Below are 72,089 nucleotides of genomic sequence, written 5' to 3'. Positions count from 1 at the left end.
TACTTTATTTTCGCTCTGACTCAATGCTTATGCACGTTTATCGGTCCTTTAGCACGATCTTTTAGTGATATCTCCTTTGTTGGGAGGATTAATGTATAGGAAGTGCCCTTGAAAATGTTCGAAATTTACCCTGTACATTTTCATTCTATCAGCCACTTTAGTATAATTTATTATTTCATGACATAAGAAAAAGTTATCAACAATGAATTTGTGTCGTCTGTGTCCGTAGTGATACTATTGTCGACGGTATGCTAATCTTTAATCTCCCGTGCACCCGTCTGTCTGTCTTTGTCTCCCGTATTACTATTGGATAGCCGCTAGCGGCGCGTAGCGGCGGCTGGAGGAACTTTCCGCTTACCTGATGTCATTTGTCACCGCAAGCTGGCGCTGCCGTCGCCGGCGGAGTTTGCGGCAACTCGGTTCCTGCTTACGCAAACAACTTAGCATTCTAACTGAGAAACATTCCCGCAGACTCAGGACTCTGGCCAGGCTTCAGGTGAAACTACTGTGCTGTTAATGTATGGCCGCGGAAGTCTATATTACTCATGTTTACGGCAGCGTTGTGTGTATCTCTGGGATTTTGCTGAGAGAAGAAAGAAGTTTTCAGTGAAGTTGGAAACTTAGATTTATCGCGAGCTTGAAAAATGTAAAAAGGCAGAGTCACTTCCTGCTGCATGCTCCGTCATGCTTTCTTATTGTCTTTAGTTAGGGTCGCATGCATCAGTAAAAACGGAACCCTTACAGGATCGCTTTGTTGTCCGACTGTTACGACCATTTTTCTTTGGAGGAGCTTGGCGTAACAATTCCAAATTTGTGTCGTTTTAAGCTCTATGGTCAATGGGTGGCGGAAAAAAAAAATCTTCTAAGCGAACGCGATGAAAAGATTTGACCGTCTGTCACATACTGTGGAACTCGTAAACTACTCATCAAAACGTATGGGATACTCCCCATTGCGAAGGAATCATGAAATTCGGCAAGAAGCAAGGCTCCACAGTACAATTAATGTCAAAAATTTGAAACTTTATAAACTGTAAGAATATCTTCCTGCCATTGTAACGTACATAGCATTGATTATTCGTCAAAAGCATAATAGCCAAACGTCACTGAATGCAAGTATAAAATGCCAGTTGTTATATTTTGGTAATTAAATAAAAAAATGTTTTATTAGATTTTCTCTCTCTCTCTCTATGTGTATAAAAGGAAGTCCCCTGTTAGCTTCTTCTTTTATGTCCGAGCTAGTCTGAGGGACTAGTGTAGAGATGGTATGCGATCTAGGAATTCCTGGGACAAAGATTTTGCCAGTACCAATAACTGCTAAAAATCGTTGAGGTTCTTAATTCCAAGAATGGATGAACTATCTGCAAACATAATTAAGTTTTTACGGAACCATCAGTGCTATTGTCCTACGCATACTTGCCCAATTTTTTTTTTCTCTGTGTCATACGCGATACGCCGACAATCAATCTTGTACGAACAATACTGTTCTAATTTTAATTTTGTATTCGCTGGAAAAATTAATTGGCTGATGGTTTTTTTTTTCGAAAGGAGCGAAAACAAGACTCCATTGAAATTACGCACTAGATTATTGTCTTAATTTTTATATTCGCACGAAGAGTGGGAAATGACAAATAGGGTATCAAATTGACCAATGCGAGTCTAGTTTTGCAAAGAAAGATTTTATTTCTTGACTCGTACGTAATAAAACCTTAATTAGTGATAAGAGGGAAAATTTAAATATTTCACTAACTGTAAATACATTATATTTCACTCTTTCTGAATATATATATATATATATATATATATATATATATATATATATATATATATATATATATATATAAGAAATTGAAAAGCATGTTTTTTAAATCATTTGACTAAAAAAGTAAGCAATACCTTAAATTAGAGAAAAGTAATGGGCTTTGAATTACGCTCGAAATCATGTACAGCGAGTTCTAGAGACCAGTTCCTATTCTGAACGTTCCCGCCAAGATATTTGAAAAAAGTATTACGCAAGATAGTAAAAGATCACGGGATGAGCATTCACCAGATCAACAGAAGCCGCAATTAATAAGGCAATTTCACTAGCAACAGATACTTATTCTACGAACGCTCTAGCGATGATGATCGGTTTTGCTGGTGTTTTCCACAACCAGTAGTAACCGTCTTTCTTTGGTCACCGTAGGAGTTTGCAATGTCCAGAAGCGCTGTACACTGCCTAGAGATTACTGCCAGAGAGGGACGTGCTTCTTTAACGTGCAAAGGAAAGAAAATAACGATGGCAGTAACAAAAAGATGTTTGCTTGGATATCCATCAGTGTGTGGTCCAGAGTTTTGGGATGTCGCCCTGAGCACATACTACAGGAGTTCCATGACGGTAGTAACATAAGGAGAGTGGTAGAAGAATGATAGAAGACAAATATGATGCGGCTCTTCACGAACTTGATGGCTGGTGTCTAAGTGTTATATTGTCTCTATCACCTTACGAAACAACGTAACTCCCGCTGAAAGAGAACCTAGAAAGAAACCATAAATTAAATTTAACGATGAAACGATCAGGATAAAAGCGGCAACCAGATACTTTATGTAGGGGTATTTCTGGACGAACGTCGTAAATTTGCGCATCACAGAAAAGGTACAAATTTGATGAATAAAATTAGTCATTACAAAGGAACAATTTCTGGTGCCCTTGAAAAAAAAATCAGATTATACCGGTAATCTGTACTAGTGTCAGTCGTAGGATATGGTGCGAGCGTTTGGTTTCGTAGACTGCAGCTAATGAAGCCAGCGAGAAGAGTTCAACGATGAATGCTACTTAAATTAAAGGGTGCCCACTGCACTACCCCGAATGATGCTTTGTTAGTAAGTATAGGTATATGCCCAGTACATTTGGAGTTCAGGAAAAGGAGAGCCTTTTACTGGTTAAAGAAAGACAGTCAAATGGAAATTCGAAGGATGCTTTGAACTGAGACCAGTACAGAAAAAATGACTCTGAGCACTATGCGACTTAACTTCTGAGGTCATCAGTCGCCTAGAACTTAGAAGTAATTAAACCTAACCAACCGAAGGACATCACACACACCCATACCCGAGGCAGGATTCGAACCTCCGACCGTAGCGGTCGCCCGGCTCCAGACTGTAGCGCCTAGAACCGCACGGTCACTCCGGCCGGCCCAGTACAGAAAAGGTAATAAAAGATCGTATATTACGAATACGGCAAAATGAATGGGACACTTCAGGCACAGGCAGGAGAACATAAGAGTTTCTGCGTAACACCAGGGAGAGATTAAAAATAAGATTTCTTAACTCGTTGAGTGGACTGATACATTACCTGAATGGCCGTGGACGGTACGCTTCGTATCTATTCAAAATTAGTAACAGATGAATGATAACTGCGCCTGCGGCAATGTGGGCACACCAGAACACACAATGTGGGACTGCGCACTCTATGGAGACGCTGCGGGTAATAGACGTCAGGTATTATGAATTTTAGATCCCAAAGCAGCACTAAGGAGCGAGTCGACCCGACGCATGTTGGACCATACTGTAGCACAGTATCCAAGAAGGTCTGGGAAGCTTCATGAGGCATTCAAACATAAGTCAGCATGCTGCCATCCGGGATAGACAACATACTCGGCCGATGGAGATAAGATAACTGAGGTCGGCGACCACCGAAAGATCTACATTGCGTTGGTGCAAGTAATCGTGGAAGTCGGGAGTTGAAGACGTTACAGTAAAGGGTGGAATTACCTGCTATTGCGGAAAATTTGCTGACGTGCTGCCCCACGCCAGAGGAACCCAGCAAGCAACAGTTCTTGCTGGGGTAGTATGAGGGCGGATCTAGTAGCGGAAACAGCCATCTACAAGTTAAATGCACCAAAATAAATGAACAAACAGAGAACAGATCCCGTAGCGCTTATAGTAGTTTTAGTGGTTGGGTAACGGGTTAAGAGTTTTACTGTAGTTTTTAGTAGTAGAAGTAGTTGTAGTCTTTGAAAAATTAAGTATCAGCAATAAATAGTTAATATATAAATTTATTACTATCCAAGGAAATGGGATTTGTACGGCCTATTTTAGCTTTTCAGATAATAGGCTGTAATTATGAAAAAGTCTGCAGCTTGTGGTCGTGCGGTAGCGTTCTCGCTTCCCGCGCCCGGGTTCCCGGGTTCGATTCCCGGCGGGGTCTGGGATATTCTCTGCCTCGTGATGACTGGGTGTTCTGTGATGTCCTTAGGTTAATTAGGTTAATTAGGTTTAAGTAGTTCTATGTTCTAGGGGACTGATGACCATAGATGTTAAGTCCCATAGTGCTCATAGCCATTTGAACCATTTTTTGAATTATGAAAAACGGATAAATAAATAAGTAACCAGTAACTTGCCTGGTTTCGGCCTTCGGGAAAAATCTGCTGCCGTTCCACAATAGTCATTCATAAATCTCAATGGGAGGGTATCCAGCAGAGTTGAAGCCGTCATAAAGGTGGAGGTTGGGACGCACACTCAGTATTAACTTTTTCTTTTGGTCAGATAGGGTAAGAGGACCCACTTACTTTTATTAATAAACTATTGACGCGCATGTGAGATATTGGTGTACCTATTTTTTTAACTTCTCGGTACCAGTGTTTTAGCTACTTCGATGTAAATGGGGTGTGTGTAAATTGTATTTTAACAATAGAAAATGAAATTCTGGTGGTATTAGTAAACTTAGTTAACTGCTAAACTGAAACAAGGTTATATGATGCGTGATGTAAACGACTAGCTACAATGACCTTGACGAATGAGGCCAGTATACTGAAGAAGCATCAGACACCGAGACAGAAAACAGAGCTGAGCGTCAAGTCCAAAGGCGGGGCGAGAAACCTTCCTATAGGATTGGTAATCCTGTTGTTGGCCACAACGTGGTTCTTCAAAGACCACATATTCAGAATAGTTCCAGTCATAGAGAGATCATCCATGTGTATCCTCTGCGTAGTTATTGCTCTAGCAATAGCAATTTTTTTCGTATTCTTTGAACTTTTATTCTTGTTGGACATCGTCTTTCGGGTTACCTTTTTGCGTACAACTCAACAGACCTCTTCACGTCCCTTCTTCGTTCTCTGGAAAGAAGTAGCGTATCGAGTTTCTCGTGGTTCCTGAAAGACATTTATTCTTTCAACCTAACGAGCATTCGACAGAAGTGGAAGATGCAGACAGAGAGAAAGCCATATTTCCTCTGTGCCCCTTTTATGTTGGTTCGCGGTGATGCAAAACACTCTGTCGCCCTTAACTGATGTGACGTATTCCCTTACTTAGATATGAAATAACCAACTCTCGCATTAGACAGCAGTCGTTTTCAAATTCGTAACAGATAAAGTTCTATGCATCGTTATTATTCCGAAATTAGTAATCAAATTTTGAGGAGTGAAACGCTGGATCTAAAATTCTAGCAGCAGGGACTGCCATTCCTTCTGATAAAGTAAAATTGGTACTCATATCTATGTAGTAACTGCAGCTAGGAAAATAAATTGTTCACCATTTAGGGAGGACTTTTTTACAATTGATTTGGGTGAAAACAGAATATCCTAAGCGGTTCAGGGAATATGAGGTGAACAGACGAATGGAAAAACTGGTAGAAGCCGACCTCGGGGAAAATCAGTTTGATTCCGTAGAAATGTTGGAACACGTGAGGCAATACTGACCCAACGACTTATCTTAGAACATAGATTAAGGAAAGGCAACCTACGTTTCTAGCATTTGTAGACTTAGAGAAAGCTTTTGACAATGCTGACTGGAATACTCTCTCTCAAATTCTGAAGGTGGCAGGGTTAAAATACAGGGAGCGAAAGGCTATTTACAATTTGTACAGAAACCAGATGACAATTACAAGAGTCGAGGGGCATGAAAAGGAAGCAGTGGCTGGGAAGGGAGTGAGACAGGGTTGTAGCCTATCCACGATGTTATTCAAGCAGTAAAGGAAACAAAAGAAAAAATTGGAGTAGGAATTAAAATCAATGGAGAAGAAATAAGAACTCCGAGGTTCGCCAATGACATTGTAATTCTGTCAGAGACAGCAAAGGACCTGGAAGAGCAATTGAACGGAATGGGCCGTGTCTTGAAAGGAGAATATAAGATGAACATCAACAAAAGCAAAACGTGGGTAATGGAATGTAGTCGAACTAAATCGGGTGATTCTGAGGGAATTCGATTAGGAAATGAGACACTTAAAGTAGTAAAGGAGTTTTGATATTTGGGGAGCAAAATAACTGATGATGGTCGAAGTAGAGAGGATATAAAATGTAGACTGGCAATGGCAAGCAAAGCGTTTCTGAAGAAGAGAAATTTGTTAACATCGAGTATAGATTTAAGTGTTAGGAGGTCGTTTCTGAAAGAATTTGAATGGAGTGTAACCATGTATGGAAATGAAACATGAACGATAAATAGTTTAGACAAGAAGAGAATAGAAATGTGGTGCTACAGAAGAATGCTGAAGATAAGGTGGGTAGATCACGTAACTAATGAGGAGGTATTGAATAGGATTAGGAAGAAGAGAAGTTTGTGGCACAACTTGACTAGAAGAAGGGATCGGTTGGTAGGACATGTTTTGAGGCATCAAGGGATCACAAATTTAGCATTGGAGGGCAGCGTGTAGGGTAAAAATCGTAGAGGGAGACCAAGAGATGAATACACTAAGGAGATTCAGAAGGATGTAGGTTGCAGTAGGTACTGGGAGATGAAGAATCTTGCACGGGATAGAGTAGCATGGAGAGCTGCATCAAACCGGTCTCTGGAGTGAAGACCAAAACAGCAACGAGGTGAACAGCATAGATGAATCACCCTGTATCTCAATTTCAATAAAATACGCTTGAACTATAGTGCAGGACCCAAATCTTCTGTATATACATCTTCTAAATATAAGTCGTAGTTTTATTATTATTAAACCTTCCGTATGTGCCATCAGGACATTGGTTTTCTTGAGGAACATACAGGCTTAGACAAATGTATGGAAACGTCTGGAGAAATGAATGCATGAAAAAATATGTAAATGCTAGCCAGCCCTATCGGCTGCGTTGTTGTATTTGACCACGAACGGCACCTGTACGGTGTCCTCAGTCGTGGTCAGACCAATGCTTTGTGTAGTTGTGCATGACTTATATCCGAGCTCATTGCAATCGGACGTGGGCAAATTATTGGTGCTCGTATCAGCTGTTTCCATTACCAAGGTTGCCGAAGTGAATGGTGTTTCAAGAGACACCGTATTGGTATAACGTTATTCGCTAAGACACAATGACGACGAATGTTTCTGTCAACTGTTGGTGACGGACGCTCATTGAGGAGGATTTTGAATACAAATAAAATGACGACAGCTAGAAAAGTCAGTGCAGAACTGCATGTCGCACTTTCCAACCCTGTCAGCACCAAAATATTGCTATACAGATGGAGGTGATACTTTAACTACTGACGGCGCCTTTGGCCCGATGTTTTATGTATCTCCACTGCAGGATGTGATTTTAGTAAGTGACTAAAAGTTTTTGGTCTTGTAATACTTCACGGTTGCTTAAACCCATAAATGTTTTTCTTCTTCTATCTCAGTTATGGTGCTAAGTTTTTTGCTAATGAAGGTGTCTTCCTGTTCAGGTGTATTTTTGCTTCTGATGAAGGTGTAAGACTTGTATATTTCTATTGTCAAACCACAATTTATGAAAGATGTTTATATTTTATTAATAGGATTAAGTGGGAATAATTAATATTTGTCATTTTGGAAATAATTAGGGTAGCAAGGAATGTCTGCACCAAAGTATTATTGGCAGGAGAGACCGCTATACAGTTGGAGGAGATACTTTAACTACTGACGACGCCTTTGGCCCGATGTTTTATGTATCTCCAGCAGCATTGATATAATTTTAAAAAGGGCGGGAGAGACCGCGTACGGATACATTTTAAGAAAAGAGCAGGAAAGAGCGCGTATTGATACATTTTGTAATGGTAGCAGGGATTGTCTGCACCAGAAAGTATTGTTGGTGGGAGAGACCGCACTTAAGCGTTCGTAGGAAGTCGGTAGTAAGCGAGATGTGAAGTGATTCGGTAGCAGGTCTGAAGCGAGAGGTTGAGAGGAGCGGTGTGCCTGCCAGCTACCAGCTATGATTTAGAAGAGATTATAAACGGATGTACAGAGACATCAGCTAACTATTATCGTAAGAGGAACTAATATTATTGAATTATTTTTTTGAGAAACTCAACACTACTGAAGGTATGTTTACGCAATGCTAGTTGTAAGATTATTGTAAAAAGTAAGTCCCATTTGAACAATTGTAAAATCATTTCATTCAGAATATAATTAATTTTTGCCAGCAATATTCCATTACTGATTATAATCCATCCCAAAAACCATCAACGTAAAACTTCGCAAAATTTTATTGTTGTCAAGAAAAAGTTTAACTATGAATTACGTAAATTCAGTCAAATTAATTAAAGAACAACGTCAGCTTTGGTAATAAGTATAGCCACTTATTATGACAGCCCACCAGCAGCTAATAGAGTATAGTAAAACAGAATAAGTATATTCATGTCGCAGTTCGATGTAGCAGTCTGATGGCGATCCAGTAACAGTAAAAAAGGTAAGGAACAGTTTTGCGTTATTGCAGGTAACGACTGAGGGCTACGACGACGACAAATTCTATGTTTCGTCGAAATAATCAGAAAATCACTTTTAATAAGCAGCATTTAAATTTGTATGCGAAGACTGAGAAAGAGAATTAATTTCAAAGGGAAGATTTCAGTTGTTATTATTAATCAAGATATAGAACTTCTAAGGGAAGGTTTCATAGGTTATTGTAGAATGGAAGATTCGTAAGAAAAGAGAGGAGACGGGAAGGTTTCAAAGGTATATTTAGATATACCGAAACCGTGATCAAGGATTTCAATAAATCTGTATCCTGCAACTGTTTGACTGTTATCATTTACCGTGAACATTAAGGGAGCTCCATAAGCAGGGAATTGCAGCAATAACTGGAATTCCAAAATCAGGCAGTGATGCAAAGGCCCGTAACAGGAAAACCTGGTGCAGCAGCCATAGAACCTGTACTATGGAGCGATGGAAGTGTGTCATTTGGTCGGATGAGTACTGTTGCACATGGTTTCCAAGTTCTGGACAACTTTACATCCCAAGACTACTAACACAGCAGAGTTTCGGTAATAATTTTGGCAGGCCTTTCGTGGTTTTACATTAGCCCCATGGTTACTCTGTAAGGTCGAATTGCCGCGCGGGATTAGCCGAGCGGTCGTAGGCGCTGCAGTCATGGACTGTGCGGCTGGTACCGGTGGAGGTTCGAATCCTCCCTCGGGCATGGGTGTGTGTGTTTGTCCTTAGGATAATTTAGGTTAAGTAGTGTGTAAGCTTAGGGACTGATGACCTTAGCAGTTAAGTCCTATATGATTTCTCACACACACACAAGGTCGAATTACGGCCAAGGATTATGTGAGAATTTTGGCTGCTTAGGTCCATCCAGTGGTACAGTGTTTATTACTCAATGGTGAAGCTATGTTCCAAGACGTCAGAGTCCGAGTTCACACAGCTCGCGTTGTCCACGACTAGTTTTGTGAGCACCAGGATGGACTGTCGCATCTCCGTTGGCCACCACAGTCACCGGGTCTCAGTGTTGTTGAGCCTTTGTGGTCTGTTTCGCAAAGATGGATGCGTGGTTGATATCCGCGTCCATGGCCGTTTCATTAACGTGTCGCTGTTTTGCAGAGGAATGGTATAAAATTATCTTGAAAACGTCCACCCCCGGTAGCTTAGTGGTAGCCGCCGTGGTAGCTCAGCGTGTTCGGTCAGAGGGTTAGCAGCCCTCTGTAATAAAAAAACTGAGTTAAACGATCAAAGACGAACTTAAACGGTTGTCTTATGACGTCCGCCCCGAGCAGATCCAACGAACGAAAGCGAACAGAATGAGATAAAAAAAAGTGGTCAGCGCGACAGCGGGTTCGATTCCCGGCTGGGTCGGAGATTTTCTCCGCCCAGGGACTGGGTGTTGTCCGAATCATCATCATCATTTCATCCCCATCGACGCGCAAGTCGCCGAAGTGCCGTCAAATCGAAAGACTTGCACCCGGCGAACAGTCTCCCCGACTGGAGGCCCTAGCCATACGACAAAAAAATCTTGGAACTATACAGGACCAGTATTTATACATTCCGAGACAATTGGAAGCTGTTTTTGATGCCAACGGTTCTCCTACACCGTATTAGGTACTGCAGTCCCTTGTGTTTTTTTGTAGGTGCAAATTTTTGTCCACCGATGTATACGATCCACTGTGTCTATACAAACTTTTATGTACTGCTCTATCGATTCAATTTTGTTCTTGTTTCAATGGCTCAAGCTAATTAAGCAAACATTTTTACTAATATTTTCGATAGAACAGTCCTGTCTGCCGACAATTATTTGCCGAAATTCGCGCCACGTAATCTAGGGTGAACTAGTCTTCAGTCCCGAGACAACAGATGTTGCGGGGAAGTGTGCTCTGTAGCTCCGAATGCAGGTCGCGTGTTAGCGCCCCCTCTGAGTGTGCGTGCGTACGTTTGTGTGTGTATGTGTGTACGTGTCTGGAGTAGTGTCACACAGTTGTCGAGCAGTCAATACGGCATCTCCAGTTACTGCTGCCGAAGCAGAGCGGGCCGAGGACGTGTCGTCTGCCCACTCGGATTACCGCGTCTCGCTGAGAAGCCTACCTCGCAGGGGCTCGCATTCGTTTCTGTCTTGCTCCGGTGGTAATTTGAAACAGAGATGGCGGGAAGCAACCCGACAGGAGGGATTGTATCGGATAGACGAAGGACGTAGGTGTATTTGTACGACATGGTATCCATTACCAAGGGAAACACACGGTAAAAGCACGCAGACTTAACGAGCCACGGTCTTCGATTTAACGCACTGCTTGAATTAGGTCCTGCGTTTATGAATCCAGTAGTGAAGTACTGTGTTGGAGCATAAGCTCGCAGCGTTTTTCCATAAGTTTAGTAAAGCAACAGCTACACGTAACAGAGACTTTAGTCATCAATAATCTATGCTCCTTCACTATTTACAATGGTCTGCCAACGCTGGGGTAACTCTTCGATTCCGTGACTGTATCCGGAAAGGAAGTTCCTTGAAGGTTGTTCGACAGAGAGCGGGAAAGGTGAAAATCTGAGGGCTCAACATCAGCTGAAAAAGGCAGATGCGGAATAACTTCCCACCCAACTTCTGTGTGGTACTTTTTGTCAGTCTAGCAGAATGCGACCGGGCGTTATTGTGGAGTAGAGTGGGATAGGTATGGTGGTGGTGTTCACGAGGCAATTGATGACGAGCTAGCAATGATGCATATATCGCTACCCACTGATTTTTGCTTAGAGCATGCGGTACCCATAAACACGAACTTTGAACCTTCCTCACTGCGAGCAAATGTCACTGACGCGCGACGGTGGAATGATCACAGTTCATCACACTCGCCAGTTTTCGAGTACACTGACGTAAATTATTGGGGATTAATGCGTTTAAAGGATCTTCATCCAACTCTGAAGGTCTTCCTGAACGTCTCTTAAACGTTGAAACATTTTCTTGCCGTGCTGTGTCCAGTGGCATTATCCCCCTGCACGGCGCAGGAGTTCTAGGCTGCCTCCGCTGCTTCACTTCTCTATTTAACTCAGACAGAAGAATATGTCGGAAATGTTTCGATTCCTCCGCTTGACACTCTATTTGATAGCGTCCACACCTCCACTAACTATCTCCAAACCACAGAATGACAATATGTAAACTCAATTAGCAACAATGAACTACGAATAAAAAAGACAAACGATACATGAACCCTTAGCAACCGGACGACCAACATGCAATACAAAAACGCTACGAATTTACGCATTAAACTAATATGAACGGGCTATCATTTTCTCGATCACTGGTCCTTGCCAGAGGATGTTAGTAACTTTGAAAATAAGGAAGATCGTCCTGAAAGGGAGAAAATGAAGACACAGTAGACAAACAGGAAGAGTATGGCATGTTAAACTCCAAACGAGTCTTCTTCTTCTTCTTCTTCTTCTTCCTCCTCCGATGTCTTTTACCGTTTCTCTATGGGGTCGACATTATTATGTATCCATTTTGTCTATGTTAGTGCCATGTGGTGGGTGGATGCCTTTTTCTGATGCCACAACTCCCCCTGGGATGGAATGTATGAACCCCGTCTGTCTGTGTTAAGTATAGGTCTCTTGTTAGACTGTGATAACGTTTTTCGAAGTGTTCGTGTAGCATGTATCTGAGGCGGGGCATAGGTTCCAGCCCAGTACTCATCTAGATGGGTGTGGGAAACCGCTTAAAAACCATATTCAAGCTCCCCAGCTGACCATCCCGTGTCGCTAATTCGCGAAGCGGATACGACCCAGGACTGGCTCGTCTCTCCGAGTCCCGCAAATGAGTGTGTGTTAGCGCTCTAGGCTATCTGAGCGGGTCATGTTAAACGCCGAATGATAAACATAGCAAATGTTGTTTAACATTGATTATGCCGAAGAAGCCTGAAGGATTGCAAATGTTTGAGTATTTAGCCACGTTAGTCATGTCAATTTGTTCCCAACGACTACTTCCCCCGCTGTAGCTCTCAGTGGTGCACAACTCCACAACAGGCTACAGCAGTCCATTCAATCCACAGCCGCCCCACACTGAACTCAGGGTTATTGTGCGTTTCGGCTCCCAGAGGTTTCTTTTACAATAGTGTGTCCAAACTATGTCATGAAAGTACTAACCAATTAACTGTGGAGTTGAAGCTGTCGTGCACATTGCCATCATTCCTGTCGGCTAATTGGCGTCATCTGGGCTGCGTACCAGCCAACGTTTTGTTACATAGGATTAACGCATATTTCACCTGTTTAGAATGGCATGCACGGAAAGTCTGGTCTTCATCTATAGAAATACTACCCTTAACAGCAAATGAATCTGCGATTTTCTCATCGACGCACGGTCTCTAACTCACTTGTTTATTGGGAATGCTATCTTACGCGGTGTTGTGTGTCTATATACCGAAGAATTTACCAAGATTTCAAAGTTATTGGAAGTCAAACAGCCGTAATGGGACGTTACACTGTTCGTGCTGGGAGGAGATTCCTTTACTGACAATTGAAAGAAAATGAGCCCTCGGTCACTATTTTTAACAAATTAACCTGGTTTCGACACTGCTAGGACTGTCTTCCTCAGAATTTAAAAGAAAGAATGGTCTATGTTCTATAACATGGTCACAGAATTATGACTAAAAATGTTTGATAGATAATAAGTGCGGAAAGACTGGCAGTACTTATATGTCATTTATAAAATAATAAATATGCCAAAAGGGCATAAGTCACAAAGATATTTAAGATAAAGAAAACTTTGATGGCGAGCCACTAAGGGCTGCTCGTTACTTGCGTGGTGCAGGTTGCGAAACGGACTGAGGTGTCCGCGTTAACAAATGCGGCCAGTTGAACATGGCACTGCAACGAGCGCGCCATCTAGTAGCCGTAGATACAATTAGGCTACTTCACATTGAAATATAGCAGAAATGATTATAAATAAACGGTATTTGGTACGCAATAGAGAGCAATGTTTGTTTGATAGTAGCATACGACATAACATTTTGTCTACATCAAAGCTTATAACAGTAAGATAAAGAATGAAAACATCATTATGAAAATGTAGATAGGACTGAATGACACCTTGTAGAAAGCAATATTGACGTAAAGTGCAGCCAAGAAACATTTGAGAACTGAAAAATATAGAACTACCTTAGAAGGAAAAGAGCATTTCAGCAATCTGCACAAGGAGACCCGAAGTCAGATATCGAGTAATGGCTTTATACCGTTGAAAATATTTTTGTTACGTAGCTGTAGGTGTTCGTTAAGGATGAGGCTATCCTTTCGAGCAAAATGCTTGAAAATCTCTAATTCTTCTAGAATATCTAGTCTACGCCCTTTCTTTTCGGTGTGCAAAATGTTGCTGTCGCAGATGGCTTTATGTGAATGACCTATAATTAGAAGATGGTCGGCAAAAGACGAATTTTGGGAGCTAGTTCCATTTTCTCTTAGCAAGTGTTCTTTATATCTGGTAGTGAAGGCACGTCCTGTTTGTCCTATGTAGTACGAGGAGCAAGTATCGCAGACAATTTTGTAGACACCAGAATTTTCTAAAGGGGAATGCATAGTATGTAAATTATGAATGAAGTTTTTTCTCAAATTGTTATTAGTAGATTGTTATTAGTAGATTGTTATTAGTAGATTGTTATTAGTAGATTGTTATTAGTAGATTGTTGTTAGTAGATTGTTATTAGATTAGTAGTATGACGTTGCAATCGTATTTCTTTCGAAGAATGCGTTGGATCTGATAAGAGATAGGCCCCACGAAAGGAATAGAGAAATATTTTTTTGAATTAGACTCGATAACAGAAGTGCCTAGCGTAGTAAGTCTTTCAGCAGTTTTCTTTTTAAGGACGTCATCTACTATATTAGGCTCGGTGAACAGTGGAATGAAATAAGGCTATTTTTATACGATTGTGGATGACTAGAAGATGCAGGAACGATATGGTCGGTATACGTTACTTTACGAAAAATGTTGAAAGAAATTTTATTTGTTTCTATAGTAAGCGTAAAGTCAAGGAAATTTAATTGACGGGCCTCATTTTCAAATTCGATAGTGAAAGAAATTTCCTCATGAAGATCATGGAATAGCAGATTCTACTTATCTTGCTGCTGCACAAGAAGTCCAGAAATCAGAGGTCAAGAGAAGTAGGACCACACCGTTTTTTTCATGCTCAGAAAACGGTACTTTGCAGTTAATCAGAAGAAATTTTGGAAGACTTAACTCCCGAAGCGTAGGGTCTCAGTACAGCTGCTAGCTATTGTTCTCCATTCAAATTCGGATCGTACTCGGAGGGCAGCGAAAATTCTGAGAGATAATGGTACACAATGCACACTGATATATGAGACTATTTCACGCTATGCCAGTCCACTTTCCTAATTTTATGTTGGGATCTGTTGACTTCAGCTTTCCTTTGTTCCGCATTTGTAGTATCTATATGCTCAGAGAGAGAGAGAGAGAGAGAGAGAGAGAGAGAGAGAGAGAGAGAGAGGTGAGGGGGGGGGGGGGGGAGTGAACTTGGTTGGCCTATTGCTGTCAGTATCTCTTAACTGCTGTATTTCCTCAGTCCTCTCGTACTCCGCTATATTAAATTCCCTGATGAGCGAGCCGTCGTCTTCCAGTTTGTTACTTTCGGAGTACATCTAATAATCATCTGAAGAGCTTGTTTTCTCTCCAGGAAACTGATATTCCTGGCAACATGGAAAGTGTTTGTATAAAGGACTGCTTTGGTATGAATATTCTGCAAAATTCCACGAATTCTGCTAATATTTGTGAAATGTTAATTATTTTAGCATCCATCGGTGTGAAACATCCCTTGTGAAATCTTCGTAAGGCATGCGTTGTGTAGTTCTTCTAAGTAGCCCGTAGATAACAGTGTGTCTCGACGACTACAACGTTCTACGAATAAATTTAATTTTTTGCCTTCCATAGGACCTCACTAGATCAGCTTCGTTGTTATCAAACAGTGCCTCCACTGGCTATTGCCCCTACGTTCTAATATGAGACCTCTCTCCACCTAGAAAATGCTCGCTCATTAGGTTGCTTTCTTTCTCACAACAACCAGAAATCAGCTGATCCCTTCACACCCATGCACATTAAATACCCTTGCCAATCTTTGAGTTTTACAAAGCCGAGCAACAACATTTTTATCCCTGAGGATCGCTTACAGCCGACTTCATATGGGCAGCACTTTCAAAACCTCAACTCCACTCCGAATGGCGCACGATTCCCGTCCTATCCTCGTGATGGCTGCTTGCTGAGTAAACGATTTCAAGAGCTCCAAACCGCTCCACAAAATTATTTTAACATGTAGGGCTGCCAGCTAAGCAGCGTCTAGGACAGAATGTAGGCACTCCAACCGACGCTTTCCTGTTAGCGCTCATACACTCCTGGAAATTGAAATAAGAACACCGTGAATTCATTGTCCCAGGAAGGGGAAACTTTATTGACACATTCCTGGGGTCAGATACATCACATGATCACACTGACAGAACCACAGGCACATAGACACAGGCAACAGAGCATGCGCAATGTCGGCACTAGTACAGTGTATATCCACCTTTCGCAGCAATGCAGGCTGCTATTCTCCCATGGAGACGATCGTAGACATGCTGGATGTAGTCCTGTGGAACGGCTTGCCATGCCATTTCCACCTGGCGCCTCAGTCGGACCAGCGTTCGTGCTGGACGTGCAGACCGCGTGAGACGACGCTTCATCCAGTCCCAAACATGCTCAATGGGGGACAGATCCGGAGATCTTGCTGGCCAGTGTAGTTGACTTACACCTTCTAGAGCACGTTGGGTGGCACGGGATACATGCGGACGTGCATTGTCCTGTTGGAACAGCAAGTTCCCTTGCCGGTCTAGGAATGGTAGAACGATGGGTTCGATGACGGTTTGGATGTACCGTGCACTATTCAGTGTCCCCTCGACGATCACCAGTGGTGTACGGCCAGTGTAGGAGATCGCTCCCCACACCATGATGCCGGGTGTTGGCCCTGTGTGCCTCGGTCGTATGCAGTCCTGATTGTGGCGCTCACCTGTACGGCGCCAAACACGCATACGACCATCATTGGCACCAAGGCAGAAGCGACTCTCATCGCTGAAGACGACACGTCTCCATTCGTCCCTCCATTCACGCCTGTCGCGACACCACTGGAAGCGGGCTGCACGATGTTGGGGCGTGAGAGGAAGACGGCCTAACGGTGTGCGGGACCGTAGCCCAGCTTCATGGAGACGGTTGCGAATGGTCCTCGCCGATACCCCAGGAGCAACAGTGTCCCTAATTTGCTGGGAAGTGGCGGTGCGGTCCCCTACGGCACTGCGTAGGATCCTACGGTCTTGGCGTGCATCCGTGCGTCGCTGCGGTCCGGTCCCAGGTCGACGGGCACGTGGACCTTCCGCCGACCACTGGCGACAATATCGATGTACTGTGGAGACCTCACGCCCCACGTGTTGAGCAATTCGGCGGTACGTCCACCCGGCCTCCCGCATGCCCACTATACGCCCTCGCTCAAAGTCCGTCAACTGCACATACGGTTCACGTTCACGCTGTCGCGGCATGCTACCAGCGTTAAAGACTACGATGGAGCTCCGTATGCCACGGCAAACTGGCTGACACTGACGGCGGCGGTGCACAAATGCTGCGCAGCTAGCGCCATTCGACGGCCAACACCGCGGTTCCTGGTGTGTCCGCTGTGCCGTGCGTGTGATCATTGCTTGTACAGCCCTCTCGCAGTGTCCGGAGCAAGTATGGTGGGTCTGACACACCGGTGTCAATGTGTTCTTTTTTCCATTTCCAGGACTGTAGTATTTGCTGTAAGGTGCTGCTTCTCGCAAACACTCCCGGCAATTGGATCAAACAGACCACCCTTGCAACTTGCATTGCATTAAGATGTATTGCGTGTTCTTGGTTGAATACAACGTCCACAAATGACAACGTCCACCTATGTACCTCAATAGAAAGCACTGTGACACCGGTACTCACTTCGTTGTGAGGGATCACCTCACACTGTAATGTGTAACACAGTCAGTCTATGGCACATTATTTGAACTGCTGCCTAAAGTGAAAGCGAGGATCTCAAGCCATTGCAATAAGACCACAGGTTCCACCTGTATCAAAATAGATTCAGCACACACGACGTTGATATATGTGTTTTCCTTATTCTTTTGAACAGTGTATATGTACGAGTAATACAGTGACTTGTGTTTTATAACTTTGTATGACATTTCTATTAGCAACATGTACACATTTTTGTATTTCTCTGCCTATAAACTGCTTAGCGAGTCGACAACTTAGCTAATGTTTCCTTCTAACTTTCTTTCATATTGTGGAACAGTTACCAGTAGTTGTAGTACAACCAGAGTTTTGGGCTACACACTGTGCCCCGTGGGTAGGTGTTAGTGGTGTTTGCTATTTTATTGCTCTGGCGTTTCAGTTTCACATCTCCTTGTGCTATGATCTCGAAGGCTGTTGTACACATACCTGGGAGATTCCATTTGTTACAGTCTTTTAAACAAAACAAGCTCTGAGAGGTGCCTCAACTTTATCATTCATTGTGGTCGTGACGTATTTGCTGTCTGAGGTGTTGACATGAGTTTACATTCGTGCTTCCGTGTCTCATCACAACTAGTGTTTGTAACCTCTCCAGCGACTTCATAGGAGCTTTTCCTGTATTTTTTCTAGAGAATTTTCCAAGAATATTCACCAAGATATTTTATCCCTTTTTAGTCTTTGTCTTCTCATTTTCTCAGTTCGATACTCGAATACATCTGTCAAAAGCTCAGTGTCTCGCAAGTTTACAAAACTCACTGAAGATGAGATATTTCGACGTTGGCATGTGTCGCATAAACCACAGTCTTCATGTAAGCCCAAAGAAATGAGTTCAACTGTGAGACAATCTTAGACGCCACTCAAATGATCCATCTACATTTATCTTCTCCGAGGGTAATGTACGAGGGTTGGAACTTATGTAGTGGCAACTATTTATTCATAACCGATACAAAAGAGTTACATGTTTGCGCATTTTACTGTCCTTCATGGTAGTTACCAGCGTTGTGTAGAAGCCGTTGCCAGCGATGTGGAAGGCATAGTATACCGTATATACAGAGCCTATTCTGTTGATGGTGCGAATGGAGCGGTCTACTGCCTGTCGAATCTCTGGAACAGTACTGAAGCGAGTGCCACGAAGTGGTTCCTTCATCTTCAGAATCAAATCAAAGACACAATGACTCACCGTCCGGGAAGTACGGTGGATGGTACAATACTACCCAGTCCCCTTCGAACGAATACAGAAGCCACAGTTTGCGCTGTATGAGCCCTCGCATTGTCGTGCAAAATGATGGCTGGGTTGCGCAGAAAGTGTCGCCACTTCTTTCGCAAAGCTGGTCGCAGGTGATGCTCCAAAAACGAACAGTAATGTAGACCGCTCCATTCGCACCATCAACAGAACGGGCTCTGATAACGGTATACTACGCCTTCCACATCGCTGGCAACGGCTTCTACACAACGCTGGTGACTACTTTGAAGGACAGTAACAGGTGCAAACATGTAACTCTTTTTTATCGGTTTTGAACAAATAGATACCCTTATTTAAGTTCCAACCCTCGTACATTACCCTCGCAGAAGATAAATGTAGATGGATCATTTGAGTGGCGTCTAAGATTGTCTCACAGTTGAACTCATTTCTTTGGGCTTACATGAAGACTGTGGTTTATGCGACACATGTCAATGTCGAAATATCTCAGCTTCAGTGAGTTTTGCAAAGAATGAAGCCGAGTATCTGTTACTAAAATATTGTTTTTGTACGCTCAAACGTCGGCGGATAAAACCCGTACATGAAGAAAACACGTTAGACTACTGTATCTGATACATGCGCTTACAGATGTGTATTAAGTGCAATTTATATTCTCGCGATTTGTGACGTGTAGTAATAATAAACATGTCTGTGACCATCTACACATCTACAGATAATACCCTTATTAACACTTTAATTGTAGCTAGTATTTTACTGAATTTAAGAATGATTCAAACTATTAAGGAATGCAGATTGACGCATAGTCTAGCGATACATTTAGCTCTAAAATTCATTTATTTATTCACTGAGTATCTTGGATGACAGATTAAACACAATGCATTTTAATTTACGCCAGAACTGTCGAGTTGGGATGAAATTCAAGTACTAATGAAGAAAATTATTTCTCAAATAGGAATTCTGAAAGATGCTTAATTCACATAATACTGGTTCTGAAGTCATGTCTTTATTTTTGTAACACTGAATAATGTGTAAAATTTTAGTCATGTTCAGATAAAAGACAATACTGAATTGTAATTTTTTATTTGCAGGTGTGTGTGTAAATCACCTGATGAAGTTCTTTGAACTACTGAAAAGGGGAACGGTGAACTGTGTTTATGTAGTATGTTATCCTCGAAGAATTGAAGATATTACATTAAAGTTATCAACATCTGTTTGATGTTCTACCTAGATTTGAACAATTACTGGTAACCATTGTGGAGATACCCATATGTAATAATTTGACTTTGGAGAGGAGCGGCATGTTCGGTACGGAAAAATGGTTACAGTAGTCTCTTGTGGGTTGTGTTATGAAAAATGCGTGTTTTATAATTTCTTACTATGTTGAAGTGTTGGGCAATGTTAGCACTCGTGATGAAACATAATGTGTCTCATACATAAGTGGAGCAAGAAGTAACAAATAAGCCATGGAAATTATTGAGACTAACGGCCTTTTCTGAATTTGTTGCATTTAGCATCACAAAATGGCTCAAATGGTTCAAATGGCTCTGAGCACTGTGGGACTTAACTTCTGAGGTCATCAGTCCCCTAGAACTTAGAACTACTTAAACCTAACTAACCTAAGGACATCACACACATCCATGCCCGAGGCAGGTGTCGAACCTGCGACCGTAGCGGTCGCGCGTTTCCAGACTGTAGCGCCTGGAACCGCTCGGCCACTCCGGCCGGCAACATTACAAAATCCATTATGCAAATTTCTGCAAAGGTGCTGTTACAAACATGGAAATACAAAATACACTTTTTCGACGTCTACAAGATCATAAAGAACAAAGCTAATTATAATGTGCTCACTCATTTTCTTGGGCGAAAAGCTGTAGAGCTGAACCAATGTCAGGCATGGCGGCACATACAGATTCTGCCAGCAAGGTTTCGAGAGGTCACAGTAGACAGCAAGGAAGCCGCACGTTTGCCGTGTCGTCTTTTACTGCAGACTTTGACAAGGTGAGACCGCACAGAACATTACTCAGTGGTGCTGCTCTGTTGAAAACTGACAATGGAGATAGCAGATACAATCATTATAGCAACTGATAACAATTAATTCGGATAAAAGCTGAAGAAATTAATTAAAATTTGTGCCGTATCTGGGACGTGAACGCGAGTCTCCTGTTTACTAGGCGGATGTGCTATCCATTACACCACCTTGGCATTGTGGCTGCCACATCTGCACAGAGATCCTAGTCCAATGCCCTACTTTATCAAGACGGGCTGAGGTGTGATTTGGAATTTGTGTCAGGGAATGCACTGGACATGTATAGTTGCATGCGGATGTGCTAACGACAGTGGTGTAGTGGATAGCACATCTGCCTAGTAAACAGGGGACCCAGGTTCACGCCCCAGCTTGGGCACAGATTTTAATTCTTTCCTTCAGCTTCTATCGTTGCCAACGATAAAGGTGAGACTCCAAATATCTCCAGGAATACGTAACTCCAACAGATCAATGATAACCAGTAGCTGCTTGTGTCATTGTGTTGCCAGGAGAGGATTTTCCGTTCGCCTCTAACTGCGCGTGCACCGTCTTTCCGTCAGCAGACATAAAGGAGCAGTGTGACCACGTCAGCAGGCTTACGTGTTTAAGTCGCTGTGCAGAGGCCAGCCGGAGACGAGTCCCTAATAGTCAGTCCGAGCGCGGGGGTGATGGGAGCCGCCAGCCCTCAAAGGGCCTGCGGCAGTTAGGCGCGCTCCGATAGCTCCCAAAGAGCCCGATAATTCCATCACAGGCCAGTGGCGGACCCTTCCGCCAGTCGCGGACAAGTGAATCGCAGAAACTCGGCTTTTCCGCTGCCGTCTCCCCAAGTGACCCGCCACTCCGTGCCGCTCAGCACTTCCCTTCTTCATAGCGGAAGTGGACTTGCAACTTTCATAAAGTGGAAGTCACGTTTCAGGCCATCTTTCGGTCTCCATACATGATGAATTACAACATGATAGTAATCTAAATATCTACATTGTCTACTAAATAGCCAACATTTATTTTCATAACCCTTTGAAACGATAAGTATGAAATGCGTATTTTGGAAGACAGATGTTGCCGCAGTTTGTGCTATAAAGAATTGACACTGCACCATACATTTTAGACAATAGGAATATCAGGGTTGCAAAAAGGTAATGAAGGGTTTTCGGAAAGGTTACGTTATAAAATTGTGGGATCTAGTATTTCTTACGTAAACAATATTTTCGAACAGCAGTATTTCCTAAAATACAGACTTTCTTCACGTAGAAGGAAAATAAGGGTTTAAAAATTAGGTCCGTAAATCCTGGACGAGACATTTATTAGCGTGTCGAAATTTTGAGTGTACGAGGTCGCATTGAGTTCTAAATAACGAAAATTTTTTTTCAAACAAAATATTTCTATACATAATATGTGTATCGTGGTAAGCAATCGAATATAAATTATACTTACGACAATGGACACCAGAAAAATACAACTCGTACAGAATTTGGTCATTTCCCTGGCGCGGTGATGTTCCGAGCAGCTGTTCGGACACGATCATCGACCTGGCGTAATATAAATGTGATTCATCCGACACAAGGCGATTCGTTACCATTGATCTACTGTCCAATCTGGATGATCCTGCGCAATTATCATTGACAATAACGCTGAATCATATGGCCGCGGGTGAGGGTTAACTGCTGCAGAACCCCTTATTCAGCAAAGTGTGCTAAAGGGTGTGCTCCGAAACTCTTCTGTCTTCGCCAGCATTGTACTCTGTCATCGCCGCGCGGTTTGGCCGCGCGGTTTAAGGCGCCATGTAATGGATTGTGCGGCCTCTCCCGCCGGAGCCCCGAGTCCCCCCTCGGGCATGGGTATGTGTGTGCTGTTCTTAGCATAAGTTAGCTTAAGTTGGTTTACGTAGTGTATAAGTTTAGGGACCGATGACTTCAGCACATTGGCCCTTTAGGAATTCATACACATTTGAAGATTTTTTTTACTCAGTCGTCTGATCCGCTATAGATCGCCACCTATCCTGCTTTACAGAGGAAGCAGGCCTTGGATCTCCACGTTCTGGGATGAGGCATGGACGTCCAACACTTTGTCGCCTAATCGTGTTTTCAGCGTCTTTCAACGACTTCGCATAGTGGCAAGCAGGCAGCCGAGCAGCTTCTTCGTTTCAAAGATGATGATCATTCTCAGGCACGGGTCTTTCACAATCTGCCTTTGGTCGTACTCACATATTTAAGTGGGTTTTCCCATTTGCGGCCACTAGAGTGATTGGCCTTCCGTCTCTGCTCCCCTCATGTTCGTTCCTTATCCAGTCACAAATCAACAGTGTCACAAAGCAGCATTCAATCTCGCGGTATCGCGGTGAGCAGTGGTTGCAATGTTTGGCCCTAAATTCCTTCAAAACTCCAACCTCTGCCCATTCTCTCTCTCTCTCTCTCTCTCTCTCTCTCTCTCTCTCTCTCTCTCTCTCTCTCCCCTTCTGTGTGTGGGTTTTCTCTACGTCTCCCATTCTTCGTCTCCTCCTTTCTATGCCAATACTTCAGAACTTGCTTGATCAACTTTGAAATCACCCGGAAGGGTCTTACAAACATAAAACACACGATCGACCCTTTAAGCATGCAAAATACTGTTCCTACATTCCCGAATCGCAATGAGTGATGTAATGTTTGCTAGCGTCCGGCGCTTTTTTTTCTGTCTGCTACTAGTTATCGGATCACAAGCAAAAGGATAAAGTATTGCGGATTTCGTTGGGTGTTGCTGTTTATTGCCTCCGCTCGCGAGAATTGTCGGTAACAACGGGAAAGCTGCGAATTTATGTGACGGCCATATACAATTTATTGTCCCGGCATTTATGTTCGCAGAGATTAATGCAGTAGAGCTGTCAACGATATAGCGGGTAGCTTTGAATGCATGTAACAACATAAGCTTGTTGCCAATGATAGGCTCCTGACGATTCGTTGGTGATTTCGAATACAGAAAAGCCGTTCTTCACTCCCTTCGATGACAACCAACTGGCAGTTCCCCAAATCTTTAAAAGTGATCGCCACCTGTGAACGGACAGGTATCCTCACACAGAAACGAAATAATGAAAACGTGTGAAGAAAATATGTTTAATAGCTAGATTTGTATCTCAAGCAGTTTTGAGCTCTATAAGTAAATATTTATAGCAGCTTGAAAACTTTCAGTTCCATACAACACGGAGCTCGCACTGCCCCTAAGATTCTTGCATTCAGGAGATGATACATTTACCGGTAACTATTGGGATTAAGATTCAGGTTTTCTGCTGCGCATAACTTCCAGAACTGACTATTACATGAACTACTTTTCTGTATATAGACAGGACAGCGAAATGTCGTGCGGAGCATGAAAAATGTATTCTGTCAACAGAGGGAGAGTTACAGAAGTGACAGAGAAAGCGGTCATTCTGAAGAAACGAGAGCTAACTTATGGTTAGTGGTTGTTTATTTGTGGTCTTCATTCGGAAGAGTGATTTGACTATCATTACACAGTAAATAATAGTTTTACAACAGGACTCTGACGGTCAGTGTTTACCTCAGTTAAAACTCCTGGGCTGAGAGGACATATGTATACATATGTCGCAATCCACCGTGCGGTGCATGGCGAAGGGTGCCACGTACCACTATTGTTCATTTGCTTTCCAGTTCCACTCGAAACAGAGCGAAGGAAAACAGACTATCTATAAATTTCCATACGACCCCTACTTTCTCTTATCTTCGTGGTACTTCCTCGAAAGTACGTTGACAACAGTAGAATCGTTCTGCAGGTAGCCTCAAATGCCGTTTCTCTAAATTTTCTCAACAGTGCCTCGAGAAAAGAGCGTCACCTTCCCTCCAGGGATTTCCATGAGTCTACCGGTAACAAATCGAGCAGCCCGCCTCTGAATCGCTCCTTTGTATTCCTCCGATCTGACGTGGTGCGCATTACAAACACTCCAATATTACTCAAGAATGGCTAGTTCATCTGCTTTACAGATGAACCACACGCACCTAAACCTCTCCCCATGGCACATATGAAGATCTCTGATTTTCTCATCGTAATGATTTCGCGAAACGTGTGTGGGTGGAAGTAACATGTTTTCCTGGCCCGTCCGGTTAGCCGTTCGGTCTAACACACGGCTTTCCGGATTGGTAAGGAGCGCCTCGTCCCCGTCACGAATCCACCTGGCGGACTTGTGTCGATGTCCGGTGGGCCGGGCAGTTTGTGGATGGTTTTTAGGCGGTTTTCCATCTGGCTCGGCGAATGCGGGCTAGTTCCCCTTATTCCGCCTCAGCTACACTATGTCGGCGATTGCTGCGCAAACAAGTTCTCCACGTACGCGTACACCACCATTACTGCCGCGCGGGATTAGCCGAGCGGTCTAAGGCGTTGCAGTCGTAGACTGTGCGGCTGGTCCCGGCGGAGGTTCGAGTCCTCCCTCGGGTATGGGTGTGTGTGTTTGTCCTTAGGATAATTTAGGTTAAGTAATGTGTAAGCTTAGGGACTGATGACCTTAGCAGTTGAGCCCCATAAGATTTCACACACATTTGAACCACCATTACTCTACCACGCAAACATAGGGGCTACATTCGTCTGGTGTGAGACGTTCCCTGAGGGGGGTGGGGGGTGTCAACCGGGGGCCGAACCACACAATAACCCTGAAAGATTGGTTCGGTGTAGGGCGGCGCAGGGGTGAAGTGGACTGCGGTAGTCGTCGTGGGGTTGTGGACCACTGCGGCTGCGGCGTGGACGGAACCTCTCCGTCGTTTCTAGGCCCCGGGTTAACATAAAATACAATATGTTTTCCGACTGTGGTTGGAACGTACGCTCTCAAAACTTCAACAGCAAACCTCTCCGCGGCGTACAAGGCGTCTCCTGTGCCGTCTGCCACTACAGTTTGTTGAACAACTCCCTAACGCGCCGAATAAAGGACAGGGTCTCAGGCCGATGAAGAGTACCGAAGAATCAATCGTTCGAGTTTTCTGTAAGCCACTTCTACAGTGGATGAATTACGTTTCCTTAAGGTTCTCCCTACGAATCTGTCTGGCATCAGCTTTTCCCACTAATTATTTTTTGTAATGTTTCCGATTCAGGCAGAGGCAAACAAGTAAGTTGACATATTTTGGATTTGAGTCGACAATGTTGTATGAAATAGTGTTCTGCGATAACAGGTCTGTGAGGAAGAAAGTCTTCACTGCTCGAAAATGTGCTGTAAGAATAATATGTGGTGCCCACGCGCGATCATCTTGTCAACATCAGTTCAAGGAGTTAGGCACTCTGGCTACTGCTTCACAGTGTACTCACCACCTCATGGAGTTTGTTGTAAATAATCCACTGAACTTACTGAACTTCAAAAAGAACAATTATGTATATAATTACAGCACCAGAAGAAATAGAATATTCATTAACCCACATTAAAGTTCTCTTTAGCACAAACATAAGTGTACCATCCTGTGAACGAAATATTTTATCAATTACGAGTGACAGAAAATTTCCGAGGTGCAGCAAAATAAAAACTGGAAACTGAGAAACTTCCTAGACAACTCTTTCTGTTGCATTGAATTTCTGTTAGTCTAATGTGTAAAGGTGGTGGGTAGGAATTAACAACTCACATCTGTATGTTTAAAAATTGTATTTAGCCATATTTCCAAATTAATTTATTTGAATGTAAAATAGCTCGTTCAGCATCATTACGATTTATCGTGCAAATCATCAAAGAAATATGAAACTAATTAACTAACCTATGATACTCCCTTGGGATGCTCCAGAAGATCAAATCTATTTCCTCCAGTAAAAAATGACATATTGATCTCTACCTCCTAGAAAGTTCGGAATCCGGTCACAAATCTACCCCGATACTTGGTAAGCTCGAATTTTGTTCACAAAGTCATTTCAGAATTGTATCGAATGCCTGCTGTAAATACGGAACAAGCCTTCAACTCTGGTACCTCTGCCCATGGCGATACGGATCTCACGGACGCAGTGAGTGGCTGGTGGCGAATAACCTGGCAGTTTCTCATTCCAGGGCGAACACGGGTAATCGCGTCTAGATGGCGCGACAAGCAGCGGCACTTCTTCGCTCCCACCTCTCCCCGTTCCTTCGGAGATCGTCAGACGTTCATTTGCAGCCGGGCATCGATAGATTGGGACCGGCGAGGAGGGTGGCGCACGGCTGGCTGGGATACCGCGGGGCCTATGGTCCTGTAATTGAGGTCGTGCTGATTGAACGGCGGGGGCAGACTAGGGCCAAAGCTGTGGAAAATTAGGCACCGTAATCGCATGTTAATGTGACAGCTGCAGACGAATGTACGCCTCATTAAGGGAAAGAATTTATCGTGCCAGGCCAGCCCGAGAAGCAGATCGAGGAAAAACTGGGGCCGAGAGACCGGGATTTGTTCTTGAGAATCACAGAGTACAGGTCCAAGCTGCAGGCCAAGTGCAGTATCTGCAATGTCTTGCTCAGATATGCAGGGACGGGACTTTCTTGTGAGCGCGTTATGATTACATTTACTTTCACAAATTGAGTTCCTTAAGTCTTTAGCCTTACACATTTCCCGAAAAGTTTATTATATTTTATTTTCATTCAGATGGCCTGTAAGAAAGCACTATCGAAACGACTTGTAGTCTTATCACAACAACATTAGTCATAAAATCTCGGTATTCTGCAAATAAATCTAGAGGATTACTCTGCACTTCCTAAAAGTATTCGTAGATGGTGCATAGAAACAACTTCGCTCCCAATCTCGAATAGTACGTGGGAAGAATGAACACCTACATCTTTCTGTGCGAGCTACGATTCTTCTCGTTTTATCACGATGGTCATTTCTCCCAATGTTGATGGAAGTTAACAGAATACTTTGGATTTCGAAAGAGAAAATTGGTGGTTGAAATCACGTGAAAAGATCTCACCGCTACGAAAACAGCCTTTGTTGCAGTGATTTACACCCCAATTCGCTTATCATATCCGTGACACTCTCTCCGGTATTTCGTAATGATAAAAAACGAGCTCTTTCTCTTTGAACTGACGAAGGTAAATGAAAATGTTTAATCTGAGAAGCATCCCACACCGTGCAGCAATATGCAGGAGTAGTAGTGACAAGCACAACGTAGCCAGTATCGACAGCAAATGTACTCTTTAAATTTACTTTAAAAAAAAAAAATAAAGCAACAATTTTCGCTGCTTGCAGACCTGGCAGAGGGTAGTTCAGTGAAATTTGCTATCTATATCCGAATCCCGCTGCAGCTACTGCCGGGTCTGGGTGCTGATGAGTCCTGTCCATTTGGCTCGGTCCTCCCACCACTTTTCTTCCTCCACTTCTTGCCAGGTCACACCTCTCCTTTCTACAGATATTCTCACTCCCATTTTCCACCGTGTTCTTGGGCGCCCTCTAGGTCTTTTCCCATCCATCTTTAGTTCTTCCATAATTTTGGGGAGTCTCTGCCCATGCATCCTCTTAACATGCCCATACCATCTTAATCTCTTTCTTTCAATTTCTTCTCTCATACTTTCTTGTTTGAGGTTCTTTCTAATCTCTACATTCCTTACTCTGTCCATTCTTATTTTTACCTTAACTGCTCTGAGAAATTTCATTTCCCCCGCTTGCAGTCTACTCCAGTCCCTTTCTGTCATTGTCCATGTTTCTCCACCATAGGTGACAATAGGGATGTAATAATTCTTATACATAAGGAGTTCTGCTTTCTGAAACTTCATTATTTCAAATCAGGTGTTTTATTGTTTGGTAGAAATTGCCTCCCTTATGTAACCTCCTATTAATTTCGTTAGTTATTCTTCCATCCCTAGATATTTCACTCCCTAAATAAGTGAAACTTTCTACCACTTTCAGGGGTTCTCCATTCAAGGTAATATTTCCGTTGATTCCTTTATCTCTTCCAAATACCATTACTTCACTCTTGTCTTTATTTATTTTTAATCCATACCTTTTCATTATTTCCTTCCACGCATCAAGCTGTAACTGTACATCTACCTCTTTATCACCCCATATTACCATAGCATCTGCAAAAGTCATCTTTTTGTCTTTTTCTTTTACTATATCTTTAACTGCTCTATTCATTCCCTCCATCACAACATTAAAAAGTGCAGGAGATAGAATACTTCCTTGCTTAAGTCCTTGTCTTATTTCAAAGTATTCAGAGTTCCCCAATGGTGTTCTAATTCTACAATTGTGTCCTCTGTACATTGTCTTTATAACATTAATGTATCCATCTTCTATATCTATCTACTTCATTTCTTCCCAGAGTCTTTCCTTGTCAACTGAGTCATATGCCTTTTCTATGTCTATAAAAACCATTATCACCCTTTTGTTATACTCCCAACTTTTTTCCATCAGTTGACGGATAGAAAATATCAGGTCGATCGTGCTTCTTCCTTTCCTAAACCCATGCTGTTCTTCACTCAGCTCCTTTTCTATCTTTTCACTTATTCGATTTAGTAAAATTCTTTCAAAACGAATTTTACCCTCCTAAATCCCATAAGTAATTTGTAATAAAAGTACATTTGCATCTTAGCCTTACTTCATCTAGATTATCAAACTAATAACTGCCCTGTGCAAGTATTTGGGAACTCATTAAAAAAAAAGAAAAAAAGGGAAATGGAATATTGCACGGCCTTGATACAGGTATGAAGAAAGAAAAAAGAAATGTAACGTTGTATTGTCTCTTCCCAATTTTTATATTGTTTGATTAGTCTCACTTAGTTGGATCAAGATGGAGCGACCATCAGGCGGGAGCAATAGTTTCCTATGTAGCATTTTATTAATGTAATCTAACTTAAATTGATTCATATGATGTAACTTACTTTATCGAATGGCGAATTTCTTGTAATGAACAATAAATACATAGGTTTTGTTAGTTACACAACTAGACTTCAAAGATCACGTTAGTTGCAATTCTGATCTTTATTCTGTTAAGTAATATACCTTTATCGGAAGAATAGTAACGCAGTTACTGTTAGATATTCTATTTATTTAGGATATATCTATTAATGAATTGGAACTGACACTTTCATAATCATATGGGTACTCAGATTTTAATTTTGCCTCTTTTACATTTTGTTGACTGTTGGAGTACAGCAGTTACCTGTTGCAATTCACGTTTCCTCGGAGGAATGGTATCTTAAAGGAAGAACATACATTATTACATGAATTTTTCATTTAAAGTAGGTCCAATGAGGAATCACAACAACATGTCGGGTTCTTGAGGGTAAAAATTATTATTTTCCGATATGAGTGATACAGAAAAACAGTGGCCGATTGATTTCTTATTTTTCTGTAAGACGTAAAATAGATCTCCAAGAAATTAATTTTCAGCTTAATAGCACTGGTTGGGTTGGGTTGTTTTGGGGAAGGAGACCAGACAGCGTGGTCATCGGTCTCATCGGATTAGGGAAGGACGGGGAAGGAAGTCGGCCGTGCCCTTTGAAAGGAACCATCCCGGCATTTGCCTGGAGCGATTTAGGGAAATCACGGAAAACCTAAATCAGGATGGCCGGACGCGGGATTGAACCGTCGTCCTTCCGAATAGCGCTGGTCTTTAAAACCATCCAATTTTTACTTTCCCGATGTCCGGAGCATTTTAAAATTAAACTACCAACTTCAAGATGTATATCCTGACATTTAACGAAAGTGTGCTTTACTTTTTCATCTGATAGTTATTGAAACAACTAGGTACATAGTTAATGATGATAACACAGTAAATAGCGAATTATTATTTGTAACTGTGTGTGTATGAGTAGTACCTTGCTTTATCTGTAAAATATAGATCATCTGAATAAGCGAAGCAATGCAGCCCCCTCCCCCCCGCCTACACACACACACACACACACACACACACACACACACACACACACACACACACGAGCGCGCGCGCTTTACGTTTATGTCTCTCACAAAATTTATTTTAGTTTTCTGCTGTTCAGTTATATGGTTTACGTCACTTGTCAACAACACATCGATTCTGCCGTAACCTACATCCATGTTCCGCAAACCATATTATGGTCTATGGTGTAGAGCACTTCCTGTGTCGCTAAGCTTCCTCCTTCCTGTTGTAGTAGCAAATGTAGCGCGGGAATAAAAATTGTTAGTAAGCCACCGTGCGACCTCCATTTCTCTTTTTTCCTTAATGTCCTTCCCGCGTGATACACATACCACGAGGCAATATGTTGGTTCACGCTTATAGGAATGTGTACTCTCAGAATTTTAACCGTAGACTGTACCGTGGTACATCACACCTCTCTTGCAGCGTCTGTCGCTGCTGTTGACTGAACATCCTAGTCATGCGTTCGCGCTTACTGTGCGAACTTGTAACGAAACGCGTTGCTCTTCTTTGGATCTTCCCCATTTCCTCTGTCAGAACCATCTGATATGGGTCACATGGAAGTTTCGCAGGCTACCTTCTTTGTGCGTGGACGACTCTTCCTGGGCATTCTTCAAATGAATGTGTTTGGCATCGGTCTTAAGTGTGAATAGTTTTATGTAGCCTTATATCTAGTTGGCTAACGCTGACATCACTCTGTCAGCTGCAGGCTGAGTCTCCAGTGTTTAAGAAATAGCTGAATAGTTGTCTCCAGCAGTTGATTATCGTCATTCATCGGTTCCTGCTTCATGTAAGGTCACTGTTCATCAATAATTGTAATTTTATAGCTAATTTTAAGTTCTTTTTTATCTATCCCTGTAATTTATATCCTGTATCATATCAAAGTTTTGAATGATACAAGATGATCGTGATGATAGAAAGCGGTCTCCTGTGATGAATGTGCTTTTTTTAGTCTAGATTGTCTTATAATGAACTTGAAATATTCTGTTTTAATCTGTGGCGTTCTCCAACACTGACTTCAAAAATAATTTCTCTCAGATGTTCCATTATTATTGTTCCTGAGCAGAGGAGTGTATAAAGGCATCCCATTACTATGTTTGATGCACCTTTAACAATGATCTTCACGCAAATTATTTCGCATCCTGAATCTGCAGTCTCCTCATTAAATATCATCGTTTTATTTATGGCTGTAAACACTACTCCCTCATAAGCGTTCAACCTATATGTATATATATATATATATATATATATATATATATATATATATATATATACCAGTCGCAATCTACAAAATGGTTCAAATGGCTCTGAGCACTATGGGACTCAACTGCTGAGGTCATTAGTCCCCTAGAACGTAGAACTAGTTAAACCTAACTATCCTAAGGACATCACAAACATCCATGCCCGAGGCAGGACTCGAACCTGCGACCGTAGCGGTCTTGCGGTTCCAGACTGCAGCGCCTTTAACCGCACGGCCACTTCGGCCGGCCGCAATCTACAATTTCATTCCTATCATCATTTGGTTTCAGCCAGCTTTCTGCTACTTGTTCTATGTGTACATTTATACCGTTTATAAGCGAGACTAGTTCTGGTACATTTCCTTGGACGCTCCTTCAGTCAACTTTTTCATTCTTCGGTCTCCCACGACGAATGCTCCTTCCATTAATTAAAGGAGTTGATACTCGTTCAGGCTTCAAATCAGAACATGTCTTATCGGGCCTACGGAGGGCTTTGTATATTCATCATCCCACATTTAACGACGTGTTTACCCATATAGTGGCTGAAAGACGTTAGGATACAGTGAGATCATACTATTAATTTTTGTGTGCAAACTGTACCTCGATCCGTATTTTAGGCTTAGAAGTTTGGACGCTGTGCTGCCGAAAGAAAATACTACGATGAAGATCTGGCTAGTATCATATTTTATGCTATGGGGAAACACAGCATTTCTGAGAAACGAATAGTAATATTTCACTGTAACTGTGTGGAACGTACATTTAGATATTGATATTATCTCAATTAAAATATTCAATCTTTAATATTTGAAATCACTTTTTACTGTATGGCACCATGGCACTGCAAAAAATTTGGAAAGAATGATCAGTAATTCATCTCATTAATGTACTGCAGCCAACTCAAGTGTGAAGACAAACGTCTGTTCGAAACTGGCAATGACAAGCAGCAGTAAATAAGTACATTAAAAATCTGAAGATCTACCAAAGTTTTTTTTGTCATCTTTTATTTAGATCGAAGCGGAACGTCAGTTCAGCTTCTTTGACTGCGCAATCGATGCATTAGCGTCCGCGCTAGATGCGCATCTTTACAGTTCGTAAATTATATAAAACAAATGTGTTTCAAAGAATAGGTCTCATTTCATAAGTTGATCATTTAATATAAAGATAGGTGAATGCCTTTCCAAGGGTACTCACAGCTTTCATACTACGGATATCCCAATAATATTACAGTTTCCAGAGATATGTAGCACTAGAAGTCAACGCACAGGTCAAGCGTTTCCCGTACGTTACGGGGCCGGTGGTATGTGAGCGCAGATCTGGCACCCGATAGCGTCCCAGACGTGTTCCTCAGTTTCATATCACCTGAATTTTGTGGCCAAGACGTCAACGTAAGATCACTGTCACGCCCCTCAAACCTCTGTGACACGGTTCTGGCCTTACGACACGGACAATTATCCTGCTGGAAGACGCCACCGCCGTCGGGGAAGACATCAGACATGAAGGGATGTAGGTGGTGCGCAGTAATGTTCAGGTAGCCCATATCTTTCACGGTGCATTCGTTTACTACCATAAGTCCCAAGGAAGGCTAGGTGAATATGACATATAGCTTATCTCTGCAACCATCAGCGCGCAGTGCATTTTCCTAGCAGCCGTTAATTCTGGCTACAGCATAACCGGACAGGATCATCGACCTGGTGTGGATCTGCAGCTCGTGGACTCACGGTCGCGTTCTCGCTTCCCGAGCACGGGCTCCCGGGTTCCATTCCCGGCGGGGTCAGGGATTTTCACCTACCTCGAGATGAATGGGTGTTTGTGTTGTCCTCATCATTTCATCATCATTCATGAAAGTGGCGAGTTTGGACTGAGCAAAGGTTGGGAATTTGTACGGGCGCTGATAACCGCGCAGTTGAGCGCCCCACAAACCATCATCATCATCATCATCGACCTGGTGTATAAAAGAAAAAGAGTTTCATCCTCACAGGTGGTTCGTTTACATTGATTCACTGTACTTTGCCCTCTGCTATCGTAATTGATGACAACGTTGTGGCAACAAGGGAACATGGAGCAGTCCTCTGCTGAGGAGCCCCACTTTCAACAATGTGCGCTGGACGGTGCATTCCGAAACACTGCAATGTACTATATCTTCAAATCTGCCACTAATCTTAAAGGGTACTCCTATAAATGAGTCATTTGTCTTTAAAGCTCTATATTGTCCAAAGTACTGCGACGGGCGTTCAATAAGTAATGAAATACATTTTGCTCGGCTAATTCCGCTTGAAAAAATGAGAAATTTGCTGTGGGACGTGGTGGAATGTTTCCGCTTCAACCGCTATATTTCCATCAAGTTCCAATAGGTAGCAGCGCTACACGTTGGCCTCAAAATAGTGTCTGTAACGGAGGTGTGTTCAAAGCAGAGAGCGATCATCGAGTTTGTTTCGGAGGAAAATCAGACCATCGTAGACATTCGTAGACGCTTGGAGAATGTCTAACGGGGGGGGGGGGGGGGGGGTTGTTTCGGGGAGAAGACCAAACAGCGAGGTCATCGGTCTCATCCGATTAGGGAAGTACGGGGAAGGAAGTCGGCCGTGCCCTTTCAAAAGAATGATCCCGGCTTTGCCTAGAGCGATTTAGGGAAATCATGGAAAACCTAAATCAGGATGGCCGGACGCGGGATTGAACCGTCGTCCTCCCGAATGCGAGTCCAGTGTGCTAGCCACTACGCCACCTCGCTCGGTGAGAATGTCTACGGACACCTGACAGAGAACAAAAGCACGGTGAGTTGTTGGGCGAGGCCTCTGTCATCATCGCAACAAGGTCGCGTAAACCTGTCGGATTTCGCGGGTGCTGGCCGGCCGCATACAGCTGTGACTCCTGCAATGTTGGAACTTGCGCACACCATCATTGGAGGTGGTCAGTGGACCACAACCAAATTCCTCGCTGTACATTTGAACGTCTCTGTTCGTAGCGCTGACACACTCGTCCACCATTTGGGGTACGCAAAGGTATGTGGCCGATGGGTTCCTTGCCGCCTCACAAAAGACCATAAAGAACAACGAAATGTTCAAATGTGTGTGAACTCCTATGGGACCAAACTGCTAAGGTCAATGGTCCGTAGACTTACACACTACTTAAACTAACTTATGCTAAGAACAACACACACACACACACACACACACACACACACACACACACACACACACACACACGCACGCCCGAGGGAAGACTCGAACCTCCGGCGGGAGGAGCCGTGCATTCCGTGATATGGCGCCTCAAACCACGCGGCCACTCCGCGCGGCACAAAGAACAACGAAGTATCATCTTTGTGGAACTGCTTGCGCGTTACGAGGCTGATCGTGACAGTTTTTTGTCGAACGGCGTCACAGGTAATGAAACATGTGTTCACCACCTCGAGTCGGAAACAAAACGGCAATCCGAGGAGTGGAGCTACACTATCTCTTCTACGAAGAAAAAGTTCAAAGACGTACCTTCAGCCGGTGAAGTCATGGTGACGGTCTTGTGGGATTGTGAAGAGATTATTCAGTTTGATGTCCTCCCTCATGGAGCAACGAACAACTCGGAAGTGTATTGTATTGCCATCATGAAATTGAAGAATCGACTTCAGTGTGTTTGTCGCCACAAAAATGCAAACTAACTTCTCCTCCTCCACGATAAAGCAAGGCCTCACGTAAGTATGCGCAGCAGGACGTTGGCTCCGTAGTCGGCCAATGGAGTGGTACTATGCGGGCACACAGGCTCTCCCATTAAGGTGACGTAAGGCCGTCACACTTAATGGAGATTTTCTGAAAAATAAGGTTTTCTAGCCAGAAGAGTGGGTAGAAATGTGGTGTATTGGAATCCTGACTACACCAAACGGATTTTAGAAAAAGAAAATGTGTTTTGTTACATGTTGAACGACCCTAGTATATGTGAAAATATGAGTGCTGCATGATCAAACCGTAAAGTCACCAAGTTTGCGTTTTGCACTGTATAAATGTCGTTCTATGAGTCTGTCTCTGGTCACACGACACACTCTCAAGCGGTAGTCGTTCCATACGTTAGACAACAACGTCCTGTCAAAGGTCATCACAGGAGCATTGATGCGTTCTTTGAGTTTATCCACTTTCCTTGGCAGTGGGTATATGCAAACACAGTCCTTAATGCACCGCCAAAGGAACGGGTCACAAGGCATTAAGTCAGGTGACCTGGGGGCCAAGGCAACAGACAATAGACACACACGATCTCCACCTCTACGCCCAAGTCATCGATGCGGAAGTAGGTCGTTTAAGTAGTGACGGACACCGATGCTCCAATGAGGGGTTCTCTACATCAACTTCTACATCCATACTCCGCAAGCCACCTGACGGTGTGTGGCGGAGGGTACTTTGGGTACCTCTATCAGTTCTCCCTTGTATTCCAGTCTCGTATTGTTCGTGGAAAGAAAGATTGTCGGTATGCCTCTGTGTGGGCTGTAATCTCTCTGATTTTATCCTCATGGTCTCTTCGTGAGATATACGTAGAAGGGAGCAATATACTGCTTGACTCCTCGGTGAAGGTATGTTCTCGAAACTTCAACAAAAGCCCGTACCGAGATACTGAGCGTCTCTTCTGCAGAGTCTTCCACTGGAGCTTATCTATCATCTCCGTAACGCTTTCGCGATTACTAAATGATCTTGTAACGAAGCGCGCTGCTATCCGTTGGATCTTCTCTATCTTTTCTATCAACCCTATCTGGTACGGATCCCACACTGGTGAGCAATATTCAAGCATTGGGCGAATAAGTGTACTGCAACCTACTTCCTTTGTTTTCGGATTGCATTTCCTGAGGATTCTTCCAATGAATCTCCGTCTGGCATCTGCTTTACCGACGATCAACTTTATATGAACATTCCATTTTAAATCACTCCTAATGCGTACCCCCAGATAATTTATGGAATTAACTGCTTCAGTTGCTGACCTGCTATATTGTAGCTAAATGATAAGGGATCTTTCTTTCTATGTATTCGCAGCACATTACACTTGTCTACAATGAGATTCAATTGCCATTTCCTGTACCATGCGTCAATTCGTTGCAGATCCTCCTGCATTACAGTACAATTTTCCATTGTTACAAATTCTCGATATACTACAGCATCATCCGCAAAAAGCCTCAGTGAACTTCCGATGTTATCCACAAGATCATTTATGTATATGAATAGCAACGGTCCTATGACACTCCCCTGCGGCACACCTGAAATCACTCTTACTTCGAGAGACTTCTCTCCATTTAGAATGACATGCTGCGTTCTGTTATCTAGGAACTCTTTAATCCAGTCACACAATTGGTCTGATAGTCCATATGCTCTTACTTTGTTCATTAAACGACTGTGGGGAACTGTATCAAACGCCTTGCGGAAGTCAAGAAACACGGCATCTACCTGGGAACTCGAGTCTATGGCCCTCTGAGTCTCGTGGGCGAATAACGCGAGCTGGGTTTCACACGATCGTCTTTTTCGAAACCCTTGCTGATTCCTACAGAGTAGATTTCTAGTCTCCAGAAAAGTCATTATACTCGAACGTAATACGTGTTCCAAAATTCTACAACTGATCGACGTTAGAGATATACGTCTATAGTTCCCGTCTTGTTGGAATATGAAATTCTCAGAATTAGCAATCAGTGATTCTAAAAACCGGAACCACAGCTTCGACGTATCAAGGTGTCCGTGACAATCTACCAACACACACAAACTTTTTTCTTGCTTTGGCGCCATTTAGACAAGGCCCTGTACTCGTAAGGCCAACCAGAGAGCACAATAACAAGCTCGATGAGTGTACGGTTCTGTTCATGCGTCAGTCATACTTGAACATGTAATACTCTGGAAAACACGCAGATCTGAAAACGGATGACTCATTTATAGTAGTCCTGTCTTTTACAGAGCTGGTAAGCCTTCGGCTTCTACGCGGCTTCTACGTACTCTTATGAGGCGTGGACGTCCAACACCTTCCCCGCTACTAACCGTTTCACCGTTCTTCAAGCACTTTCCATAGATGTTCACGACAGTAACTCGTGAGCAGCCCACTAGCTGCCCGTTTTAGAGATGCTCGTTACCAGACTTCGGCCGATAACAGTCTATCCGTATTTAAAGCTCCTTATGTCACTGGATTTTCCCGATCGTGTTGTCGCTAGAATGATCCCCCACTCATCTCTGGATCACTTACGTACGTTCCTTACCGCATCACGTTCCCGTAACGCCGCCAGATGGCGTTTAATCTCGCGTTGGGTAGTTCCCATAATTTTTTACCTCATCAGTATTTATTGCATACCATTGACGATACTTCAGAAACTCATGAAATGAAGCATATCCTGCTAAATTAAAAGTTTTTACTCAGTCGTAACGTCAGAGTTTATGGATGAAACGCTACGACCGTCTCTGCGGATGATTCACTTGCCTGCTCGCTGCGGAGACAGAAGTCGGCGATAGAGTGTTTGTTTTACAGAGCCTCAGGCTGTGTCGCAGGGGAATTGGAGCCGGGTGGCATGTTTACTTTCCATTGCGGTCTGAAATCACTTGGCTTGCTGCCGAGGAATTCGTACCATTCCCCGCTGACGTCGGAAATCTTCTGAACGCGTGATCGGTTGGCATCTGCAGCAGCCGATTCCATCTCACAACCTGCTCAATTTACACAACTCTGTTCGCTCAGAATGTTTTCATGTTGCGTCTGTGCGGTATATTACCCGGGAAAAAGCGGACTGAAAGCCCTGGCGATGGTGACAGGAACGTCGTGCCTACAACCAAGAAGCAGGGAGGGGAGACAGTATTCTTACGAGCTGGGCGTCGTCACACGCTACGTTCACAGTACATTCTGTCAAGTGTATGCAAAGAGTGCTTTGTACGATACCAGTTATCAGAACTTCTTCCCGTTCTATTCACATAGTCAACACCTGAAGAATTATTATTTAAACAACTCTGATAGTTCGAAGTGTTGCTGTTGTAGTTGTAAGCTACTACCACTATTGTTAAATTCGGATTGCATGCAAATACTGAGGTTCAGTAGTATGTGGAAACGCCGCGAAAAATGCGTGGTTGAACACAAATACAGATGTTAGCGGAGCCTGTAGTTTGTGCTTTTGTATTCCACCACGAAAGGCACCAGCGCAATGTCCCTTAAAAAATGGTTCAGACCTTTCACCGTCTGCAGCTCGTGGTCGTGCGGTAGCGCTCTCGCTTCCCGCGCCCGGGTTCCCGGGTTCGATTCCCGGCGGGGTCAGGGATTTTCTCTGCCTCGTGATGACTGGGTGTTGTGCGATGTCCTTAGGTTAGTTAGGTTTAAGTAGTTCTAAGTTATAGGGGACTGATGACCATAGATGTTAAGTCCCATAGTGCTCAGAGCCATTTTTGATATTTGTTATAAAATTATTTACATAAGTTCGAAGTCCTGTTTGCAAATAAGTGGATATTTCTGTACGTAATTCTTTCGAGTTGCACCTGATTGGCTAATGCTGACGACATGTCGCTAGCTGAAGGCGGAGACTCCAATAATTGAAAAATAGCTGTACTGCTGTCTCCAGCAGTTGAAAAGCATCATTCCGCGGCTTCTGCTCCGCGCACAGCCATTGTCCATCGATATGGGTGAATCTATGTTTTATAATTTTGCAGCCAATTTTTTATGTATGCCTCTACGTTATATCCTGTATTATACTGTTTTACAATAAATTTCAAATATTTCCAAGAAAACTGTCTTCAGAAACGCTTTCCTTGCCATTGCCGGTCTACATTTTATATCCTCTCTACTTCGACCACCATGAGTTATTTTGCTCCCCAAATAGCAAAACTCCTTTACTACTTTAAGTGTCTCATTTCCTAATCTAATTCCCGTGAGAGCACATCTAAAGAGTAAACAACAGTGAATATTAGTAAGGGTCTATTTGTCTTGGGGTAACACTGAGCGACTGTCGCCTCCGCAGTAAAAACTGGAAATTAATGCTAGGGTGGATGGTGACGTCACACGGTGCCGCAGATTGTTTGCGATATCTGGAGAGGGCGCAGTGTCGCGCCGTTAGTTTATCTTCCGCGGCGGGAGGCCGGGGCTGATCCAGGACAATCTGGAGCGCTAATTGAGGAGCCTTTGGTGGCGGGCTTGCTGCTGACAGCGCGGTGAGGCGTCCCGTGCCGGCGGCCCGCGGCGGGGATAATTAATAAGGCTGCCCCAGACGTGGCCGGATATTGCGGGGGAATCCCACGGCTCCGGTAATATCCTTGCGGGGCACTCCTCTCATCTGTCCCGGCTTTCTCCGTTCACGTTAGCGCCATCTCGTCTCGAGTAGCACTCCTATAAGCCGAGGGAGAAACTTCTAGACATGACGGGAAGACTGCTAGTCGAATGACAGTTACAATACTGCGGCAGGGATACAACCTCTCGTCTTGGTCGCAGGATAAAAGGGGGCGAGTAATGTACAATTTAGACCAAACCCACGTGATCAGCGTTCGTTGGCGTAGAAGCTCCCTTATTAGCCAACTTTCAAGAAAGTTGCACAGCTTGAGAAAGAGTTGAGCAATGTGACTGAACAGTCAAATATGTAGCTTGTAAAATGTAAACTGTCACGCCGGAAATGTCTGTTCTATGACTTGCACTCACAAGTTACAGATTCACCATTCTGTTAACTCATTTCATTACAGTGCCGCTTCTATGATAGTGATTTTTGTAAATTTGATTTCAGTTGTTAAGAAATCATTGTTTCACTATAGTTTTTGAATGTTGTCGCTTCTCCAACATTTAGTAAATTCACCATCCTCAACCGTCTCCTCACGAAAATTTGGATTTTCAGTTGCGTACCGTCGCATTGCATTCTGCGGAACGTAGTGTAAAGGATGAGCCAGACAATAAGGGATTTACCTTATTATATGAGCCTCCAAACGGTAACTTCATTTTTCTATTGCGGCCAAGCCACGGCCGGCAGTGTTAGCTACTTGTAAATTCTTTCGTCCCACGGTCTAGCTACAGGAAGTCAGCACCGAGGAAGGGCACCTTGATCACCCGCCTCTTTCATGTGCTCACGAGGTAACGCCGCCCCAGGCGTCGCTTAGCAGGCAACGCTCTGGGAAGTTCCATGCCGCCCGCACGGTTTGCTCCGTCCTGACCAATCAGGGCGGAGGAAGCCGCGTGGTGCGTCGAATGTACCCGGCCGCCCGTCGCCGGGCTCGCTCTCTTGTATTCTTGCTCACCCGCGAGTCGGATGCGCGCCCTGTAGCATTGAACATCTCCCGCTTCTCCCGGTGCTGCGGCGCTGTGGACTTAGTTTTGGCAGACAACCACTTTCGGTAGCTTCGCGAACAATGTTTCGCCAAACTCTAAGCTCTGGCTCACCCTCACCTCCCTAGGCCTATGTAGCCCCTTTCAACATGCTGTAGCCAATAAATGGCCTTTCTCTAAAGATAACCCTAATCATTCCATAACGCCCACCGCCTGCCTATACGCCCATCTTGTACAATAGTAATTAGCTCGATACGCGTAGCATAGTTGCAAATCCTTGCACTGCACTGCGCAAGGGTTTCTTTCATTGTTAGCTGGTTTCGTGCTGCACTGTTTTTTTAATTTTGTCACTTTCGAGCTGTGACGAGTTTCCGTTGCCACAGGTAAGCCATAAAAATTAATTAGGGCCGGTTTTACATCACAGCCATGACATAGTAAGACCGTACATAGCCAAGTGTTGCTTTTTAAAATCATAATCGACTTCAGTTTAGGTAAAGATCAGTTCAGATTTAATTTCATATGCAGTCTGATTCTTACAAAAAAATGACTCTGAGCACTATGGGACTTAACATCTGTGGTCATCAGTCCCTTAGAACTTAGAACTACTTAAACCTAACTAACCTAAGGACATCACACACATCCATGCCCGAGGCAGGATTCGAACCTGCGACCGTAGCGGTTACGAGGCTCCAGACTGAAGCGCCTAGAACCGCTCGGCCACACCGGGCGGCTGATTCTTACAGGACAGTGTTACATTTGCATGTGTATTATCGAATGTTTGGAATTTGTTTAGTCTGTTGCCTACGTGAAAACACAGGGTAGTTTTAGAGAGAGATTTTTGATTATTTATTGTTTCAAAATTCGTTTTGTGTGTTCAGAGTGACGTCATGCATTGTAACACTGTTCATTGCACTGCACAGTAAAGAATTTCACAAGACAGTTTCTTTAGCATACAGCGTCAAGCTTTCCGATTATTTTTGCAAAGGCTTATTCAAATACTGTTACACAATTTCAGATAGTTTGGCGACTCATTTTATCAGATAGAGTTTCGTAACATTGTTAGTGTTATTCAGTATTACAACAGAGACGCACACGAAGTATAAAATAGGTGACCATTTCAGTACAGTACTGTTACAGTTCATAATATTCAGTTTATATACACACCAACGAAAACCAAACTGATTAAAGCCAGACGTTATTAAAATAAATGTTACAAAAAATGGTGAGGAAGGTCGAACAGTGGCTGTAAGCGGAGCTAAATGATATAATAATTAAAAAATTAATGTTGGACTCATATGTGGTAACGCGAAAATGGTTCAAATGGCTCTGAGCACTATGGGACTTAACATCTATGGTCATCAGTCCCCTAGAACTTAGAACTACTTAAACCTAACTAACCTAAGGACATCACACAACACCCAGCCGTCACGAGGCAGAGAAAATCCCTGACCCCGCCGGGAATCGAACCCGGGAACCCGGGCGTGGGAAGCGAGAACGCTACCGCACGACCACGAGATGCGGGCGGTAACGCGAAACCGTCTCGACTGTTGAACATGTGAATACTGAGATGACAGTGGAGAATACACCAGTAGCTACTACTCCCGTTTTGACACCATCTATGTATCGCCAGAAATGGTGCTTTCCTAGAATGAAAACTATGGGAGGCGACATTTCTCATCGTCCAAATTAATGCGAAGGGAACAGGACCTAAGAACTGCAGTTATCAAAAGTGATGTTGTACATGTATTTGGGGAATGAACATTCATTCCACATAGTAGTGAGGCCTTCAGAATTGTCTTCCTGGGTTAACGGAGGCCATGGCTTCCGTGACCAACATGCGGAGTCCATGTAACGGCAGAATGCTATATCTGTAAGCCGGTTTGATGCGTGGATGATGACAACAACAATGCGAAGCATGCAGCGCCATCTACCACTGGTTCCGAGAAAGCAGTAAGCTGATTGGTCCTTGGGACTGCCTGAATATTGTAGGCCCAAAGAGACAGAACTTATTTTACAATTCTTTGCATGCCGATTCTGGGAATACGCAATATTGTTGTAAACGTCGGCGAACAGAATTCACAGGACTTACAGCAGGATTATCACCCACGATGGCAATGTTTACCGCTAAACGACGAATACGAGGACACGCCGAGGGTTAAATCCGCAACCGAAACCGGTTTTCTCAAATTTAGCAAGGTGTCTCATCACAGTCGATTTATTCGGTGCACCACTTTGACCAAACATTCTACGAAGTTTGCGAATATTTTCCACACTACATTGACCACATTTTAATAAGTGACAACACGCTGTTACGTCGTGAAAGTTTCCATTACTATGAACAAGGAAAAGATGACAATCGTGCAACGTTCAGTGCTGCCAACTTAACAGAACGGCAGGCATGTCAAATGTTGCGTTCTTTATGGAAAATGCTGTATGAAAACTCAAGCAAGAACTCAACTGTGAAGTGCCTCCTCCCATTAACACTTTGCCGTCAGCACGTATCGTACAAATTTATTCGCTTGGCGCCGGCAGCGCTAATTCGGATTACTTGGCTTGTCGCCGGCCGCTTGTCACCCTCACGGTGATGACAAGCTTCAAACATATTGACTTTTGAGCCCTTTAATTTCCCGGAAATCCTCTATTTTGGCGTATTGGTCCACAAACACGAATTTTCTCTGCAAGTTCTACACCGTTATAATAATTATCCATTCGAAGGTGATGCCACTTTCCTTCAGAAGGTGTCAATGTTTTTGCTAAGGGCTGTCCAGCGCCGGAATATATGTTGAATGAGGAAATGTATCCCGTAATCGAATCAGACAGCATCCGAGTGAGTATGCCGTATTTCGTAATTTTCGACGGATTGTAAACTTTAAAATTTAATCGCCCATGCCACGATATCATTCCTTCATCAATTGAGATTTTTTGACTTTGATTAAACGTTTCTTTAATCTTTTTTGAAAAATAATCAATTAAGAATTGCACTTTGACAAACCGGTCGGCAGTATCCGGTTTGTTGTTGCTGTCGGAAAAATGTAAAAATGATAATATTGGTCTGAATCGGCTGCGGGACATCGTTTTGCGAAATATCGGTGTGTCTATCAACGGATTCCTGGACCAATAATCATCGATCCTTGCTTTTTTTTACAATTCCCATAAGGATAGCAAGCCCAAATTATTTTCTAAGTTCGGGTCCCGTAACGTCGACCCAGTTTCCTTCTGTCGCAATTTTGACTGTAGTACTTGTTGGTTTCATTGCTAATATACTCAAATAGATCGTTCCCAATATACAAAAAAATTGTTCAAATGGCCCTGAGCACTAGGGGAGTTAACAAATGGACCAAATGGCTCTGAGCACTATGGGACTTAACTTCTGAGGTCATCAGTCCCCTAGAACTTTGAACTACTTAAACCTAACTAACCTAAGGACATCACACACATCCATGCCCGAGGCAAGATTCGAACCTGCGACCGTAGCAGTCGCGCGGTTCCAGACTGAAGCACCTAGAACCACTCGACCACTTCGGCCGGCCCCAATATATAATTCTTAGATATCCTCGACGCTCTGTGTATCTTTGGGAAATATTTTTGGACCCGGGGATCCTACAAATTTATTATTGGTCCTTGGTGAATCGAAGTCTGACCACTGTGCACTGCCCTCTTAGTCTGATTCAGCCGAATCAGTTGGTAATCATTGCATTCGCTAAATTCTTCTTGGACGTATTTCTCTGTCTTCCTACGATTCTGCTTCGCTTTAATTTTTTTTTCTTATATCCAATGTCTCCTTCCCAATCGGTGAAGTCGTCCGGAACGTCAGACAATACTTCCGGGCTTTCATCGTAAATAATCCTATTCTCTCTTTTGTCCGCCATGATGAAAGAGCACAAGTACTTATAAAAACAAGAACCTTGTTGATGTGTGTAACTTATTGTTGCCTAAACAAAACACCAACAGAATGCAAAAGACACTAAAGTGCTGTCGCCGGCCACTGCGTGACACTATGCTCACGACACCACTGTGGTATCGCCGGTCACTGAGCGATATTATGCAGACGACACCACTGTGGTGTCGCCGGCCGTTGACTGCTATATCGCGCACGACACCACTTCGGTGACGCCGGACGGCATAGTGTTAATAAGGTAACACTATCCGCTCGTTGACATGACTGGAGATATGCGGGACTCATGATTCTCATCATTTTATTTGAATCTGATTCTGAGTAGTCTGATGAAAGTACAAGGGTTATCTGTCTGAACTTATGTCGCTCCGGCCAAGGTCATTCGTTAGAACCTTGCATTCCGTTTCTCCAGGAGTTGGGGAACAGCCAATGCACACAACACCAAGAGTAACAGGGCAGTCCGCTCGCCTCTCAGAGGATTAAGTCGCTGGTTCATGAGGGCGGTAGAGCATCTCGAGCGAGGCTAGCGAGATTCTCGTGTCACAAAAAGGAGGACGCGGATTAGATTTTCGGTGGTGTGGCGTACGGTGTTGTCCAATGCCCGGCTACCGGGGTTTGAGTCCTAAGGGCTCGCTCGCCACTTGATAACATCTGGAGAGAAGTAACAATTCTTGAAGACGTCAGGTCCACTGCTGTTGCAACGGGAGCTGGTAGAGTTCCCGTCGCGTTCGCTTGGCCTGTTGGAAATTCTGAATTGTACAAACAACACTCTGATTCGCCTATCGGCTCTTGACTTTAGACGAGAATTTCCGCAACAAACCTTCAGAGGAGAATGCACCCTCATTGGCCCTCTACTTGATATATCGCGTGAAGGGAAATTAATTAACATTGCAGTTTCAGGCCATTGGACAGAAGTAAACAACATGTTGCCTGAATTGTGCTTGCTATCGTGGTGGCGCTAGCGGGGGAGTTAGGAACAGGGGCGCATGATCGTGGGTACTGATGGATCGGACGTTCTAGAGGCGACTTCGTGCTCGATCACTGAGGGGGCCAATATTCTGATGTTCTTTGCTGGTACGAGGTGCCGGTGACTTAGAGCAATCCGCTGATTCCGGGCTGGGGCAGATCTCGTGCAGACCCATATCTTCACGTGCATCGGGACAAAAGAGTGGTGAGCATCGGCCCGTCAGATGAGAGTTTACCATTTCATGAGGGCGCATATAAATTTCAGATTCGTGCGGTTTATTCACATCATTGAGGGAATGTGCTGATGGAATGCATTATCCTTCCCTGGAGTTAGTACCTGTGTTGACTAACTCTACCATGTTTGAATTGTATTGTTAGTCTGTCGGTTTGCCAGAATTCGATGTCGAATTTTTGTAACAAATGACCAGTTTATTTTGATTTAAATTTCATTTAAAGTAGGTATTGCTCCCTTCATTTCATTTTAATAATAAATTGTTTTTAAAATGTAATTATTAACTGATTTTATAGCAATTAACCACCTTCTGTTCTCATGTTGGAGCCAAATTTTAGATAATGTATTTCCATTGTGCTAAGTGTATCAACAATGGGTGTTCAGGGGTGTGTCGTCGGAGTCTAGATAGTCTCTGCCTCCGGTAACAATTTCTAGGTTTATACAGGCAGGGTATTGCAATGTACACTACTGGCCATTAAAATTGCTACCCCACGAAGATGACGTGCTACAGTCGCGAAATTTAACCGTCAGCAAGAAGATGCTATGATATGCAAATGATTAGCTTTTCAGAGCATTCAGACAAGGCTGGCGCCGGTGGCGACACCTACAACGTGCTGACATGAAGAAAGTTTCCAACCGATTTCTCATACACAAACAGCAGTTGACCAGCGTTGCCTGGTGAAACGTTGTTGTGATGCGTCGTGTAAGGAAGAGAAATGCACACCATCACGTTTCCGACTTTGATAAAGGTCGGATTGTAGTCTATCGCGATTGCGGTTTATCATATCGTGAGATTGCTGCTCGCTTTGGTCGAGATCCAATGACTGTTAGCAGAATATGGAATCGGTGGGTTCAGGAGGGTAATACGGAACGCCGTGCTGGATCCCAACGGCCTCGTATCACTAGCAGTCGAGATGACAGGCATCTTTTCCGCATGGCTGTAACGGATCGTGCAGCCACGTCTCGATCCCTGAGTCAACAGATGGGGACGTTTGCAAGACAACAACCATCTGCACGGACAGTTCGACGACATTTGCAGCAGCATGGTCTATCAGTTCGGAGACCATGGCTGCGGTTACCCTTGATGCTGCATCACAGACAGGAGCGCCTGCGATGGTGCACTCAAAGACGAACCTCGTTTCATGATTGGCAAAACGTCATTTTTTGGTATGAATCCAGGTTCTGTTTACAGCATCATGATGGTCGCATCCGTGTTTGGCGACATCGAAGTGAACGCACATTGGAAGCGTATATTCGCCATCACCATACTGGCGTATCACCCGGCGTGATGGTATGGGGTGCCATTGGTTACACGTCTCGGTCAACTCTTGTTGGCATTGACGGCACTTTGAACAGTGGACGTTACATTTCAGATGTGTTCCGACCCGTGGCTCTACCCTTCATTCGATGGGCGCTAATGACCTCAGCAGTTGAGCGCCCTTAAACCCTACCAAAAAAAAAAAAAAAAACCCTTCATTCGATCCCTGCGAAACCCTACATTTCAGCAGAATAATGCACGACCGCATGTTGCAGGTCCTGTACGGGCCTTTCTGCATACAGAAAATGTTAGACTGCTGCCGTGGCCAGCACATTCTCCAGATCTCTCACCAACTGAAAACGTCTGGTCAATGGTGGCGGAGCAGCTGGCTCGTCACAATACGCCAGTCACTACTCTTGATGAACTGTGGTATCGTGTTGAAGCTGCATGGGCAGCTGTACCTGTACACTCCATCCAAGCTCTGTTTGACTCAATGCCCAGGCCGTTATTACGACCAGAGGTGGTTGTTCTGGGTACTGATTTCGCAGGATCTATGCACCCAAATTACATGAAAATGCAGTCACAAGTCAGTTCTAGTATAATATACGAGGGGCGTCCAGAAAGTAATTTCCGATCGGTCGCGAAATGGAGACGACAATGAAAATCCGATGAAGCTTTGCACAGATGTGTTGAGCAGTGTCCCTAGTATGGCCCTAGATAGTATCACGTTGCTCTTCTCATTTCTGAGCTCACAGTGAGCGCTTAAACTGTCTAGAAAATAGTGTCTCCCGCTAAGTACGAGGGCCTGGTGAGAAATTTCGCCTGAAGCTATGCAGCCGACATTACATAACTATCGTGCTGTTTCTTCTTCAAGGCAATTCTCAGCCGCATTCTGCAGGGGCAATGAAGATGCTCCTGCATCGTTCTCAACTGGAAATGTTTTATTACCCACAGTACACCCCCTAATTGTCTCCCTCTGAGTTTCATCTCTGCTTACATGAACCACCGGCTATGAAGACATCATTTTGGCACAGACAACGAGCTGTAGGCCAGCGTAGAGAGTTGGCGGAAAGCACTGGCGGCTGCCTTCTATTATGAGAGCACTGGAAACTTGGTTCAAAGCTACGACAAATGTCTAAGTCAGAACGGCGACTACGTAGAGAAGTAGCTGGAATGTGTAGCTAACTGTTACAAATAAAACATTTCTGATTTTCAATGTGGTTTCCATTTCGCGATCAATCGGAACTTACTTTCTGGACAGCCCTCGTATTTGTCCAAATGAACACTCGTTTATCAACTGCATTTCTTCTTGGTGCAGCAATTTTAATGGCCAGTAGTGTAGATTTAGAAACTGGACAGTTGCTAGCTGGCGAGTTGTATTGTGGTCTAGCGAGTCGCGGTTTTGCCTCTTTTTCCTAATCGCTCAGTTGACAGGGCACGTCACACTCAGTACTGTGGCGCTTGTCTCGCCGCCGCTGAATGGCTGCCATGTGGAATGAGGCGCCCGCCCGTGCTGCAGGTCTATCAACAAGTGGCGCGGCCGCGTGCTGAGCCCTTTACGAGCCGCCGGTAATCGCTGACTATGAGCATTCACCGCAATTTCGGCGCCGGCTTCCATATTCATGACGGCGGCGCGTCTCGCCTCGTCATATTGACCTGCCAGCCAACGGCCGCCGCAGCTCATTCGGACATCACGAGGCGTGGCCGACGCCCGGCACGTGGACGTAGGCCGACTGACAGCCGAGCCAGCTCCATTGTGCAGCCGGCTGTGGCGTGTTTACAGCCGAATTAACAGTATTGAACTGCTAAACAGCTTCTGCCTATCTAAACAATTCCGTCTGCGAATTTTAAGCACCAGCTGTCAATATTGCACCCTATATTCCCTCCATTGTGTCCACTACTCACCCATTTTTCTATGGATCATCAATCTCCTAAATAGGGGCACCGATAAATGATCGATAATCTTATTTTATACATTTCCCATTTTATTTTTTGTTTACACGTCAAGTTCTGTAGGACCAAACTGAGGAGCAAATCTCCAAGGTCATGGAACGTGTTGTAAGTAGGCTGTTTAGGTTTCTATGTTGGTAACGCCACGTAGCGCTCTATATGAAAATCACTAGCTGTGCTGTGTGCAGTCTGTGGCTGGTTGGCATTGTTGGAATATTCGCTACTTTAGTGTTGGGCAGTTGGATGTGAACAGCACGTAGCGTTGCGCAGTTGGAGGTGAGCCGCCAGCAGTGGCGGATCTGGGAAGAGAGATGGCAGAATTTTGAGAGCGGACGATCTGGACGGGTGTCCATCATAAAGAGTAAATTTGTAATACTGGATATCATGAACTGATATATAATGACTTTTGAACATTATTAAGGTAAATACATGGTTTGTTCTCTATCAAAATCTTTCATTTGCTAACTATGCCTATCAGTAGTTAGAATCCTTTATTTAGCTGGCAGTATTGGCGCTGTGCTGTATTGCAGTAGTTCGAGTAACGAAGATATTTGTGAGGTAAGTGATTCATAAAAGCTATAGGTTATAGTTAGTCAGGGCCATTCTTTTGTTGGGGTTATTGAAAGTCAGATTGCTTTGCGCTAAAAATATTGTGTGTCAATTTTGTGTTGATCAGAATAAGTAAAGAGAGAAATGTCTGAGTACGTTCAGTTCTGCTCAGCTGTTTGAAAATCAAATAAAGTTTACCAGCAGAGTAATTCATAATTTTTCTAAGGGGACGTTTCAGTGTCAGTACATGAAATTACAGCATAAAAGCAATAACAGATAAAAATAAATGTTCATGAACCCGAAAAATATCAGTCCATAAGTTTAATTAAACGCAATCAACAATACAATAAAAATCAGCTTAATTTTTCAAGGAACTCCTCGACAGAATAGAAGGAGTGGCCCATGAGGAAACTCTTCAGTTTCGATTTGAAAGCGCGTGGATTACTGCTAAGATTTTTGAATTCGAGTGGAAGCTTATTGAAAATGGATGAATCAGTATACTGCACACCTTTCTGCACAAGAGTTAAGGAAGTCCGATCCAAATGCAGGTTTGATTTCTGCGGAGTATTAACCCAGTGAAAGGTGCTTATTCTTGGGAATAAGCTAATGTTGTTAACAAAAAATGATAGTAAGGAATGTATATGTATTGAGAGACCAATGTCAACGTACCCAGACTCGTGAACAGGGGTCGACAAGAACTTACACCACTTATTGCCCAAACCGCACATTTCTGAGCCAAAATTATCCTTTTAGAATGGGAAGAGTTACCCCAAAATGTAATACCATACGACGTAAGCTGGCAGCATTAAGTCCTTGAACAAGATCCTGAACGTAGGGTTTTCCACGACAGTTTACTATCTATCTGAACACCTAGAAATCTGAACTGTTCAGTTTCACTAATCATATGCCCATTCTGTGAAATTAAAACGTCAGGTTTTGTTGAATTGTGTGTTAGAAACTGTAAAAACTGAGGGTTACTGTGATTTAACGTTAGTTTATTTTCTACAAGCCATGAACTTAGGTCATGAACTGCACTATTTGAAACCGAGCCAATTTTGCACACAACATCCATTATTACCAAGCTAGTGTCATTGGCAAACAGTAATATTTTACAGTTACCTGTAATACTAGAGGGAATATCATTTACATAAATAAAGAACAGGAGTGGCCCCAACACTGATCCCTGGGACACACCCCCTCTTGACTGTACCCCACTCAGACCCTACATCACAGCCAGTCCCAAAAATGTGAATAATGACCTTTCACTGTCTGTTGCTAAGGTAAGAGGTGAACCAATTGTGAGCTACTCCCCGTATTCCGTAATGGTCGAACTTCTGGGGCAATATTTTGTGATCAACACTATCAAACGCCTTAGTTAAATCAAAAAATATGCCTAGCGTTCGAAGCCTTTTGTTTAACCCATCCAAAAACTCACAGGGAAAAGATAATATAGCATTTTCAGTTGTTAAACGACTTCTAAAGCCAAACTGTGCATTTGGTAGCAAATCATGTGATATAAAATGATCAATCGTCCTTACAAACACAGCCTTTCCAATAACTTTAGCAAACACTGATGGCATAGAAATAGATCTAAATTGTCTACATTATTCCTTTCTCCCTTTGTATAAAGCAGCTTTACTACTGAGTACTTTAATCGCTCAGAAAACCGACCATTCCTAAAGGAGAAATTACAGATATGGCTAAATACGGGGCTAACATGTGCAGCTCAGTACTTTAATATTTTGCTAGACACTCCACCATAATCAGGAGGGTCCTTAGTCTCCGGTGATTTAATTATTGACGCAATCTCCTTCTTGTCTGTATCACAGAGGAGTATTTCTGCCCACTCTTCCCTTCTAGCAACTGGTTCTTAACCAGTTTTTTACAACAGGCATCGTGTCGAATGGTCCAAGTACTGGTTTGTTACGTATAAAATTTTGTCAGTATAATCCAGTTCAAACAATTTCAACAACGAGCATGCGAGCACCAACAGACCAATAAGTAAACGACGTGTGTGTGTTAGAGCTAAGAGTGATGACTGTATGCACCAAATAAGTTTAGCGCCTATCATAAAGGCAACAAGAACTGACTCCACTAACATAGAAATCAGCTGCTGCATTAAGGTGGCGTGCTTGCACGCTGCAGCTGTCTGTCTGCAGGGCACTATTAGACATAATACGGGTATTAGACATCAGTAGGTACTGGCAAAACGATACCAAAGAATTAACAATTTTTTTAAAGTGTTCGCCATTGGCATATCTACCAAGTTTCACTGCCTTATGATAGTTGTAGTTCAAGTTGGACGTTCGTGAGTAACTGCCCTCTCATTATACCCACCAGGTATTTACTCCACGTCAATATTATTTCGAAACGGAGCGTACCTGCTGTGTCAGATTCCTCAGCGTCCTGGCCTTCGAACGGTAAAGTTAAGCCCAAGAAAAAATAATCCTTTTGTACGGTAATTGCCTTAACAGAAAGAAAGCTAACTACTTTGTAAGTTTTAAGACATCAAATTTTTGCATGTACTAAATGTGACATAGCAACAGATAAATAAATATCTTCTGTTGGTCAATACACTCTTTGTCTCTGGTGACTGCATTAATGTGGTAACATAAACTTCTGTGCTTGCCTTTGGTACCGACCGGAGGCATTCGGAGGAACATGTCGACCTTAAAGGACCTTAATGTGGGTAACATTACATGCGACAGGCTAAATAATTTGATTCTTCGCGTAAGTGTTACAGTTGTTTCTTTCCTTTTTAACAACAACGGCGCAGATCCCACTGTCTTAGGCACATACTTACCATAATATTTGAATACGTGAGCAAGAGTAACATCATTGGATGTGAATATGAAAGATCGAAATGAACACCTAAACGATAGCCTCACTGAATTTAAAAATAGCTGTAGGGCTACCAGTGGACATAGGAACTTTGCGCTATACTGGTAAAATCAGTTATATTCATAAAATTTTGTCACGTAATTTCAGTTGATTCATTGCATATTCTTCCCAAAGCATCGTGTGATGATTAATTATAAACCTAAGACCTTTTCTCTTTTGTTTCAGGTACTTCACGGCAAAAATATTAACATGGAAGTTACGTGAGTAGTGTATGGTTTTATGCTTCAATGCGTGAATGCATTATCTTTGGCCAGATGGTTGTAGTAGATACAAAATTAGTTTCAACAACCTGTTCGACACGCACACACACACACACACACACACACACACACACACACACACACACACACAGAGGGAGGGAGAGAGAGAGAGAGAGAGAGAGAGAGAGAGAGAGAGAGAGAGAGAGAGAGATAGATTCGATATACATATTCGTAAAACAGAAAGAAGTATGGCGTTTTGATCAATTATATGTGCATGTCACAAACATTGTTAAGTATTTGACAAGGAAACGGATCCATGAGATTTATTATTATAGTGAAATAATTTAAAGTACAATTAAAATTTGTTTTAAATTTGAGGTAAGTTATTAAATTTACTGTTAAGTATGCACTTACATAATTGATGCTTTTACTTTGAACTCAACATTACATATTATTACGATTTTAACGTCATGTGTTTTGGACGACTATTCCCTGTAGCACTTCGCCTTTAGATTGTTTAAAAATGGCCTGCAACTATAGTGGTGTATTAAAAAGATATTCAAACGCTTTACTTCCAATTTTTCTGTCAGAAGCAACGCTCTTCAGTTTTATTGAGAATGAATACTGTGGACCTGTGTTGGCGTTTGAATTCTAACTGGAGAAAAAATTGGAAACAATTATTTATAGCCGATAATTTCATGGTATAATTTCGTATATTTTATGGTAACTCGACGTAGCACGCCAAGGACCGTCATTAATCTTGTCCTAAATGTGGTCCGAACTGTCGCTTCTGAATGCAATGTAATGGCCATTACACGTATGAGATTTAGCCACGACACAAAATCGCTACGTTGCTCATTAGCAGTACCAGCATGGGTTGCATAGTTCCTGGTTGGTGCTACTAAAACGCATTTATTCAACGAAATTGTTGCGGTTTATTAATCATATATCGCTCGTAACCACGTTACTGGAGAAGCAAAACGGCTCCTTATACAGGCTACTGAAACGATGGTCTGTTCTCCGTACATCACGACTTGCTGCTTTCGTGCAAATTTCACAGTTACTTTTCGTCTTTCGTACTGATTTCCAACCCATTTTGTATTTAAAGTACGATTTATGTTGCGGGCACCAAAGTAATAACTTCATTTAATGTTCTGTCACATATTGACGACATAATGAGTCGTACGTTGTTATGCTTAAGGCTGCTGGGAGCCATCAACGGCACTGCAATATAGGAAATCAGAGGCAGCAGAGAGCAGGCGAAGGTGGTAGCGTTTAGGTTACCGGAGCTAAAGAGTAACACTAGAGCCCTGCAAATTGCAGATGCTCTGGGCAGCTGTCCCGGGGAAGACGTTTCACTTCAGAGAATCAACTAGTAACTCCATCCACGCCTAGACGCTGTTGTAAGGCGTCACAATAGAAGATGGCCACGAAAAGGCGTGTCTTAGCAGAGGCAGCAAGCTTGATACTTGCTCCTGAGAACTGCAACGTCAGTGGGTATACACAGGCTGGAGTGCTGCTACAGCATCCCCCACCCACGAAAGGACAGAGGGCGGGGCCAAGTGACGTACAATACTGCTGTTGCTGGCCAGAATGAGAGTGGCAGTGTCGTTTAGCTTTCAGCTGAACGCTGTTGCTACCAAACTTGGAGTCTAACGTAAAATCCAGAAGCATTCCTACCTACCGAATAGGACTAGGGCAGGAATCCAAACGTGGTTGGCCAGAGGCGCCTTGGAGTTGCAGAGCAACTCGTCAGATTGGCCGAAGCTTGTTAAGTGCCAGTAGATTGGTGGGTCAACTATAGGAATGGAGAAATAGTGCTCCGCCACCATTCTTTAAAAGCCTTTTTTTTTGTATTCAGAGAGAGTTCTCAGTCAGATCACTGAGCCACCGACCCCGTATCGCTCTTGGCCAGCCTTGGTAAGCTCCATCATGTCTGTTTTTCTCACTTTCAGTGCTGTTCTCAGGTTTGTACTTAACATGCTGCTAGTGTTCGCTACTTCTGTTAGTGCCCACTCCCGTGTGTTCAGACTCTTTCTGCTACTTAACCAATTGCTTCCTTTACTTTTTCTGATGTTTACAATTAGCCTTCAGTGTAGTAGTTAGCCAGATCGCTAAAAATAGTGTTAATTAGACGCCTGAATTTCACGAGTCTCCTGCAGCAACCATCATGTTGAGACCCAGAATCCGTGCCTCTCGTAGGTGCCCTGGGAGGTTATTTGGCGCTCATCCAAGTCATCAACCTGCCGTTAGTGGGGATTTATCTTTCTGGATTTGCTCCTCACAGCTAGGAAATTACAGACTGGCCTCAAACCCCCTGCTTACCACTATCTTGTGTTAGGACACGATGAGAAATAAATCTCTAAGGTGTTCTTTTTATTATTTGTGCTGTGTGTGATTACACAGGAAACAAAACTGTAAGGAATGGATAATATTCAACGTACGTGTTCGCCTAGATGACGTAGAAAAAAAGAGGCGTTTTAATAGTAATGTAGGCTCTACCATCCGCTCCGGTAGCAGAGGTTGTGCCGTAGCTCTCGATTCGGGTGTACGTCGGTTCGAATCCTGCTGGTGGAAGATTTTCACTGCCAGTATTTGGTCTGGAGGTGGAGGAGAGGTGATAGATAGGATCTTGATCACCAGTCCTTCGTCAGTGTCCCGGGTTAAACTCCAAAACTATCTGCTATGTCTCAAGAAATACGGGCATGTGACACTGTCGGTGAATATCCGCCATCGGATGGGGACTTTAAGCTCGGCTGCTCCCTTGGTGCTCTTCGTGAGTTGTGGGCTATATACCGGCACCGGCTTTCACTCTCTTCCTTTCCCTTCATCCATAACAACAAAAATCCATCTCTACACCGTACAAGCAGACATCATAGTCATCCACACGCACACATAAACACTTGAAACTTAAGAACTGGTCGGAGGAAGATACTGGCTAACTGTTTGCACCAGGACTTTTCCAAGAACAGCGATGCAGGCTTCCTGCATCTGCTCCCCAACTCTCGTTTCCCGAGTTTGGGACTACCTTGATCTTGATAAGCTCTATTAAGAACGTTTTGGTTGTGGCTTTCTTCATACTGTGAGCTAGCCAGTATCTTGTTGAGGTACAATACTGGAGCACTGTATCAAGCCAATTACGTGGAAGTTGTCCTAAATCGAATTCTTACTTCGCTGAAACATTATTCCAAACAGAAGTTCAAAATCAGTCTTAGAAATAAAGTACTACCGAAATTAGCTATAACAACATGGTGAATCAAAACATCCGTTTCTAGAACTGCAGCTTTAGCAATCTCCTTCGCCACTGGCAGGTATGCTAGCCTAAGTAATCCTACTGCATCATAACTGAAAGCTGCAGACCGATAAAGGTCTGCCTATGACCAATCACAACCGAGAAACTTTGTTATATGCCTGGTATCGCACTCCCACCATTTAGAAGGGAAGCGGCAGGCTACAAGTCCATACACAGTTCTATTAGATCTGCTACACACTTCGGGGAACAAACCACGTTCCGACTGGTTTAGAGCGTCATCAGGGCTCGCAACTGCATACAAGGAGAGTTAGAACACAATGAAATCTCTGAACCAGCTTCGGGCTGGCGTTATCGAATGCAACGAGATTCTGTAAAGCTAGGATTTCTAGAATGTTTAAAGGCCTTGCGATTATGGTACAACATATGCAGATTCAAACATGAATGCTCCATTTCTTACATAAGTACTAGATTAAACACTGCGTGCCTTACTTAATTTTTTTCTGACAACCCATAAGTATAAAGAGTGATTCAGGAGATATCCTCACATATACAGTTAGTCGTGGTGTGTGTGTGTGTGTGTGTGTGTGTGTGTGTGTGTGTGTGTGTGTGTGTTTTCCACATGGCCACCTAAACCACTGCACTGATTACAACCAAAAATGGTGCACTTATGCCTTGCTGTTATGCAACAGTTGCTGTGGGCATAAGAGCCACCGACCTGTCAAAGGGGTGAGGGTGAAACAGAAAGCGTAGCCCGGGTCGCTTGGCTTCTCAGACTTCAGTCAGCCAGTATTTGAAAATGAGAGCACATAGCGACATGCGACCAACTATACACAAAATTTCAAATCTTGACTAACTTTTTTTACTCTCGCTGACGATACGCACAGAATAATGAAAGGAAAAAAGTTCATCGCTTACTACTTTTCCGCTGTTCACGCAGTAAAAATAGTACATGAGACATGGCGCTATAATTTATTACTTCTTTATGGCTAACTGTATTAGCGACACATATTGCGGACAGTATGTACAAATAACTTTGAATGTAAAATTATATCATTGTGCGACACACATTTCAGGAGATATGACATGATAAACATTAAGCACAAGGACAGACGCTGTGTAATATGGTCGTAGACGCACAGCTGTAAGTTAATACCTGGACAGCAGCAGGTTTCTCTGATAGTAGTAAGCTTTTTAGAAAGTAGCTGTATAGGTCAATTAGACAAAAAATTGTATGTAACATGTACCTCGTTTTATTGCTTATAGGGTTACAGTTGTCAGAATATAACCCAAACATATACTCACAGAAGATGTTAAGCAAAATCAAATGAATAAATTCAAAGTTAATTTTCATAAATTCCATGTCTAAATTCAATGCACTTTCTAATTCTCTTAACAACGCCACGTGTAACTCCTCTTGGGTCATCTTAACGTTCTTTTATGAGCGCAGCGCTATTCATAATCCGAATTATCAGTTCGCTTCTTGTGCTTATTTTTTTCTCTGTAGCCTTCGCCTCTCAACCATCCTTATAAAATAAGTCTATAGTCGTAAGGTCACAGCACCTTGGTGGCCAAGAGACGTGATCATTCCTGACGATCCATCTCCCGGAGAGTGCTAGGTTTAGATTGTGTGTCACCTAACGACTGGAATTTGTATGGGCTCCATCATGCTGGAAAAAAAATTCCCATCCCTATATCATTGCACTAATATCAATAGCTCGTTTTCAAGACAGCCCATATAGCGCGGACATGTAAGACGATGCTGTAACCCAAGAGGAGCAGTCAACTTGTTATCTATCGTTCCACACAACACATATACAGTGAAGCTTTCCTAGAACTGTAAAGAAGTTGCATAAAATTGCAACCAGTCACTTTTTTGAATAATTATGTTTTATTCCATGAACCGGTTTTCGAACCTTTTCAGGTTTATTTTCAGATTGTTTCGGGAGGCTACATTCGATAAACCGGTTCATGGAATAAAATATAATCATTCAAAAAAGTGACTGGTTGCAGTTTTATGTAACTTCTTTAAATTCAATTAACAGTCGCAGGTTCTAAAATATCCGTAATGGATAAGCTTAACCTTTCTCAGAATTCTCTCTCCGCAAAAGGCGTATGGGGTTTCGTCAGACACCCAAAACCGCAAAAATGGCAGTCGATAGATAAACCTATAACAGATGGAGAACGAACACGCGAAATGGAAACTTATCTCTGTAACTGGCTGTACCTCCATAACCAGTAAGAACTAGCAATCCTGAAACATTTGCTGCTCCCTCTTGTACACTCTCTTTTTCTTACTTCACTTAACTGGTGTCTCCTACAAAATGATGATCGAATTACAGCGACTGGTAATGAGCCCCATTGAATACACAATACACAGAATTTATTACCTGTTACTAAGGCTTACTGTAGCCACGTCCTCGTAACATAGACTAGACAGTATTGGAATATTAAACATGAACTAATAGCAAGTTGACAGCTTCTAGAAGGGCTAGTTCAAATTTTGACGTAGTGATCCAGTAAAAGGTCTGAACTCAGTCCAGTTCTTAGCAACTACACCGACTAATAGGTGCCATATATTAAAATACTCAGAAAACATTGCTGAACAGTCTGTGAAATTATGTAGGATATTCTGCAGTCCTCTCTCTCTCTCTCTCTCTCTCTCTCTCTCTCTCTCTCTCTCTCTGTGTGTGTGTGTGTGTGTGTGTGTGTGTGTGTGTGTGTGTGTGTGTGTGTGTGTGCCGCGCGGGATTAGCCGAGCGATCTCAGGCGCTGCAGTCATGGACTGTGCGGCTGATCCCGGCGGAGGTTCGAGTCCTCCCTCGGGCATGGGTGTGTGTGTTTGTCCTTAGGATATTATAGGTTAAATAGTGTGTAAGCTTAGGGACTGATGACCTTAGCAGTTAAATCCCATAAGATTTCACACACATTTGAACATTTTGTGTGTGTGTGTGTGTGTGTGTGTGTGTGTGTGTGTGTGTGTGTGTGTGTGTGTGCGCGCGCGCAGGATGTTGAAAGATGAAAAAATAAGTGAAATAGGTGAAATGGACCCCTTTTAGGTTTCACATACGTACTCCTGTCGCCGATGCCCTTTTTAGTATTTTTGGAGAAAGTCAAACAGCTCCCGTTTCTGGGCTAAAATTGCATTGTGCTTGAAATCCTGGTTATTAAATAATTTTAATTACAAAATGTATGTTGCAGTTTGTGATGCTTTTAGTTCTACTGCGAATAATTTCATTTAATGCTGCAGTACTAGCACATCAAGCTTTCTGCGTGTTAATTTACCGCACTACGTTAGCCAGCTCGTGGCTGTGAGGTCGGGTTTCGAGGCCGAGCAGTGAGAGAGCCGGTAGCTAGGCTGGGGCTGCTCACAGGGCGCACCCGCCAGAGTGCCGATGGGGCGCACTCTGGCGTAGTGTAGCGCCAGGCAGAAAGCTGCGCTCGGTGCCTGCGGCTGACAGCCGTTCCGTAATGCAGCCTCCAATAGGCGCAGCCGCAGCGCGCCAAATATAGCACGAGGCCTGGCTCCACCATCATTCCGTCCATCCCGCGCGAGGCAGTGGAAATAACTGTTCGTGGATACCAGCACATAACCCAGTCGTGTTTAAAAGTGTATTGTACCTGTCGATACCGAACGCGGCTTGACACGTAACGTAATGATGCCGCAGGCCCCGATCCCAGAATCAGGGAAGGATGGTGGCGGGTGGGAGGTGGTGGGTGGGGGCAGGATGAGAGGGAATGAGGGTCATGATTCTCCCGTATCCAAGAAACTTCTTGTAAAAGTGTTTATAGTATTACACTCATCAACATGCCGAGCAACGTTAGGTAGGTAGAACAATCTCGAAATTAACAATTTAATAGCACAGATATAAATCTCTGTCTTATATGTAGGGTGTCCTTTTTAACTGAAGACATTGAAATATGTCGAAAACTACACAATGGATCAAAAAGAAATTATGATTCCAGCTTGTTCGTCTCCAAGGGGAACATCCAACGATACTACACCCGACCCGCCACCCCACCCCGTGCGTGGACGGCGGGGTTGACACTGAAACCTTCAAACCCAGTTTCTTGTATTGCAGATTACGATTCTACGGCAAAATCTATATACATTTTGTTTGAAGCATTTTCTTCGTTTTGCCACATATGACGCTGTTATCGGAGGAGTAGAAAGGGGTACACAATTCTAGTTTACGGCGTGCTACTCAATGGCCGTTGAGGGATTTCAAAGTGCGTCTTCCAGAACAATTTACAAGTTATTATGCGGAATTATATGGCATTATTATGGCACTGGAGAGGAATCACAAACATCACCGTACAAGGTTCCTTATCTGTTCAGACTCGCTAAGTGCACTACAAGCCCATAACCAAATCTATCCAGTAGACCAGTTGATTCAGCTCATCCATGACTCCTTACAGCGGCTCCAACACCTTGGCAAGGAGGTGATCTTTTGTTGGGTACCTGGACACATCGTTATACAGAGAAACGACGTGGGCGACAAAGCGGCTAAGGAAGCATATCGGGATGGTGGTGTACGTTAGTGTGCTATCCCGTTGCACGTCGTAGTCTCATTGTCTGACAGATGCATCATGCGTCAGTCGTTGAAGGTGGTAGAAAACAAACTGCGGTCGCCTAAATCGACCACACAGGCATTTCAGCCTCAACGCTGGAATGGGGTTCCGCGGCTGGCCGAAGTGGCCGCGCGGTTCTGGCGCTACAGTCTGGAACCGCGAGACCGCTACGGTCGCAGGTTCGAATCCTGCCTCGGGCATGGATGTGTGTGATGTCCTTAGGTTAGTTAGGTTTAACTAGTTCTAAGTTCTAGGGGACTAATGACCTCAGCAGTTGAGTCCCATAGTGCTCAGGGCCATTCTTTGGGGTTCCGCTTACCAGGTTGCGGATCGGACATAGTCCTAACACATGGCTTCCTCCTCCGGCGGGAGGATCCACCACTCTGAGGTTTCTGGTGTGCTATTTTCAGTTCAGCAATATTTTGGCAACAAGTGTCTTATATATTGATATAAGGGCGGCCCTCAGTCTCGATGGAGATCTGTCCACCATCCTCGCCGATAGTGATTCCAGTGTTACAAGAGTGGTAAGGTTTCTGAACTGTCAGGTCTCATCCCTAAATCGCGTTAGAAGGGAGGCCGACTTCAATGCATTATAAACTGCTCGCATGACGCGACAGCCTTCGTGTCTACCTATGAGCTTGCGATGCTGACTTTTCGTCAGGGGGCTGATGAGCATGATGTTGAGCGCCCCTGATCTAATATCATCATCATCATCAATGGCACATAGGACCCCACCTCCATATTGCGAAAGTAGGACACTCCAGTATATCATAATTTTTAATTTGGTACCGCTTTCGCAACGTTGTATTTCACTGACATATCGAACAGAGAGATATTCGTCGCGCCACCGTGGGCGTGTAGCTAACTACGACGTATCATAACAGGCAGTTCACTGTGTCCGGAGCTGTGTATTGTGCAGACGTAGAACAGATAGCGACTCTAAACATAACAATACTTGCGCAGTGCCTGTTGGCATCACACCTATCATTTGGAGAACAGTCATGCAAGTGGACGATGAATGTTGAAACCACAGAAGTAAAAAACTGAAATGACCCTGATTTAGGGAGAATCTATGAGAAATGTTGAGACTGCTGTTGCCTTGTATGCTAAGTGTTTGCAGAGAAAGCTCTCTCTTGTTCATACTTTCACAAGGTTGTGAACGCCTTTATGTCTGATGACAGCCAACATACCGGCAAATGCAAATGAAGCAAACTTGTTACAAGAGAAGCTAATGAAACAGCTGTAGTAGCAGCAGTCCACCACTATCCGCAGATAAACGACCGGAAAATACTCCGCGTTTCCCGTATGTCTCTATGCAGTATTACCACAATCGTAAGTATCATCCATACCACTTTGTCACTGCGTAAAGAACTTCATGGCGTCGATTTCCGTAACCAGAGTGGGGTGGCGAGTCGATTATCGCAACGCTGGACGTCCTCCACAGAGACAAACAAATTCGAATTATAACTGGTTTTGATCCGATGTGTAGTTTTTCGAGATATTCCAATGTCTTCAGTTAAAATGAACGCCATATATTTAACTTATGACTTACGTCTTCAGTACCATTAAAAAAGAGCTGTGATAGCTGTGTTGTTTCCCGCAGGAAGCCAATAAAATTAAATTTAGGAAATAATAAACTTCTTGAAAAAAATGGGAAACTCATAAGGTAAGGAGCAGCTAGAAATTCGGTTGTTTTCTTGGACTTTAGCAGCAACATTCCTAGTGATGCAACATAATTACCCGCTTTGAACTTCACCTTTAAATGCTCTCCCACATTTCTTACTTTTTCGTTGAGCATAGTGCCTTTTCACTAATCTGCCGATGAATCTCGACGCCTCTGACGCCTTTTGTACACAAATAACTAATCACTATTTGTGTTTCACGCACGATTGGATTTCCAACCAACTGGGGTGCAAACAGACGTAACAAGGATCACTGCTTCATTCATGGCATCTGTGATTAGCCAATAGCTCCAGGTATTCCGCGCTCGCGCACGGTTCACCAACTCATCGCTGCAGTGGCCTAGCGGAAATTACTTAATAATAATGTAGCGCTAACGAGACGCGAGAAATGTTTCTCTAATTTATTTCATTCTCTACTTTTAGACGAACCCTTTCACAAAACGTTGACCGTTTTCCTCCTTCAAATTTTTCGAATTTTGTCCAGAAAACATGAAATTTAATGTCTTGAAACCACTGCTCTCCCGATTCTTTAAAGAATCGACCTCTCACGTGTAAAACAGTTTTAAACCTCCGAATACTTTACAAATGAGTTAGTGGGTTAAATATTTGACGTTAAACACGTAACTATGCTTAAAGTTTATTCTCATCATGAAACGCTTGCAGAATATAGTCTCCGCAATTTATGCTCCATTTTGATTATTTTTTACGCATCTCAGTGTTTATGACGTCATCCCTCCTCAACTGTGCCTCGTACAATGATATAACTGTGCAGGTAAATTCACTGGTACATGTGGATACTGTTTGCAAACTGTTGCAAACAGAGTTGGTAATAAAGAGGCACTAAATTAAAAATTCGCGTGTGACGCTCAAGTTTTACCACGTGAAAAGCGAAAGTATAGTAAGGGATAAAGTTTCTTCATTTCATCATTATGTGTTGGGCGTCAACTAGAAAAGGTTTCGTAAAGATTTGAAAATATGTACAAAGTTCGTTGGAGATCGCTAATTAGTCTTGAGACTGGATGAATAAAATACGGGAGTTTGCGCGCGATCAGTTGTGTTTCCTCCAGACAAAAACATTGTTTCTAACTGAAATTCTTATCTTGCTGTGTGAAACTTTTAACGTTGGAGTATACCTCGTGATGAATAGATGTCGACATACTAAATTTTTAAATTAGGTCGATTCTTACGCGAAACATTGAAAATAAAATTTTTGTTGCCCCTGGAAGCGGTTAGACAGGCGATCTGCAAGTGGTATTGGGTTCCGGGTTGCGGCATAATAGCTTGGTAATATAGATATTGATCGGTATTACGTTATTATTAAGAGTACGTAGATCAACAGACAGCAAAGATATTTCAGTTTGTGTTGTAATTTGATATTTATTTTAATTTTTCAGCATGATAAACGAATTCCACTTTCTACACTAACGTAACTTCTTAACAGCAAAATAGGCGCTGGAGAGATGAACTTCGTGATACTAGCGGCTGCGGTTCGTGAAATATTTCAATAACCTATCAAATCACAAAGTTTTATAAATTATCCCAGTTATTTTCAACCAATTAAATTGTTTTTCGCAAAACTGCATCTCACGCTGGTGAATTTGATATCCCATTTGTCCATTTTCCTCTCTTATTTTGGCTATGAACATTCGGAGAAACTTTGTCCCTCGTAGTATTTCTTGATTACCCTAATTACTTTCAAGCAGTTAGATCATTATTTTCAACACAAGATCTCTCGTGGTCAGTTTTATATCCGGAACATGCATTTCCCCGTTTTAGTATGAAGGTTCCGAGAAAAACCCATTGTCTACTTTCTAGGGAGTTCAGTTTTCGCATCGTTCCAGTAATGCTGTACCAGTATTTGACCATAACCGGTACTTAACACGTTCAGGCCGTGGCTAAGAATTGTTTTTCTCGATGTGAGGAGACGCGTGTATTCATGCTTTCTTGCATCTGACGAAGATTCTTTCTGTATTTCTCGCTGTGGAGTGACGGTCGTATTTAAACGCACTAGGCTACTATTTCCACTACTGAACATTTATTTTGAAAATACAAGTGACCATTCTATTAAAGGAATGAGAGATTTTACGCTGGTTTTATGCTGTTTCTCATTTGCTCAGAAAGCTCTGTTGTTGAAGGGTCACACACATTGTATTAACAGCTGTTCGTTGCGCCCTGACGATACGACGTACATCATGCGGTACTGTATTGCTGGAAGCATAACTGGTTGCGACGCTCGCGAGCCACTGGTGGTACTTGCCGCCCGATTGGAGGGTCTAGCATAAGCCATCGTTGGAACGCAGCGGCGTGAGCACGTCAAAAAAACACAACTAGTAATTGCATTGGGTCGTTTTGTAACTTCGCGGGGGAAGTATAGTGGGCCACCGTCTGGTCAAATACATTTCGCTGTCCCGGTTTGTTCATGTGAGTCGAATCCGTCCGACTCTCGATGGACGGACGTGATGATTCTCCAGCGCAGTGGCGGCACTCGTGGAAGTTGTTTGGCGGGGGAGGGGATCAGAGTTTGGGGCGGCTCGATGAGAGAGCAAATCCGCTGCAAGTGTCCTCACAAGCGACCTGTGCGCTCCGCACCGATCGATTTTGGGCGCCGAGGTCTGTTGTTTGGCCGGCCGTGCCTGCAAACTCGATAAGCGGACTGGCTGACGGCTCTCTCTAAAGCCCGTCCCACCACCAGCAGCGGCCGCGCCGGGCCACACAGGGGCGCTGTTTGCCGAGTCGGAGGACGCAATTCCCAGCTGGCCCTCGACCGCGGAGGCCGGTCGCTCGGCAGGTTTATTCGTGTCACCCTGCTGTGATGCATATTTCCCGTGAAGCCATCCGCGATTGACACTCACAACTAGGGAAGTTCCGATAACATCCGAGTATCGATACTCACTCGTATATACATTTTCAGATTGTTTACGAAACTACCTTATCCCCTTCAAAATACTCTTCATTAGAACTAATACATTTCTCCTTCCGGTGCTACATCTACATCTACATTTATACTCGACAAGCCACCCAACGGTGTGTGGCGGAGGGCACTTTACGTGCCACTGTCATTACCTCCCTTTCCTGTTCCAGTCGCGCATGGTTCGCGGGAAGAACGATTGCCGGAAAGCCTCCGTGCTCGCTCGAATCTCTCTAATTTTACATTCGTGATCTCCTAAGGAGTTATAATTAGGGGGAAGCTATATATATCGATACTGCATCCAGAAACGCACCCTCTCGAAACCTGGACAGCAAGCTACACCGCGATGCAGAGCGCCTCTCTTGCGGAGTCTGCCACTTGAGTTTGCTAAATAACTCTGTGACGAAACGCGCCGCTCTTCTTTGGATCTTCTCCAACTCCTCTGTCAACTCGACCTGGTACGGATCGCACACTGATGAGCAGTACTCAAGTATAGGTCGAACGAGTGTTTTGTATGCCACCTTCTTTGTTGGTGAACTACACATTCTAAGGACTCTCCCAATGAATCTCAACCTGGAACCCGCCTTACCAACAATTAATTTTATATGATCATTCCACTTCAAATCGTTCCGCACGCATACTCCCAGATATTTTACAGAAGTAACTGCTACCAGTGTTTGTTCCGCTATCATATAATCATACAATAAAGGATCCTTCTTCTATGTGTTCGCAATACATTACATTTGCCTATGTTAAGGGTCAGCCCTGTCACACCGGGGTCTGCTGAACAGGTGCATGCAAACAGCGGCCTCAGTTTATGTGATCGCTCTAAGCTTGTTGATACCAGTGCGTACCAATTTCAATTGTATATTACAGTTATGTTCCTACCAACTGTTATGTTCATACGCAGGTGTAGTTGTGATTTTTGTTTTATACTCTCTGATCGTTATGTAAAACTTTTAACTTCTAGCACTGAGGATCGTCACTAAGTGACCGAAAATCGATTTTGCGGATAATAAAACAAAAAAATACGACCAATGCTAATTCTCCTTCCAGTTCCCACAGATACTCACGACAGCAACATGCGAACAGTCGACCAGCTCCACCGTTTCGTAAATACTCGTTCTAGGCTTAGGGACATAAGTTTACCCTTTGTCAAAGTCATTTATGTCAGTAGACATAAACAGATGTGCCTGTAGCAGTCCATTCAAATACACATTCGCAGTGAAATACGTGACAACATACAAACCATTGATATTATTATGTATAGCTCCTTTATTTAGCTGAGAAATTAGGACTGTATTCAACAATTTCGTCAATAGCTATTTTCGTCGTTGATTCAATACAATTTCAAATGGTTCAAATGGCTCTGAGCACTATGGGACTTAACGCCTTAGGTCATCAGTCCCCTAGAACTGAGAACTACTTAAACCTAACTAACCTAAGGACATCACACACATCTACGCCCGAGGCAGGATTCGAACCTGCGACCGTAGCGGTCGCGCGGTTCCGGACTGAAGCGTACGACAAGAAAAAAGGAATAAAAGTGAGATAGTGTTAATACTTTCATCCTTCTTTACCTCCTCCGCATTACTGCAGATGACGTGTGACTGAGCACATTTGTACTGTGCATGCAGTACACGTGAGGTGCCTGTTGTTTCCACTGCCCTGTGTGGAATACATAAGTTCTTGTACGCTTCACTAACCTGCTGTCTTCATGATGATGATGTCCCCAGCGCAGAGGCTGAAATTAACTTCGCAAGGAACTGCTGCTACGAATAAACTATAGCTACTTTGGGATGCCACTCGCGTTTTTATTGATATAGACACGAGAAACTATTCTTGATCACAACGTATTGAACATATCTTTCCACAGTCATTATATCTGGCTAAAATAACATGAAATACATCGTGCCACAGACAACATATCTGTCTACTGGAATCGTCAGAATTGGAGAATAAAATTACATGAATCAAATACTACTATTATAGACAACATGTCTGTACCTAGCGACGGTCGGAACTGTAGTAAATAAAACTGCATTAAACAAATACTGCTGTAACAGACATGTCTGTGTACTGGAACTGTCAGAACTGGAGAGTCGGACTGCCCGAGACACTTCGTGCTCCCGACGTGACCCGAATGCCACCGAAGTGCATCGGCAGTAATATCGTCAGTCTTTTGTTTTAGTAATACCTTGATTTTAATAATTTTGAAATGCCTGATTGATAGCTGGCTGTTGAGAGATGTGTTTTTAAAAATGAAGTAATTTGCATGACAGGTTTAATTAATAATAGCAACTAAAGTTTAACGTTTTGGCGCCCTACCGCCGAGCACAGCAGCCAATCACAGAGCAGCAGCATCATGCAAGCGGTCTTTCTCACGGGAATGGTACCGAATCTAACGTCTGTCACCGGTACCTCATCCCACATTGCGTCATCTCTATGCTTCTTGCATCTCCACTGCCCTGGGAATAGCTTCCTGGAGCCTAATATGATGGCTGAATAAGCCAGAAATATTACAAGCGTCTAGAACCGCTCGGCCACAGCTGGAGAGGAGTGCCTGTGAGGGTTATAGTTATGGTCCTCCATCATTGTTATCTGAACTTGCCATTATTTTTCCGGAATAATTATATAAGTTTCACTTAAAATCCGTACGTGACCTGAATCCATCCATTCTGAGATGGCTGGAAGCTGTTTTGAATGCCAGCGGTTTCCTACTCCGTATGAGTGCTGTATTTTTTTTTCCATAATTTTGTCCGCCCCTGTATGTAGTTACTGTAATGTTTATTAAAAATGTTAGATGACTGTAAAAGGACTTGTAATTTGTTTCAGGTGATGATGCATTTGATTCCTAATAAGTGTATTTATAATTAATAAGAAACCTTCAAACTTGATCTTTAGTGTTTTTAAGAAGTGCATTGTACTTTCTTAGGACACTTATTTCAGGGCACTGTCTTTCAGCTCCTATAAATGTGAAGAATACGAAAGAGGGCTACACGGTCAGCTCTCCTTTTCAGAAGTGCTCCAATGACATCAACATTGCTTAGCAGTGTCCGGCGACCATAGCTCGAGCAAGTGGCATCATGCCGACTGTGGTATCAGAGCGACAAATCTGCAAGAGAGCTGCCACTCCAACCTTCCCCAGCGAGCAGACTACTGTTATCGGCAGAGTTCTGAACGCCGGTCAAAGTTGAACCTTACCTTAGCTTACCTTAGCAGCTGACTTATCGCGGCGTTCCATTGCTCACGCTAATCGCATTACCACACGCGGCCGAGCCGGGCATCCCATCCTGGGAAAGTTTCCTTTCCAGCAGTCCGCTCTGGAGGCTTATCGCTGTGGCAGGGCACTGCTGATGCGATAATATTTTGCTTCCTTTCTCTCTCTCTCTCTCTCTCTCTCTCTCTCTGCCCGGCTCACCTGCCGCCGCCATTATCCTCGCGCTCATTAATCTTCTTTTCATCTCTGGAATATGCCCCACTGCTTTTTGTGACCGCCTACGTTTCGCCCCCTTAATGTTTACTCGCGCCCACTCTCTCCCAGCCCCCACCCCTCACCACTCTGCCTCTCTCTCTCTCTCTCTCTCTGTCTCTGTGTGTGTGTGTGTGTGTGTGTGTGTGTGTGTGTGTCACTCACTCTCTATAGTCCCTCGGAGATGTCTCCTGTCTGCTGAATTAGACTGTGGTGATTCACGCTGTCAGGGCGTGTGTTTCTCTCCTCCAGGTGTCTTGTTTTCATCGTCGCTGAAAACTTCGCGCGGTATGCAAACAATTAGTTCCAGTCCTGGGTACTCACGGTTCTCTCCAAATTTCTATACCGCTGCTGGCATAACAATACCCTTTTGGTCGTCACTACTCCAACACAGGGTGAGCCAGATCGCTAGTCACAAAATTTATTATGTTGTTTTTGGATATTTTAGAGTATTTAGTACAAGGAATCTGCGGTGTCTAGTTATTAGCCCCACCTATCTATCTACCAATAACCGTCCTCACCCCCGATTCTTTAACCCCTGCAATACTAAGAGGGAGGAGGGGGGATACGTTATGCCAGCTTTTGAAAATACTGTAATCTGGTCACTTACCCTATATTTTAAAATTTGGATAAAAATATTTATTGATTTTAATGAAAACTTGTCGCAGAGTCCTTAAAAACTTTAAATTTTTCAGTTAACGCCAACCCAAAAATTAAAGTATTGGGAGAAGATATCACTTCCATGATGAATGTCATTTTCTATATTCTCAGGTTCAGAACCACACCTAAACATCAGTATGTCTTTGAATGTTATGTTGTGAGTAAAAGTCTGCGACAATTACCAAAATTTACATTTTTAATTTTTTTTTCTGTGGGCATAAAGTATCCCCCCGGGGGGAAAAATGTGTTGATATTGTTTATAGTTTGTAAGATATTTTCAGGTTCTGGATACTACTTACATGTCAGTACATTTTTAAAATGATGTTACTGATATAGGTCAACAAAAAATAACTAATTTTATTTTTTCGAGTTTTATTGGCGTGGATATACCCCCACACCCCTGTTGGTAATACGAGTTATGGAGGATGCATTGGTATTGCTAGGGTTACGGAATCGAACTCCCATGTACAGCTTCAAACGTCTAACGACAAATGAGTAAACGTGTTAAATATTTGACGACGCGTTCCATTTTAGGAAAAGCTGGTTGTGCTGATGGCGTCATATTTCTTCCACACTGTGTAGTACGAGGATATCGTTTGACAGGTACATTCAGTGAGACATGTAGCTATTGTCCGCAAAACGTGGTGCGAACAGAGTTAGCAGTAAAACAGTAATAAATTAAAGCGTCTTGTCCGACGCTGAAGATTTACAGCATGAACAGGGAAAATGTACTACGCGATAAACTTTTTTTTTCGTTACTTTGTTTATTTGGGAGGGGGGGGGGTTGTGGCTTAGCGAGAATAAGTTTGTGGGGGTTTGAAGTTTGAAATGATGTGTAAAGTTTGTTGTAAGTCGCCAAGTTCTCTCATTCTAAAATGTTGTCGTTGTTGTAGTGGTCTTCAATCCGAAGATTTGATGCAGCACTCCATGCTGTTCTCTCATGTGCAAGCCTCTTCATATTCGAGTAAATACTGTAACCTACAGTCTTCTGAATCTGTTTGCTGTATTCATATCTTGATCTCCCTCTACTATTTTTACCACCCACATTTCCCTCCAGTAACAAATTAGTGAGCCCTTTATGTCTCACAGTCTGTCCTACCACCAGATCCCTTCTTCTATTCTGATTGTACCACAAATTTATTTTCTCGCCAATTCTATTCGGTACATGTTCAAATGTGTGTGAAATCTTATGGGACTTAACTGATAAGGTCATCATTCCCTAAGCTTACACACTACCTAACCTAAATTATCCTCAGGACAAACACACACACATCCATGCCCTAGGGAGGACTCGAACCTCCACCGGGACCAGCCGCACAGTCCGTGACTGCAGCGCCCTAGACCGCTCGGCTAATCCCGCGCGGCCCCGTGACTTATTATAATGGTAGTTCGGTAATATTCACGCCTGTTGTTATCACCCGCCTTTTTTTGTGACTGGAATTATTATATTCTTCTCGAAGTTTGAGGTTATTTCGCCCGTCTAATAAATCTTGCTCCCCAGATGGAAGAGTTTTGTCATGGCTGGCACTCTCAAGCCTATCAGTAGTTCTAACGGCATGTTGTGCATTCCTGCACCCCTGGGGCTTTGTTTCGACTTAGGTCTTTCAGCGCTCTGTCAAATTTTTCAAATAGTATCATATCTCCGATCTCATCTTCATCTACGTCTTCTTCCACATCCACAATATTGCCCTCAAGTACATCTCCCTTGTATAAACCTCTATGTTCTCCATCCACCGTTTTCCTTACCCTTCTTTGCTTAGGAATGGATTTCGATCAGAGCTCTTAATATTCGTACAGGTGGTTCTCTTTTATTCAGAGGTCTCTCTAATTTTCGTGTAATCGGCGTCTGCCTTTCCCCTAGTGATACATTCTCCTAAATCCTTAAATTTGTCCTCTAGCCATTCCTGCTTAGCCATTTTGTACTTCTGCCAGTCTCATTTCTTAAACTTTTATATTCCCGTTCGCCTGGTTCAGTTACTGCACTTTTACATTTTCTCCCTTCGTCAACTAAAATCAATATATCTCCTGTTACCCAAGGATTTCTACAAGCCTTAATCTTTTTACCCACCTGACTCTCCGCTGCCTTCACTATTTCATCTTTCAAAAAGCTACCCATTCTTCTTCTGCTGTATTCCTTTCCTCTGTCCTGGTCAATCGTTCCCTACTGTTCCATCTGAAAGTCTCAAAAACATCTCGTTCTTTGAACTCATCCAGGTCCCATCTCTCTTATTTCCTACAATTTCCCAGTTTTAATCTAGAGTTCACAACCAATAAATTGTGACCAGTGTTCAGATCTGCTCTGGAAATGTCTTACAATGTAAAATCTGGTTCCGAAATTTTTGTCGTACCATTATATAATCAATCTGAAACCTTCCGGTGTCTCCAGGTCTCTTCCACATATACAAACATTAATCTTACCCTCTCACACATAACTATTAAAATTCTCTGTCTTTGCGCA

Source organism: Schistocerca americana, chromosome 7 (genome assembly GCF_021461395.2).
Source record: "Schistocerca americana isolate TAMUIC-IGC-003095 chromosome 7, iqSchAmer2.1, whole genome shotgun sequence".
In the NCBI taxonomy this organism is placed as follows: Eukaryota; Metazoa; Arthropoda; class Insecta; order Orthoptera; family Acrididae; genus Schistocerca; species Schistocerca americana.
Note: the sequence above shows the minus strand (reverse complement) of the source record.